The sequence below is a fragment of the Arvicola amphibius genome, chromosome 4 (assembly GCF_903992535.2).
Source record: "Arvicola amphibius chromosome 4, mArvAmp1.2, whole genome shotgun sequence".
NCBI lineage: Eukaryota > Metazoa > Chordata > Mammalia > Rodentia > Cricetidae > Arvicola > Arvicola amphibius.
Window position 1 is genome coordinate 47,624,677 of NC_052050.1, and position 71,218 is coordinate 47,695,894.

The window sequence follows — 71,218 nt, forward strand, 5'->3', positions numbered from 1 at the left end:
CCATATCTCATACATGATTAAACATTTTATGTATTACAGGTGAAAAACCAGTTGTTCCAAGAACCCTCATACATTAATACCCAAGCAAGTATTTATAGATTAACAGAGTATAAGAAAGAAAAGTATTTTTTCCAGCCAGTTCTTTCCTGACAGGCCGAATTTTGTAGTTACAAAGGACCAATAATTTTATTGTTTATCTTAATAGGTAATCTTATAAAAAAAAATCTTAAAAGAATCACCAATCTTAACTTTTATATATTAAAAAGAATCAGTCTTCTTTCTTTAATTCCTCAGGGTACATACCTGTTCACCAACAGTTTTTCATAACAGGAAGCTCAGGGAAGAAATGAACACAAAGAATTAATCATCACTCTTGATCTCTAACCCATACTAGTAAGAAAAGTACATCAGCCAGCAATAGTCAGGTTACCTGTTCCCTGACCTCAATGAGTCCCTTGCTCAGCAATCGAAAGTGTGTTCTTCTAAACTTTAAATTGATTTCCAAGGTTTTCTACCTCAACAGTACTAACAAAAACATCTTAACCTAATATTAAGCCATACTTAAAGCTTTGTTTTAGCTATGATGTACAGCAAAACTCATGAACACATCTCTCAATGTTAAGATAAAAAAAAAAAAACTTTGAGCTAGCTTAGCTTCTGGGACACAGTTGATTTTCTTAATCATTAACCTAAGCCAGGGTCCATACAGCTCCTCAGGAGAAAAGTTGTGTAACACTTCATTGTTCTTATTTTCTACCCTCTGCAGCCCCTGCTTTATCAGGGGTGTGAACAACACCATATCTTTCTTTTACCTATATTAGTTTTCCCACTAAGCTAACCTCTGTCATAATCCGTTACTATATTTATTAAAGACCCTCAGTCATCAAAATCCTACTAATACTATTACTGTATAAAATCATTGTTTCAGTTAAACAGTACAGCTTAGGAGGAAATCGTCTTCATAATAATTCACAGGTAAAAATGCCAGGTAAAATAGGATATTTTGATGAAATAATCATACTATATTAAAGGCAATGGAGATCTCTCTACACCCACTCACACCATGCCAGATACCAGAGACTAAAGGTAACAGCAAACATGCAAAGACACAGCAGGGGCAAGAGTCATACTGGAACTGAGGCTCTCAGGCCTTACCTATCCCAGATTCACCCATCAGTGCCTTGCACACTGGTGTACTGAGCACCTGAAATAAAATGCCACCTGCTGCTCCTCTGACATGGTCACTGGCACTTGAATAATCAAATACATAACAAGAACATCTGTATAAAATGTGTACCTCACAGGAACGTCACTATATTGAGATGATATAATCTTATGATAACACATTGCATAATAATACTAATGAATGCTATACTAAACATAGTATATGTGACAACATCTAATCAGAACATTTCTACGATATGGAAAACACATTGGGAAGCACAGAGATTGAAGTATATCTGAAAAAAATGTCTTGCAGAATATCATGAGACATGGGAGATTAAGAATTTCCAGTTAAGGACATAAAGGTTCATTCAACTTCCTGCCAACTTACCCAGAATGTCTCAGAGTGACTCCATGGCCCTGATCTAAGATCCTGTTCCCATTTATTCAGTATAGGCACATGAAAAACAGCCTCCGTGGTCATCACCTGTGTCTCTACCATCCCTGCTCACATCCCTCATTCTGTTCATCCCTGGGACTAAGGGGCTCTGCGTCCCAGAGGAGTCTACATCCTGGAGGAACTCGTTAAATAAGACAAAATAATCATTCAAGACCTCTCTAGGACAAATTGTCTTGGAAGCCTGTAACAGTGACTGATTAGTCACTGATCATGTGTGACTATACTTTGGGGGCCAAGGGGATAGAGAGCAGCTCACTGAGAGATGCTTAATCATTGTCTGTCTAGGGAATGAGCAGGGTATTGTATTTAAGGAGAATAGTTTGAGTGGCCTTAATATAAGCAGGGGCCTTACTGTGAAGATTCTAAAAATCTTCAAAGTATTAAAGCTTAGGCTCTATCATGTGAACAAAAAACTATCAGTGGTCTTTGAATACCAAAACATATTTCAGAAATATTTCAATAGTAGCTGAATCTTTTACTACAACTAAATTCCCCATGAACATATTCCAGATGAGAGAGAAATCAACTACAAGGATTAAGCATTTGAAGACACACAGGAAGGACAGGAATAAAGGAAAAGAGAGATGCTACCACATCATGTTCAATTCTTCCTCGAGCCAAAATAAAAAAGGAAAATGGATTTGTATCTTATTCAGTTACTTCTAGCTTCTAACTTCTCTAAGAAAACCTTGAGGGCAGCCCCCACCATCATCCTAGCCAATCTTCTTAGATCTTGAATACCTTCCCAGTGTCAGCTTCTCCATCTGATCATTTGGGCAGTTTGAATGTATTTGGCCCCATAAGCTCATAGAAAGTGTGATGTGTGACCGTGTTGGAGGAAGTGTGGTCTTGATGGAGGAAGCTGGATGACACACACCTTTAATCCAGCCCTTCAGGCTGGAGGAGACACCTTTAATCTGGGCCACAGCTTCTGCTGGAAACGTGCTGCTGTGAGGACGGGCTTTTAGGTCTTTTTCTTAAATTTCACTCAGTTTAACAGTCAGTGGACTTGCTGCCTGCCTACCACCATGCTCCCCAACATGATGAACTGAACCTCTAAACTGTAGGCGAGCCCCCTCAATTAAATGTTCTTTGTACGAGTTGTCATGGTCATGGTGTCTTTTCATAGCAATATAAACTCAAAGTAAGACAATCATGAGATTATAGTTGATATTTGTAATATTCTATTATATACTTCTCCTGTGTTCCCTTTTCATCATTTAACTAGATTTGGTCTTCATTCTTCAGAAATATTGATCTTAATAGTATTGCCTTCATTGGATTTCTAGAATAGCTGCCTTTGATTTGTTGACACAAAAGAAGATCCTACAGTTGGCTTTATTCTCTTAGTAATTACATTTCTCTGATTCTTTTAGTTGTGAACTGACATTCCATTGTCTGTAGTACAATAGTTTACCCATTAACCTGACAAAGAACATCTCAGTTGCTCCGAGTTGGGGTGGTTATGAATGAAGCTTATATAAATAAAGTTCCTGGAAATTAGACATGATCTTTTTCTTCATTTTGTACAAAAATGAATTTTTCCATGTTACCTATGATTAGATTACCTCAAGCAGTATAGCAATTTGTCTTTTGATTCAGAGACTTAAAGAGCCCTCAACTTGCTGACTAGCAGTCTCACTGTCTACTAAAATAGAACCAGTTAGGCATCTATTTAGAAATGGTCCTTTCTTTGAAATGTTATCAAATATATTTATGTAGTGTCATATTCTCATCTTTCCTTCTTAATCCATAATAACCTATAGCAAGATACTGATAGTGGGAGTGCCTCCAGTATTGTCCTTTGAAGTCTGAAGGTTTGAGGGCTACCTCACATGTTTTAATCCCATGTTAAAGAGTCACTTACACCTAAGATAGAGTTTTCAGCCCTTTGGCTAAAATCAAGTAGATGAAGAATGTATTTCTTTCTGATGCAGTGAGCATTTTTACCTGAAGTGGTTTTTAAAATTTAGCAAATGTAAAGCATAGCTCAACACAACTTCAAAGTTAAAAGGTCTAGTTATGCTGTTTAGGTCAAATCTATTTTTAAAAAGTTTTATTCTCATAAAAAGAAGTGAAATACAGAAAAATAATAGAGATAAACCCATGCAAGAGGTAAATTAACAACAGCGAATGCTTCAGTTTACACTGCATAACCCCCTTTGTCACTGTTTACATTTCATTCATTACTTTAGTATGATACTTCATCTCCGCATCGACAATTTTAACAAAATCTTGGAAAGTCTTTTGTTCAGAAGCAGATGCTGGTCTAACAGAAACACACTTGAAAATGTTCTTGTCTGGGTCGTAATGTCCAACACACCTGTGAACTCGGCCTCTGATCAGTCTTGGAAGTTCACGATCCTGTTTTTCAAAACATAAAAGTCAAAACTTATGTATTGCTTCATCTAAAGATCAACGTCTAATTTATAATATGACAAATGATATATGATGATGTGATATATGATATGATAAACATGAATCACCATAGATGGTATGGTTCTCTGTGCTACTTATAAGATAGCTAGGTATACACACATATCCTGTCACAGAGGAATGGCCCTATCATGGATAGGGCTTCTTACAAACTAGCAAGAAGTTGCTTACTGGAAAATTTAAGATTCTCCTCATAACAGCTCATGATAGATATTCTTTTTGCTAAAAGACTTTCTACTGCCATAGGACTGTAGCCTATATTTTCATGTGATTTTTGTGTTGTTGTTGTTGTTGTTAGCCATAGACATTGAAAGTGGACACTTTAAGATACTCACAATTTCATAAAATACACATGGAAGAGTATTTTTCCCATCTCTCATAAGAAAAGTCTTTGAATAATGTGGACCAGGCGTGACAGCTGAATCCAAGACAGCTAGGCAACATGGAAGTGGGGAAATTAATATTGATAAATACAAACAAAATTTAACAAAGAAAAGGTGATATTTAAGTGTCATTACATAACAGCCTCTCCCCATTTCATTTATACAGTGGAATTCTATGAAGGAATTATCCTTTCAGTGTGTTTTGTAGACTGGCTGAATTCCAGAGCTGTTGTAACAATAAAATGCACTATAACAACAAATAAGCCTTATAGTTTAATGAAAACAACATTGAAATAGAATTTTAGTGTCAAGTCTTCAGCTTCATACTATTTTGTAACATTGTTCAAACTTGATTTTTTAATTTCCTAAAACAAACTATATCCCTGTAAGACACACAAGAACAGAGAAAAAACAAATAGATGTCAAATGTTTTCATTACTTCAGGTAAACAAATTGACATACCTATTCCCTTTCACAGTTACATTCTGAGGTAGGGTAGAAGCACCTAAAATCTACCTTTGGGGCTAATTTTCAATACATATTTACCATAGTTTTATGAAACACATTATCTCTCTAAGCTAATTCATCCTACATAATTGCAAGTTTTTATTGTTTTAATCTACATCTTCCCATTTCCTTTCCCTTGAGCAAATTTTTAACATCTCTCAAAGCTGTTTCTTCATCAAAAAATACAAGTCTTAACTCATGTTTAGCATCATAAATTTTTATCAAAGTATGTTATTCAATCACTTAGTAACCATTTCCTATGCACTGTTAGTAGACATCTGTTATTCTGAAGCCAGCCTACATTTCCCCAAATAAACATCATCTCCTTTTCCAATTTGTGTTACTCTTCATGATACCCTAGACATTCCTAATGACATTAAAAATATCCAAACATATTACTGAAATACTCTTGAAATATTATACCTACCCAATATTTCAAAAAGAAGTACAGTTCTCTGCACTTGTGCACGCCAGTACCTCATGCTTTCAATGACTGCAGAAATAATTCTTAAAGAATTATCTTTTTCCTTTAACTGACACAAGGGGACATCCTTTGGGGGGAAAACAGCATTGGAAAAATGTTTCATTTTATTCATTATACTTTCTGAACTATGTAGAGTCTAGGTCCTTATAATAAGTACACGTGTAGAATGTGTAAAAAGAACTACTAAAAGTTTCAATGAAATTAAACCCCCAAATTAAAGCCAGCATTACATCGCATTGCATTATAGTGTAAAAACAAGAATGTACTTAAAATAAGAAAAGAACTATGAGGTAAGAGAGATGTCCCAGTGGATGAAGTACTTGCCATATAAGCTTAATGACCTGAGTTGGATCCCCAGAACACATGAAACCCAACTCTACAAAGTTATCCTCTGACCTCCTGACCTCCGTATAAATGCCCTCTGACTGCTACACATATGTTTTGCTTGTGTGTATTTATGTGTGCATATGGGTATATGTGGTACCCACAGAAGTCAGATCCCCTGTAACTGGAGTTTCAGAAGGTTGTGAGCTATCATATGGGTGCTGGGAACAGAACACAAGTTCTTCAAAAGTGTGGCCACTGTGTTTAACCACTGAGCCATCACTTCAGCCTCATCCTTTATAAGTTTGTTTATGTGTTTGTTCATTTGTTTGAAGATCTAGAAATACAGCTTTTTATCACAGCACTTGGGAGGCAGAGACAGGCAGATCTCCTGAGTTTGAAGCCAGCCTAGTGTGCATAGTGAGTTCAAGGTAACAGAGTGAGACCCTGTCTTAAAACAAACAAGCAAGTAAGCAAAAAAGATACTAACTTTGAAAGTTAGGGTAACAATTTCCTTTATGGGGGTAAGGGTTGTAAAGAGAACTGACAAAACTATTTTCCAAGTTTCCCCATCTTCAACCCCTAAGCAAGAGTTAAATATGCCTCCTTGAAGATGAATGCCACCGTGAGCCATTGTTACTAGGGTGACGGTGCCAGATCATTCTGTGTACAAAGTAGCATAATATTGAGAATCACTATAAAGCATGCTATCTTATCCTCTTTATTCCAGAAAATAAAAAAAAAGAATTGACCCTAATTGCTTGCTAAACAAAATGATGTTCAGATTATAGTCTGAACAAATACAGACTACTTAAACATCCAAACACTAACAGCAGTAACAAACTAAAAGGGCAGAGAGACAAAGATAGAACGATCATGACCATGAAAACTGGGCTCACAAAGGGACACAGACATTGCTACTGATAAGATACTGAAGTAGGACAAAACAAACCTCCACCTCTCAACATCAACATCCACCCAGTGACCCCCCATGTAGCTGACCTTTGGTAGATGCCAAAAAACAGAGGCTACCAGGGTGAGGCACCAAGTAAGGAAATGCAGCCCCCCAGAACACATACATGTACAGAGGAACAATGGATCTGGCCCTGGGATGAGGAATGAGAGAAGACAACCTGCACATGTGTAGAAAACATTTCAAAGGCAATCAGAAGTGCAGCTGAGGAACAGGTACATGCTCTGTAGAAGAATGGGATTCAAAGCTGATAGGTATCAGTATATGTCATATTATTCACAGTGTGAAGAGTCCAGGGTGAACAGCACTTTGCAATACAGTGTAGAAAACAGGAAAGTCAGAACAGGACCAGAAGTCCTGTGAACTATGAAGCAGAAGTCAGTGTGAACTATGAAGCAGAAGTCAGTGAACTATGGCCTACACCCCAAATCTAACCCACTGATTTTATCAACTTTTATTGGACCATAGCCATGTTCATTCACTAATGCGGTGTCTGTGGCTGCTTATAAGTTACAATGGCAGAGTTCAGTCATGAAGTAAAATAACTACAACAAAGAGAGTATGGTTCATAATGCCAAAAATATTATCTGGCACTTTGCAGGAAAGTATTTCTGATATCTTTTGGGGAAATGGCAATAAAAAGTATAGATTGTTTCTACAAACAATAAACTATTGTTACCTTAATAACTAAAAGAGTAAAAATCAGTAATAAATTCTAAAATCATTATAAAAAAATGTAACACAGTTCAGAAACTAACATTCACCTACTCTAATAGGAAACTGGGTATTTGTGTGAATCTGTATATAGCATGGATGTATCTATCTACATACTTACTACACATTTAAACATGTAAATAAGTCATTCATTAATATTTAAATGTTTACCTTCAGAGTGTTTTCTCTTGGGGTGTCACCCAACACTGTTTTCTTAAATTGATTTTGTTGAAAACTAGGCTTAAATGTCTGCAGTGCACTGGCTCTGTCCGGGCCTTTCACTGTAGAGCCAGGCAGCTTTGATAAACATGTTTGTCTGAGTACTCCAGTTTCCTTGTGTCCATGTAAGTTGGGAAATTCAGGCATTCCTGACTGTTTCTGTTGTTGAGCTCCCAAATTCATTGGATAAGAATTGAATTTACTGTTTGCTGCTGGGTTTGCTGTTTTATGCTGAGGACGGAAATCATTTTTATCCCAAGTTCTCAAGCTGGTATTTCTGTTGTCGCCTCTGAAGCTGTAAAAGTAGAACATACTTCTCTGTCTTTTTATTTAGAAAAAACTGATGATTTTTTTCATTTTTATGACAATCAGTGGTTTGCAGCTACTATGTAGTGAGAAATTTCAAACACATCATTCATTGCAAAATGGTACAATATAGTATTACTTCTCTTTCCAAACTTAGAGACACCCATAGGGAAGAAATAACTCATACAAAGTTATATAGCAGCAAGTCACTGGTAAGTTCAGAATTCAGGTGGGGCAGGACTACATAAAGATATCTTGTATCCAAAAAATAAAAAATAAAAAGACATGAAATTAAAGGGGGACATTGTTGAAATACATGGAAGTGTAAGAGTAAGAAATTAGTGTCATATATAGTTATATTTCATTGTATGTGTGTATGAAATTCTCAAATCTGGTAATAGAACTATTATATAACCAAGCTCTATCACCTTTAATGTCCAAAGAACTCTATGTCATACTATGGAGATTCTTCCTTATCCAATCTTGCTGGTCTAATCATAATAGCAGTGAAAGGGAATCAGCCTAAATGTCCATTAGTAATGAATAGATAATAAAAATATGATTAACATATACAGTGGAATCTTATTCTGTTGTAAAAAAATTTTTAATTGTAAAATCTTCCAATAAACTGATGGAACTAGAAAATATTATACTAAGTGAGGAAACCCAGGCTAATATCAACAAATGTCATGTTCTCATATGTGAATCCTAGCTTCAATTTTTTTAGATAGATATGTTTAACTTAGAATACTTATAGAGGCCAAGTGGCTAAAAAGGGGACATTGAAGAAGTATCTTAGGGGGAGCATAACAGAACATAGGCAATATGAAAGGAGAGACTGTGGATACTGGGGATAGAAGAGTTTATGTAGGAATAAAGATAGGCATACAGGGAAGATCGGGACATAATCAAAACAAAAAGTATATTTAAAAGCTATATAAAAACCTACTATTTTATTTATATTTTTAAAATGATCTTTTCTCATCTTACATACCTATCCCACTTCCCACTCCCTCCCTCCTCCAACTCCCTCCATCTTTTCCCACCCTATCCACTCCTCAAAGAGTTAGGTAAGGCTTCCCATGGGGAGTCAACAAAATCTAACACATCACTTTGAGGCAGGACCAAAGCCTTCCCCCCACCATATTTAGGCTAAGCAAGATATCCCTCCAAAAAGAATGGGTTCCAAAAGCTAGTTCAAGCACTAGGGATAAATCCTGGTCCCATTGCCAGTATTCACACAGACTGCCCAAGCCACACAACTGTCCCCCACATTCAAAGAACCTAGTTTGGTCCTATGCAGGTTCCCCTGCTATCAGTCCAGAGTCAGTAAGTTCCTACTAGCTCAAGTCAGCTGAACCTACTACTTTTAGGTCAGTTTAGGCCTTCCATATATATCCACAAGTTCTGCCCCAACAGATCAGAACAAACCACTCATCAAAAATATTTGGAAAAAATTACAGCTATACCCGACATATACTTGTTATTATTACTTATGTACACCACGCCCTACTACATAACATTTACAATGTATTACATTGTACAATTTAAAGTATACAGAAAGGTGTGCATAGATTATATTCAAATACCAGTTATTTATTAATGTAGAAATTTCCTAAATGTATTTCTAAGGAAGATCTTTTTTTAAGGACAGAAGAGAAGGAAACAAAGGCAGACTTACCCCCAACCACTCTGGCTGCTTTCAGCACTTGACTGCATAGGTTTAGACACAGAGTCTTGACTTTTCAGGGAATAAGAAGCAGAAGCTGGTATTTGCCTTTCAATGAAATATATTGTTAAATATAGTTTGCTTTCAAGTTGAGAAATGCATAAAGAAAAATAGCATCACTCAGTAACAGACACACATTTATTGGTTCATATTTTTACACATACCCTATATTCGTTGTTTTCTTTAAGGGAGTCACCTCTGGATACACAGCTTCCCATGCCCAATCTCAAAAGTATAAAAAAGTAAAAATAAGATACTTTTTTAAAAATAATTCCTTATATTTAATAAATTTGAGAGATCTAACAATTTGAAGATAAAGACGCAGTCCTCAGTAGCATTTGATTGTAGGATTTGTCATAGCCTGCCTAATTTTATAGACATCTTTCTTCCCCATTGTAAAAATAGTTTAATCTGTCTTTTCCACAATCAATTCTAACATAGTGCCTTGTAACTGGAAACATAAATTTAGTCAAATCCAATGTTTCTTAAACTTTATTCTACCCTACATCAAGAAATAAATCATAACTGGTAACTAGATAGCTAGTGTATGAGACTAATGGAGAGACATAGAATGAAAGGGTAAGATAACAAAATTTTAACATCAAATCTAATCCTTACTATGCATGATATACACTGACATTTCTATTCTGTTCTAGTTACTCTCTTATGTTTTCAAGATTTCTATTTTATGTTTTAATTATAGGGTGTAGGTACATGAGGGAACATGTCCATGGAGGCCAGAGGATCCCCTGGAGTTGGAGTTATAAGAGGTTGTAAGATACCTGACATGGGTGATAAGAACCAAACTCAGATCCCTTGAAAAACCAGTAATTTCTCTTAACCACTGAGCCATCTCTCTATTCCCTTACTCTCTTTTTTATCATTATTAATAAAATTTATTCTGTTTTTTACATGAAGTATCCTGATCCCATTTATTCCCCGTCTCGTCACATCTGCCCTCTGCCCTTGCATCCCCCCCACCAATAAAACAAAATTCAAGAGAAAAAAAACTGAAGAAAAAAAATTTTAAAAAAATTTAATAGGGAAAAAATTCAAAATTTCATATAGAAGCTGAAGTTGAGCCAACAAGTCATGCAGTATACTCCGTAGTCCATACTTCTCTACTTGCATTGCAAAGAGTCATTGGTCTGGTTTGAGGCCCCTGGTCTCCACTACCCATGTGATGCTGGGCCCGTACTAGTGCTCTTCCTAGACTGTACAGCCCACTGGCACCCTGTGTTGTGTTCTGGCAGCTTTGGGCCTGTGGGTCAGGCTTTAACATGCTCCAGCAGACCATAGATGGGGTGGATGTTGGGGCAGGCCAAGTCATAACCCTGGGTCTGGGCCTGAGCTGCTGTAGGAGTTGGTTGACCAGATAAGAAATGGGGACAGCTGTCCCATGCTTACGATTTTGGGAGTGGCTCACCCACACCTCCGCTAACAGGGTTGGATCTGTTGTGCTGCCCTGCCGGGGTACGGGGTTTGCTCTCCTGAGAGTTGCAGCTGGTGGGAACAGGGATAGCTCTCCCACTCTTGTGACCACAGGGACAGTTCTCCTACCTGTTCCAGGCATTGGTGGGCACGGGGGAGGACTTCTTTCCCCTGTCCATGCTACCACAAGACAGATTAGCAGTGGGCAGCTCCCCCATGCTCACATCTTCAAGCCTGGCTCATCCACATGTGCACTAACAGGGTTGGCTTTATTGTGTCATTCTGTTGAGGCACAGGCCCTGTTATCCCGAGTGTTGCAGCTGGTGAGGTCAGGGATAGTTCTCCCATTCTTATGACCATAGAGCCATCTCTTCCTCCTGCTCCACGTGGTGGGGGGAATCTTTCTCCTACCCATTATGTCACAAGACAGATGTTACTCTCTTTTAAAAGTTGACTGTATCCCAAACTAATAAATCAAGATAAAAAATCATATTTCCTGGTCGGGCGGTGGTGGTGCACGCCTTTAATCCCAGCACTTGGGAGGCAGAGACAGGCAGATCTCTGAGTTCGAGGCCAGCCTGGTCTACAAGAGCTAGTTCCAGGACAGGCTCCAAAGCTACAGAGAAACCCTGTCTCAAAAACAAAAAACAAAACAAAAAAAATGTATTTCCACATGTAATAGTTCACACTTGTTAATTTCTCATGTTCAGTACTCATGCTACTTATTAAACATTTTAAATAGTAAGGAAGATTTTAAGTGGTAGAGAATGCTAAGATAAATGGTGTCTTATGCATGCCCATTTTCTACCTTTTATCCATAAAAAAGGAATGGGGACGAAATATGGCTCTCTGTGGGAAAAGACATTTGCCATGGAAGTCTCATATTTTGAGTTTGATGCCAAAACCACGTGGAATGAGAGAACTGACTCCCAAAAGTTGTCCTCTGACCTACACACACATACCATCATGATATGCATACATGTGCACTCATTCGCACATACTAAAAATAAAATTTAAATTTTGAAAATGGGAATGTTATATGCTAACTTTATACTTTTAAATTTCTGGTGTTAAAGAAAAACAATTTAATGACTATATCAAAGTCTATGGAAATATACTAAATGAAATTTAAAATGAGTACTGCTATATATAAAAATTTTATATTTAATATTTTATTCACATATGATTCCAATAGTAATTTTAAAGTTTGTCTCCAAAATTTAAATATACATAACATAATGGACCAAATCTATTCCAGAATGTTTGCCTATCAGTGCCTTCTTTCAGAGGTAAATAAAAAGTCAGTAAACATTGAGCAGGTGAACAAGATGGCTTAGTGCCATCAAGCATGATGACCTGAGTCTCATCTCTGGAACACACATGCAGATAGATAGATAGATAAATAGATAGATAGATAGATAGATAGATAGATAGATAGATAGATAGATAGATAGATAGATAGGTAAACATACAGCTAGCTAGCTTACTGGTTCACAGGGTGACAAGATTTTAGTGGTCTCACTTAAAAGGTGTCACATTAGAAGCTTCCTGACTCCAAAACTTAATCAAGAGTTACAGAAGGAGTCGGTTTCTAAAAAGTAGAGCTAGAATATGTAAATTCCCAGCAATAGCAACTTACACAATGTACTAGTTGAAGCTATATAAGGGCATACTAGATGAGAGTAGCTTAGAACAAAATATCTCAAACTGGATAATTTACAAATAGGAATTTTTGACAGTGCTGGAGACTCATCTTAGATTGAGGTAACAACAAACTAGGTATTTGGTGAAAGCATGTTCTCTGCTTCAGAGATAGCCCCTTAGTGTATCCTCATATGACAGAAGCAGCAAACATACTTCTCCTTCATCCTCCTTTTTATGGGCACTAGTCCTGTGCACAGAGGTAGAGTCATCACAATTACAAGCACCTCCTAAAAGTCTGTCCCCTACTCAATGGTTAAGCTGCAACTTAAGAATTTTCAGAAAAAGAGTAAAAAACACAACAAAGAAAAGCAGGCAAAAATGCCCTAAGAAAGCAATGACTAGAACACAGCACCAGAAGTTCCTGGGTTTGTGTCTTTTCTACAGTCCATTTTTTTTCCATTTTTTTCTTATACTTCATATACACTTTTCCCTGTTTCTGAGGTAACACAAATTCTTCCATTCTTTCCTACCAAATATATGTCACAGTAATCTGTTCTGAGAAAGAAAAACAATCTTTGCACTGTGGATTTCTACTTTATTAGAACAAAGGCTCCAGACATAAAGATACTCTATTTAAATGCTAAGCCACCCTCGTAGACAAGGCAACTCAAAACTCCTGTGCTGGAATGCTCAGAAGGAGCCAAGTAATCTCTATATCTGAGCCGTGAAAAACAGCAGGGACTTGCTTCAATGAGAGACCCAGGAATTTTCTACAATCCTAGTTCTTGTCTCTTGAAATTTCCACCTTACTCATTTTCTTACCTGTTGGCAAAGGAGGGAAACTGTAACTGTCAGAAACAGTACTGGTACCTGGATCATTCTGAAGTGGAGTAGAAGTTAATGGCTGTCTGGTCCTCTTTTTCTGATTGAATAATGGCACAGGCAAACAGCCTACATTGAAGGTACCAATAAATTAGTATAAATCAGGTAAGTATATCTATTTCTAGACTAATTACCATTAATAATATGTAATGATGCATAGTTTGTCTACTTCTATATGCTAATACACCAGATATATTTATATGTTCTTAAAATGATTTTTATAATCTTTTAGAAGTCCTAAATAGCTCACCAGTATTTCTAAAGTCCTTTCTTCTACTACCTTATCACCTTAATTCTTACTTGTAAGCAATTCTCTGTTTTTATCCTCAAACATTTCCCAAATCTACTTCTTTTCCATATTTCCCTCTTCTGCTTGTCTAATTTCTTATCAGCAGCAGAGTACCTACAGAATATACCAAAGCTAAGAAAGAAGAAACTATGAACCACGTTTTCCAAAATTCTACCCATGTTTTAGTGTGTGACAGCCAGCTTCTGGAGCCATAGTCATCAAACTTCAATTTGACTAAGATTTATCCTAGAATTCTGATTAACATGTGGGTTCAAAGATTACGATTCCCAATGTTGACAATTTTATCTCAATATATTTAGTCTGAAACCCAAATTATAATTTTAACAAATGTCCCAGCTATCTATAATGATATTTTTCTATGGATCATTTTGAAAATATCTTAGACAGTGGCTCTCAACTTTCCTAATGCTATATGACCCTTTAATACAGTTACTCATGTTGTAGGAATCCCAACCATAAAAATTATTTCATTGCTACATCATAACTATAGTTTTGCTACTGTTATGAATTGTAATGTAAATATGTGATATGCAGGATATCTGATATGCAATCCCCAAAGGGGGGTCACAACCCACAGATTGAGAATCACCTTAATTGCCTTAAAAGAATGATAATACCCAATCCAAATGAAAATAAATACTATCACCACTTCCTCCAGATCCCAGAGGCAGGTTCTCCAGTCAAAAATAAATAAATAAGTAAATAAATAAACTTTAGAAGCTACAAGGGAATTCAGGTACAAAAGACATATTCAAAGCAAGAACTAGAAATCCTAGATAGGGCCCAAGTTCTTAAGTCTTAGTTCAGAAACTCTTGACACGCTACCATTGTCTTGCTGCCCCTTTCTTACTGCACTGCAGGAGAATACTAACTGTGGAGGCTCTCTAATGAAAAACTAGAATCAGGTGGGCTCTTGAGTCAGGCTGCCGATGTTTAAACTGTGCCTTCAAAGTGAATTTGAAAACAACTTCAAAGTTAAATGTGAGCAGTTTCCTTAAACTCTTTGTGCCCATGATACATACAGAGAAGCATAACATGGTGATTAGGATTATGGAGTCTAAAATCAGAGATTTCTAGGTTCAAGTCCTGTTTCTACCACTAAGTAGGTTATTTAAGGTCTTTGTACCTTGGTTTCTTATCTAGAAAACAGAGGTGATGATAAGAATTAAATAATACTTCTGATGAAATGTATAGAATACGGTGTGCCCACCATAAATTATTATTATGATCTTCATTGTACATTATGATCACTTCCCTAACTCTCATCATTCTTGACTTCTGTCCTTATATTACCTAATAATCGACAAAATGTAAATACAAAATATTAGAAAACAGTAATGCTTCTAAAAACATTTTGAACAAATCAATCATGAAACCACAAAAAAATGTATTTCTTTGTTTCCTGCTTACAAGCATAAGTAAACCATTCACTTACATTTTGGAGAAAACAAGCACCAGAGGAAATCTCAGTCATTTTCATTCTACTCTCATCTCGACAGTACTAAATACTGTACCTTCACAAACCTCTTTACCTCTTTTGGATATGAAAAAAAAGAGGCTAATGTTTAATCTCTTTAAAAAGTTCCTTCCAAAATGTTCCTAGAAACTATACGCCTTATGTGGTATCTGAAAAATACCTAAAAATGTAAAGGCTTTTCAATACCTGCTGTACTTCGAGTTGAATTTTCATTTAGGTTTCTCTTCATTTTCTTCAGTATCACAGCTTTGGACTTGGCATCACAAAATGAAGCTGACTAAACTTTCAAAGGAAGAAGCTTGTAACTCATTATCAACAAGACCAAATTTTCAGCCTATTAAGTATGAGCAGTATGGTTTAAAACTTTCTAAAGTGACCACTTCAAGAATTGCTTTATGACTAAGAATATGAAACATATCCTATGTTTCCAGCTATGTTCAAATAAGTTAAGATGGGTGATATAATAGTTTCCTAAATATACACAGACTTTTTAGACAGTCTAAGTAATTTATTTCAGAATGAAAGACCCATTGTAGGAATTCTGGACCAAAGCTTTAAGGAAAAGGGACTAAAGGCACTGGCAAACTTGGAGAAACAAGTAAAACATTGTTTTCATTATATTTTTTCTGCTTTTAGCTTCCTAATATATTTATATGTTAATTTAAGTTAACAAATACTTGCCCATGAAAAAGTCCAGACATAAACCCAAATAACTTCTGCTGCAAATTCACTGCCCAATGAGACAGACTGATGTGAACACAACTAAAATATAAATCAAACAGGTAACGCTAATGTCCAAAAATTATCCTAAAGCTGCAGCATGTAAGGCAGGGTTTCACAACCAGACTCACTTAAACTACTGGTTTTGCTGGGTCTCTACCGCCCAGGGGCAGGAGCTACAGGTGTAGACCACTAAAGCCTCAGCTGCCAAGAGATCCTGCCTCAGGAAGGGGTGTGTGTGTGTGTGTGTGTGTGTGTGTGTGTGTGTGTGTGTATGGTGTGTAGGGTGTGTGTGTTTGTGTGTATGTGGTATGTGTATGGTGTGTGTGTGTGTGTGTTTGTGGGTGTATGGGTGTGTGGTGTGTGTAGGGTGTGGTGTGTGTGTGTGTGTGTGTGTGTGTGGCGGGGGAAGGGGGCTACCCAACCCACAGACACACCCACACCCTCTGTGTATGTATGTGTGTGTGGTGTGTATAGGGTATGTGTGGTTTTGTGTGTGTGTGTACGGGGTGTGTGTATGTGTAGGGGGGAGGGGGGACTACCCAACCCACAGACACACCCTCTCTATATGTATGTGTGGTGTGAGTCGGGTGTGTGTATTTTTGTGTGTGTGTGGTGTGTGTAGTGTGTGTGTGTGTGTGTGTGTGTGTGTGTGTAGCGGGGGGAGGGGGCTACCCAACCCACAGACACACCCTCCCTAACACCTTGCCTCACGAGGAGGAGGCCGGAAAAGGCCTGTGTGGGTCCCGCACTGAAGGAAGGGTTACATTTTCCAGTCAGAATTCATGTTCTCCCCGAAACCCCCACCCTCACCCCACCCCTGCCGCCGCCTAACACAGACAGTCACGGGGCCACGGTATTTCCCTTCTGGAATCCCCGCCAACACCACGTACAAACGGAGCCCTCGAGTTAACCTCGCCTCCCTCGGCGGCCGCGTGCTGTACAGCGAGGCAGAGCAAGAAGCCTGTGCGCAGGCGTGGCAATATGCGCATGCGCAAGATCAGAGCGCAGCCTGCGCTTGAAGGTCTCGCGAGAGTTACAGAAACAACGGGAATTTCTCAGCCAGAAAAGTCAAAAGCGACGCCCATGGCTCACTCGCTTGTGAGGTACGCAGCCGGCACAAGCATGGCTCTGCGTCTTTAGCTCTTCTGTCCACAGAGAGAAACGTGTTCCGGTTATGGACGAGGCTGAGGGAGATTCCCCAGCCCAGCCATGCTCTGCCCCAGCTATGTCAGGAAATCATGGCCTCTCTTTCCTTATGCCTTGCCCATTTTCTAGACGCTAGATATTTTCTAATATGCTGGGGGCATCCTGGGCCGTGTCTAGAAGAGAATGATTTCTAAGGCGTCAAAACAAGATGTGTCTTGCCTACTCTGACGACGCCATGGATCAGGCCGATGTGGAGCTGCAGCCAGTTTCGAACTGACACCCCCCTCCCCAGCCACCAAAGCAAAGAACAGAAATGCAGAGCCAGTGCTGCAGTTGTCCAGGAGTGCGTAAGAGCACATAGGCCCCAGAGGGACTCCACAACGAAGCTGGGTAGTATGACAACCTGAGCCCTGAGCTCTAAGCCTCCTGCCTGGAAAAACTGGGAGTTCTCGGCTCTATGACTTTGGGTAACTTAACCTTTCTATGTCTACATTTTCTTCCTCAATAAAATAGCAATAACAATATTTACTCCATTGGCTTAAAATATTGAAAGGTATTAAACTGTCCCAGCACACAATAAGTGCTCAATAAAGGTTCATTCCTGTTTCAAACAGTAGCTTCCGTTTTGGGGGGGCACTATTAATATAGAGCAGGTATTTAGATATCTGGGCTCAAAGACCATGTCCTCTCCCTGCCCTGTCTTCTGGCTGTGTGACATAAGTGAAGGGAAGAAGTGGGAAGTGCAGCTGTGGAGGGATGGTTAGTAGAAAAGGTCTACAACTACAAGATACTAAAAATAGGCTTGAAAGTCAGTAAATATGTGTGGGAGTAGATGTTAGAGTGCTAAATTATAGCAGAACTAACTTGAATGACAGGGTAAAGAATAAACTTTGAACATTTTTAATCTGGAAAAAGATTTCAACAAAATATCTGGAAAAACTGAGCGGTGACGGCGCACGCCTTTAATCCCAGCACTCAGAAGGCAGAGGCAGGCGGATCTTTGTGAGTTCAAGGCCAGGCTGGTCTATAGAGTGAGTTCCAGGATAGCCAGAGCTACACAGAGAAACTGTGCCTCAAAAAATAAAATACATTGATTAATTAAATAAATCTGGAAAAAAAGAAAAACTGTATTGATCGTGATTCCAGATAAAAGACTTAAAGACATGAGTATAGTAAGCTTCGAGGAATTGAGCTTTGACTTCATATATGCATACATAAACACATGTACAATATATAACCAAAAAAATTTCTCATTATTAAAAGAGACAAGAGATCAAGTATGGCTTAGTGGTAGAGAGAGTGGTTGCCTTAGAATGAAGCCCTTCTTAGAGCTAAATCATCTAAGAGAATCTCAGGTGAGGGATTGCTCAAATCAGATTGGTCTGTGGCCATGTCTCCTAAAGATGATACTGATTGCTAACTGATGTGGGAGGTCCCAGCCCACTCTGAGTGGTACCAGCTCTCCCTAGGTGGGTGACTCTAGGCAACATAAGATAGCTGACCAGAGCGGAGAGTGAGCCAACAAGCTTTCCTCCCGGTTTCTGCTTCAAGTTCCTGCTTAAATTCCTGTCCTGACTTCCTGAAAGGATGGATTGTGACCCAGAAGTCACTTCCTCCACCTAAATTGCTTCTGGCCAGGGGGAGCATTCCATCACAGCAACAGAAAGCAAACTAAAACATCTTCTGACACAGTTTCAGAACAGTCTCAGCCTAAATTTCCTTCCTACAAAATTTCTGGCTTGGCTCTGATTGGCTAGCCATACTATGAAGTCAAACTTCGCTCTCTTTGTTTTAAACACATAATTTTATTGAGAAATTGATCATCTCAGCACTCAGGAGGCTACAACAGAAGACTCACAAACTCAAGGCCAATCTGAGCTACATAAAGAGTTTGAAGCCAGCCTAAGCTATATGGCAAGACCTGGCCCAATATATATATATATATATAGTGCTACAAGTAATGTTTTACAGGGGAGGGCATATTTTAAACATTTGTCAACAGATGATGTCAGCTAGGAAGGATTTCACTCAATAAGTTATCAGCTCTCTGAACTCTGAAGAAATAACTAATAAAAAGTGTTTTGTTTTGTTTTGTTTTGTTTTGTTTTGTTTTTTGCCATGTGCTTTGGAAAGCAAAGTTAGTGCTTTGGGGAACCGGGAGTTAAAACCCTCTTGGAAGTTAACGTGGTATAAGAGAGTGAAAGCCTGTGTTGCTCCAGTTCTAAGCAAATGCTTTCGCTTTCTAACAAGGCTTCCTGCAGGAGACACACTGTACACAGTCAACAAGGTAAGGATGAGAATTGCTGCTATTCGTTAACTGCCCGGGAAGTTACTCATTCATACACCTAACAGAAACTCTAGGAATGTGAAAGTACTTCCAAATGCTGGCCTGTTAAAATTCCATAAAACAAGCCTCAAAGTTCGAGTCACTGGTGCCTGCCACAAGTAAGTTACTGAAGTGGCATTTCCAAAGAGAGACTAGGGCAAAGGACAGAACACACCACGGGTCAGCAGGAAAGAAACAACAGGGCAGAGTGGGAATGATTCTCTGCGGTTCTCTTTTTACATTTGCTTGCTCTCATCATCATGAAGTGTTTAGTGTATGCCGAGGCAGAGAGAAAACCAGCAGCTACAGGGGCTTTGTCTTAGATTTTGGCAGTAATTATGATGTATAAGCAAATTGGCTTTGCTTTGTATCTGCGTTATAATCTCTTAAGAATTGAGACATTGGTTTATTAAATATTATGAAACATCTTGTATTTTCATCATGTATTTTGTTTGTGCGTTTTGTAATTCTACACTGTATTGGCTGTTTATGTGAACTCTGAAAGAGCAAAATTAGAAGTTCAGAGGAGTCCAAGAAAAACAGAGGCACCCTGTTGTCCGTGGAAAACACTGGCCTTAATGAGAAACATGGCTTCCAGGCCTAGCTCGCTATTATGTAACTGTGGAAACTTAGTCCTGCTGCTTAGTGTTTCTTTCTGTTATCCTTGCAATGAGGAAGTCAGCCCAACCTGTTATATCTTATAAAGTGGATTTATGAATATATTAAGCAAATGTCTATAGGAAAACATTATAGATTAGCCCACCTACCCTGTGTGGTAATGATTGCTCTATTGTGTCCAAACAACCTGGTGTTGCTAATATAAATATTCCCTATACTTTAACATTCTTGGCCTTCTGGGTGATTGAGCATAAACTCAATATTTGGCTCAGAGTCACTTCTCCAAAGCCATATAATCATCTTATTCTGCATAAGTTCCCCTATTAAGACCCCTGTAGAACAACGCATTCTAGAAGACAGTTTTTAATACTAATAAATGAGATTGCATCCATTAAAATATATGTGTGATGTATGTGTGATATATGCACATTGTTTTTATATATTATATTGCAAGATATTCTTAGACATTAAAAAGATTTGAAAATTGCTAACAGTTGCTTTTTGCTTGGTATTTAGACAAAATTAAAAAAAAAAAAACATAGACTTACCAAAGAGTTCCTGAGAAAGACTTTAAAGATGTTTCAGAGTCACTTTTTAAAAATAATTTTAAGTTCATTCATTATTTGTGTGTGTATGTGTGTGTATGTGTGTGTATGTGTGTGTGTATAAGAGAGAGGGGGGTAATAGACACACATGTGGAGGTCAGAGGTCAACGTTTAGGAGTTCGTTCTCTCCCTAGGGTAGAACTCAGCAAGATGTTTTCCCTCCTGCACTTCTACCCATTGTGCCATGTCACCAAGCCCATCATTAACTGGGTTTCTGTGTCTCTGACTGCAGAAAGAGGCACTCTGAACACCTGTCCTTGACTGTTTGTAAAGAGAGACTCAAATGTCTTCAGATCGTGAAAAGTTGCTTACTTCAGAAATGTTTTTTAAACGTCAGTGGAAACAAACACTAAATAAGCCACATTGTTATATTTGGGAGGATTGGGCTTGTTGCAGTATTATTATTATAAATAATCATCCTGGATAGAAAACGGAATTTTTATAGCAGGAGATGCTAACACAGTTGTACTTAGATCTGCTGACCATCTGAGGGAGTTGGAAGTTAGCAGCTGCATCTCTAGTTGATCTTTGCATATTTTAACCCAAATATGGTAAAGGGAGGGGCTACAGAAGGGAGTGTCCATAGAATAAACAGTCTCGGACCTTGTGACAGAAACAATTGTTAAATACTCGAGAACTCTGTACTTTGCACTTCTTGCTTAGATCTAAACTTGGAAACTTTTCTGAGGAGTTAAGCGTCCTTTGACCTCTCTTGTGAATTGCAGAAATCAGACCAGTCTACTTGGTAAAATGACTGCTTGTGTTGCTGAAGAACCTATTAAAAAGATTGCTATCTTTGGAGGGACTCACGGAAATGAGCTGACAGGAGTGTTTCTAGTTACTCACTGGCTAAAGAATGGTGCTGAAATTCAGAGAGAAGGGCTGGAGGTGAAGCCATTCATAACCAACCCAAGAGCAGTGGAGAAATGTGTCCGATACATTGACTGTGACCTGAATCGTGTTTTTAACCCTGAAAATCTTAGGTAAGACTGTGTTCTGTATTCTGTGAGAGCCTGCTTGTGTGAAAAGCAGTAGTCACTGGGAGAGAGAACACGTGCTTGCTCGAGTCAGTGGTCAGACCCATACATAGCGCGTCCTTAACCCAAAAGATCAGTTTCGCTTTTAATCATGCTGCATGGTGAATTAGACAACTACCCAAACTCAGCATTCACGTGCTCTGCTGTAAACTTTTACAGCTCCAGGCTTTGCTGGTTATTCTTTTTTTTTTTTTTTTTACTGTATGCCACGCAGTATACAGCAACAAATGGGAAAGATCATTATTTCTGACTCGTGTCTTGAAAGACACAAATATAATAATCCTATGTATGAAATTTGTGTTTGGGCAAGCTTGGACAGTGTGTGAAAATAAAAATAAGACTCGAAATACTTCTCAAAAAATAAGAATAAGTCAATGTTTGGTCATTATGTAAATTAATTTGGTCACTGTAAACATGCTGTTTTTTGGGAAATTCACCACTGTACTTTCTTGTAGGATGTGTTTATGGTAAAGTTCTAGCTGAGAAAATGATGACGTTTTGATTGATGCTTGTTGACTGAAAGCATCCAGAGCCTGAGCTCATCAGGGCAGTGTGCGGCCAGAGGAAGAGATGGGTTCATCTCTAGTGGTGGGGTATCAGCGCCGAAGAAAACGAGGGCTGAAGACACCTCCTCCAACCTCTCTGAATTTGGGTTACAGCTGATTTAGATAGTTCCATGTGGTGTGTGTGGTCACCATACGCTAGGTTGGTAAATACCAGTTATTTCTTCCTTTGTCTATATCATAATATTTACTATTGTACGTGCCTCTCTAAGTATTTTTCTTAGCACCATTTTTTATTTAACCTAAAAATATTGTTAAGCATCTACCAGGTGTTGCGGATGTACAAAGCAGTGTACACGATGGTTTTTACACTCGGCTGGTTGGTAGACCGCTCGCTAGAACAAAAGGCACCCAGAAGAGCACCTAACAGCTTCATGTGCTTGCTTTGTTGTTTTATTGCACTAGGTTATGGGAGGCACTGTCCATGCAAGCACCTAAACTCTTGTTAGTTTTTATTTTGAGACAGGGTCTTACTAAACTAACCAGGTTGGCCCTGAGCTTACTCTGTAACCTAGGCAGGCCTGAACTTTTGACCCTCCTGCCTCACACTGCCAAGCAGTTGGAATTACAGGCCTGTGCTAGCAGGACTAGCGTACGCTTGTTTGTTGACAAATGCTGGTTAGAGAATTCCTCCGCCCAGTGTTATCACCGAACAAAAGAACATAGATAAAACAAAATTCATCTTTACAAAATATTTGCTTTCCCCAGAAGTTATACAGCAGTGATACTTTGTGCACCAAATAATTTTATTAGCAAAATTTAAATTTCAGAAATACTTTTATCTTCATGATTGAGGTTATATCGGGACAATTATGAATTGAATGATGTTTATAATGAATTATGAATGTTTATTCACCTAAAATAGCTATTGACTAGCACATATATGACAAGTAAGATTTGTTGAAGAATTAATCCTTTAACCTGTGTATTAACTTTCCGGATAGCTCTGAAGTGGATTGGGGCGAGTTTTCTTACTAAGAACAGCCAATAGTGCCCGTTCAGTGACAGGTTCACATTCTCTTTCTTAGTCTTAACAGTCTTCAGAGGTTAGACAGCTCTGTCTCATGGTGGTTATGAAAATCATGAGATAAATAACCAATGAACCATCTTCTAGGCAGCTGTCTTTTCCTACATCCCTCATTTCAGTGGTGGCACCATTACCCACAAGTGCCTCACAAAGGCAACCTGAGAGCCGTCTCTGCTCCCCAGCCCCCTTGTCTGCTGTGGTAAGTTCTCCCACATGCTCTTTACAGAACTCCACAGAGCAGCCAGGCCTGAATTCACAGGTCTGTCACCTCTGCTACTCAGGAAGCTGAGACAACTTATCAAGATCCTTCTTTAAAATAAATAATTCAAGAAGTGGACTGAGGTTGTATTTCAGATGGGAGAATACTTGCCTAGCATGGATAAGGCTCTGGGTTCTCTCTAATGCTATAAAAATTATATATATATATATATATATATATATATATATATAGCCACAAAGCCAGCCTTCCTCTGTGGACAGATAATATAGCCTTTTACAGGACGTACATGCATCCAGTTTAACCCAGGCTTCTTCCCATGAGTTCATGTGGTGACCACAGCACTGCCCCTAGCATAGAAATCTGCTTTCCCATGCTGGATGTTCTTTTTAAATCTTCTATCCAGAATAGATCTAAGCAACCTACTGTTACAACACAGCTATTATAGCAGTGTGGCTACTAGTGCCGCCCAAGGTCTGCCCCTGTCTGTCCTTGCAGTCTGGTCCTGCGAGACTCTTCTTATGGTAACTGGACTCCCCCCAGCCAGGCATGAGAATTCAGAGTGTCCACTATCTTTCAAAACTTAAAACCTTGACGCTGAACATCTGAGTGGGTAATGGTGCCATTTATCCAAATGGAAATAAAATAAATAAGTTCTGGAGTGACCTTGTGAGATAATATGAACTAATCTTATAGGAACTAATCTTGAGTTAACTTTGAAAAATACCTGTGGGGGGTGTGTGTGTGTGTGTGTGTGTGTGTGTGTGTGTGTGAAAGACAGAGAGAGAGGGGAGAGAGAGAGAGAGAGAGAGAGAGAGAGAGAGAGAGAGAGAGAGAGAGAGAGGAGATCACATTAGGAACTGTATTTGATTGCAAATAGAAACTCAAGAATAGTAATCTAAACTTCTGTTCATGGACTTTATGTGCAAATATAGGTTCGCCGGTGCAGTAGCTCCCTGATGTCACCAGTGCCTTTGGCTCGTCTGTCTTCTCACTGTGCTTTTCTTCACATGCTCTGTTTTATTCCTTGTGGTCTTGGCTTCATTATCACAAAAAGGCTAATGTACCTTCCTGATTGCAGATGTGATTTCCAAGCAGGAAAGACTCTCATACAAACTATTTTTTTTAAATGGCGAGGTAATATAAATATATAAAATTGTGTAAATATATATATGAGAAACAATAGAGAAGTATAAGTTTAAACCATTATCATGTATAGAAAACCCTCGGAGTTCTCTTCCGCAGTCAAGCTGAGAGGCCGGGTGAAACGCAGACACAGGCAGTGCTGGCAGGCAGGAGGAAAGGAGAAGAAACGAGTGAAATCATAACAGTGAAAAACCTTTGTGAGTCCTTGAATCTACAAAATTGTAAATCTCGTTCAGACAACTGCAGGCCTATAATTCTAGCTACTTGGGAGGCTGAGGCAGGAGGCAATCCTCCACCCTTAACTATAGAATAAATGCAAAGCCAACCTGAGAAAATTAGCAAGACTGTCTCAAAATTAAAAAGAACAAGAAGGAGGTGCTAGGACTGTAATTCGGTGACAGAGCTCTTGCCTAACTAGGTGAGGCTCAAAGTTCAATCTTCAGCACTATAAAAAACTGCAAGTAGTAAAGAGAGGGTGGATAAACCCATTTGAGAATATAATGATCACTTATCAACCCTTGTTCCAGAAAAATTATATAAGTGTATTTGGTAAATTTTGTACTTTGGAAGGGTTTGTGGTTTGTTGTTTGTAAACTGTGTCCTAAATCATACCCAATCTTCAGTTTAAAATACCCAATAAAGACATAAGCACCTGAGTTGAACTACATCTTTGCACGAGAACCACAGTGGCGGTGGAGGGTGATGGTCTTGCCCCATAATAAATAAGCAATACACAATAACTACAAGGAAGTGCTTATCAAATTAAAGACTATGGCTTTCTGCCTCCTCTGCCGCCATGTCGCCCGTGAAAAAGCTTGTGGTGAAGAGGGGCAAAAAAAGAAGCAGGTTTTGAAGTTCACCCTTGATTGCACCCACCCTGTAGAAGATGGGATCATGGACGCTGCTAATTTCGAGCAGTTCCTCCAGGAGAGAATCAAGGTGACGGCAAAGCTGGGAATCTCGGTGGAGGGGTTGTGACGGTCGAACAGAGCAAGAGCAAGATCACTGTCACTTCCGAGGTGCCTTTCTCCAAAAGGTATTTGAAATATCTCACCAAAAATTATTTGAAGAAGAACAATCTCCAAGACTGGCTGCGTGTTGTTGCCAACAGCAAAGAGAGCTATGAGCTGTGTTACTTCCAGATTAACCAGGATGAAGACGAGGAGGAGGAGGAAGATTAAGACACATTGGTCTGGAATGTTTTGAATTAATTCATAAATAAAATTTAGGAACAAAAAAAATTAAAGACTGTTTTTTCAAAGTTGAAGTCATGTGGTAAATTCCACTTGCAAAGCCCTACCCAAGACCAGCCACATAACCAAACCTAGCATTTTTATAAGCACACCAGTGCAGCGCCGGATATATGGGATCAGCAGGAGAAAAGGTGCAGTTTTTCATTGCAGAAGTTTCTGATACATTTTCATGTTCTGCACAGATTTTTAATATACACATGAGGTTTATAGTTTGTTCTTTGTGTGCTATCCCCATTGTGTATTTATGTTATTGTAGCCATAAATGACGTTATTCTTTTTCTTTCTGCTAAAACAGCAAAGAGATGTCTGAGGATTTGCCATATGAAGTGAGACGGGCTCAAGAAATAAATCACTTATTTGGTCCAAAAAATAGTGACAATTCCTACGATGTTGTTTTTGACCTTCACAATACGACTTCTAACATGGGCTGCACTCTTATTCTCGAGGATTCCAAGAATGACTTTTTAATCCAGATGTTTCACTATATTAAGGTAATCTCAATGTTATTAATGTGTGTTAGCTTAGGATTCTTTCTATTTAAGTCATTGAAAGATGTCAGGAAGGCGGGATAAAGAGAAATGGATTGTATCCCATGGCCAAATGTGAGGCTTAATGAAGTGCTACACAAAGGGACAGAGGCAGTGCTGACAAGAAGATAAAAAGAAGTAAACAATAAACACAATGAGGAAAATAATAAAAAGTCTATAAATGCTTGAATATACAGTGTTATAAATTTTATCAAGATGGTCACAAAACATGTGGTATTTGGTAAAACCAAATAAATTAATACCAAAATTTAAATGATGCAGTTGAAACATGTCAATTGCACAGCGTTAGGAAACTCAAGAGATCATTCAGGGTTGACTAAAGTGTAAAGACAACAAGTGTTAGCCTCCTAGCACCTTACCCTGAGCCCCATCTGGTATCTGTGACTGAAACACCTCTGCTGTGCAGTGTGCTTCATGAGAGCATCAAGACTTCAGCCCAGGCAGCTGGGTGCATCCTCGCACTCACCGGAGATGCAGATGACAGCTGAGCATGATGACATATGCTCAGCTACAAGATGAGGCTCAGAAATCTGCAGAATGAAAAATTCCACCATCCAGGATCTACAACTAGAGAAAAATTTGCTAGAACAGCAGCACTATCACAAATACTGAATTATCTGTTTATTATAATAAATATTCTTCCTTCCTGAGAGCTGGTATGACTTAATAGAAGGAATTTGACATAGATGTCCAGGAGAACCTGAGTTCAAATCCTGACTTTCTTATTCATCTCCCAAAACCTTGCTTCCCTTATTTTATAAAACAGGCGTAGTAACACTTAACCCGTGTAAACGCTAAACGTCTTCAATGCAAAGAAGAGTTAAAGCACTTAACTTAGGATGTAACTTATAGCCCCTTCCTATGATGTAACTTATAGCCCCTTCCTGTGACTGTCAGTATGGAGGCCATAGATGCCTGGAGTTACTGTAAAAGATATTAGCCAGCAGGAATTTGTCAGCGCTCTGGCAGCCTTCCTCAAAAAGTCCAGGAAGCTGAAAGTCCCCAAAAGGATGGACACAGTCAAGCTGGCCAAAAGTGAAGAGCTTGCCCCTGCGAGGAGAGCTGCCTTTATATATGAGCTTATTTTCCCACAGCACGGCACCTGTACCTCCATAGTGGTATGGGGTCGGCTCCATGACCAAGATCTATGAAAGACAGCAGAGAAATGGTGTCAGGCCCAGCCACTTCCACAGAGGCTCCAAAAGTCTGGCCAACTGGTTCCTCCAAGCCCTGGAGAGGTCAAAAATGGTAGAAAGGGACCAAGATGGGTGCCACAAGCTAGTACTTCAGGGACAGAAAGATCCGGATAGGAACACCAGACAGGTTCCAGCTGCCAACAAGAAGCATTAGAACAAAAGATGCTGGATTAATAAATGGCCACATTCATTTTATAACCTATAGCCAAGGCTAGCTGTTTCTTTCTTTTCTCTTTGAGTTTTAACAGTGACTCCCTAGTGCTTCTGGGGTCAGAATGGGGGTGGGGTTGGGGAGACCACAATGTAGCAATCTTTTTTGCTCACTGAAGGGAAAATTGGATGCTTTCGTTACTGTATGTGAAACCACATGGCTTATAATTAGTTATAAAAACCTAGAGGCTAGCCCAGGTGTAGTGGCATAAACTTCTAATCCCAGAATTCAGAAATTAGAGGCAGGTGTAAGTTTGCGATAAATTAACTCTACGTAGTAAGTTCCAGGCCACACAGAGCTCCATAGTGAAATCCTTGTCTCAAATTGAAACCTGGCTCAATTTCTCATCAAAATAAGCAGAAATTGTGGAGGAAATTAACCAGTATCTGGACCATAAGTAGTAACAGAATTTAAGGCTCATACTCTGCTGAATAGTAAGTATAAACAAAGATGTAAACAAAATGTTTTCAGAAGTAGTCAAATATGTTCAGAAGGAATATTTATTTCCTATTTTTAGTTTTCATCTTTGGCTATTGTTTTATGTGCATTTTCCCCAGACAACTAATATATTTTGATTTTATATATAATTCATTTGTTTGTTTCAAAGCTATAGCACTGGGTTTTAGAGACTATTTCATAAGGCTATCTGGCTAATTTTAATTATGATATAAAGCATATTGAAAGGACTATTGACTCTGTAGCAGCCAAGAGAACAAAACATACTTTGCATACTAAGAACAATGTTTTCAATTCTGTTCAGACTTCCTTGGCTCCGTTGCCCTGCTATGTTTATCTTATTGAGCATCCTTCCCTCAAATATGCAACCACTCGTTCCATTGCCAAGTATCCTGTTGGTAAGTTGTACTTCCTACTGGCACAGGTAAAGAGAATACAACCTAACTGAAACACAAAGAACATAATCTAGCTACCTCACATTTCATTAATCTTATAATGATCAGGTGAACCGATTAACTGTAGGCAAACCCTAACCATACCTAATTTCCTGAATTTCTCTGAGCAGATCTCTGGATTTATTCCTAGTATTTTATTTGTTGTAACACTCAGACTCTCAAATTAGTCTGATGTTCTCCTCATTCCCAAAACTCAAGTGGAATAGAACAGTCTCTTACTCCACCAACTGTATTGCAAGGATTTGTATATTCCATCGGTATTTGTGTGTCTATTGGAGATCAATACTGTGCTAGGTCTTTAGGACGTAGCAGTGAGCAAGACACGCATCTTACCTCAAGGAGCTCGGGGTCTAATGAGAAGATGGGACTGTAGTCAGATAATTACTCCGTAGTGGTGAACTGCTATAGTGGCAAGTGGCTCCATTCTGTTTCCTGGGAGACCTCCTAGTATAATTAATTATCTACAACTACACTGTAAGCAAAACTATTACTACAACTCAAATCTATTTTGTTAGCTCTCACATGTTTTAAACAAGAGTAATTTGAAAGAGACTTGAAAAGTAATAGAAGCAAATAAGTTTTTAAAAAAAAACTCGACTATTCAATTGGTAGGATTTTTTGTTACATGGTTAAAATAATTTATTATTATAATTGGAGAACTATATCCAAATATATGCACATTATATAGGCTAAATATTCAATAACATTACATAGTTTAAATAAACCAAAGCTTTGGCCTGAGGCTATAGCTCAGTGATAGAGTCCTTGCCTAGTATTCTAATACTTCAAAATATATAGATAGACATATAGATAGAGCGACAAAAATAAAAGCAAACCATAGCCTAAATGATACAGAATAAAGCTACGCTTGCTTAGCATGTATGGGGGCTTTCATCCAAACGCCAGAACTGCAATAATAATAACAGGATAGATAGCCTGGTTTCATTTGACACTGAATAAAAGGATAAGACTTCTGAAGTCTGACAGATCAGGCTTGGTCTATGATATTTATGGTTGGTACTTTTTTCTAGTTAGAACAAATGTCTGCTGATGTGTTGGTCCCTTGCAAACAGAGCTAAGTTTTCAAACATTTTAACCCAAGGAACTATAAGTACATTATAACTAAGAAATGCTAGTGTGTTCTCCTTCTGATTTTGAAACTTTCTTTGGAGTTTATTTATTAAATGATGAATAAAAACACTAAAGATCAAGAGAAAGAAAAATCTTTTTATTCAACATTTTATAGTCATAAAGAGTGTCCATACAAACTTATTTTAGCTGCTACAAACAGTATAAGGACCATTCTAATGCCAAGTTGCCTCAAGTCACAGGATCCTTCTAGATAAACTTAATTGTAGTTTGCTGCAGGCAGCCTGATAATCAAACCCAAGCATATCCATTCACACTCCCCACCCTCAACACGGATGAGTAAGTAGACACAGTCTTCTTAGATTCTAGGCATAACCTTATCTCAAATTTAGCACTTTTTATGACCCTTGTTTCTTCCTTTCCATCCTGAATGTGTCTTGGTCCTATTCTGTGGATTTAACAATTCTGCGCTGATGAGAGATCTTGGGCCAAACTTAATTTTGGTTTTGAAAAATATTCTCAACTTGGGAAAACAAACAAGATTCTTGGGCATGAAGTACCCACCTCTACCACTCTGTAGCCCTTGCTCTCCACGTTGATCTACTACACCACATCTTCTGCTTCCTCACAACAACATGAGGGACCAGCCTCTTTTTATTCTTCACATCTTCTGCCTCCCTCACAACATCGTGAGGGACCAGTATCTTTTTATTCATCTGCTCCACAATCTTGAATGTGTCTTTCCTGTGGTCACAAGACATGCACTGTAGTTCTCTAAACATCATTAAATAAAGAGTGTCTCAGGTCTCCCCTGCACATCCTTTATTTGGGGCCTTCAGTCACTAAAGTGCTATGATTACTGTAAGTGCCTTAAGCCATTCAGCACTTACTCTTAAGCTGAAAACAAGGTACTTTTGCCTTGTACTGTGGATATTCAACCAAAACTCTGATTCTGTTAGAATGAAGAAAGATGACTTTGAGGTAGATAAACAACCTCTCCTACAATACACAGACATATGCAGAAACATATTTTTCAGAGTTTTACAAATCATTTATGCAGAAATAAATACCTTACCAAGACCTTTGATACCATGCATGTAAAGAAAGGTCTATTTGTACATATAGGAAAAATAAGCACAACAAAGATTTTACATGAAGATGATAAAAATGTAAGTTTTTCTTTGTTTGTTTGTTGGTTGGTTGGTTTTTGGTTTTCCAATACAGGGTTTCTCTGTAGCTTTGGAACCTGTCCTGGAACTAGCTCTTGGAGACCAGGCTGGCCTCAAACTCATGGAGATCCGCCTGCCTCTGCCTCTCAAGTGCTGGGATTAAAGGCATGCACCACCACCTGAAAATATAAGAAGTTTTAACAAACTAGGAAATAGTAGAAATGGGTGAAAATCAGATGAGGGTAAAGGAACTTATGAGTTTTGTGGAATTAAATGATGGTGTGCAGTATTAGAATTTGCAAATGGTTTAAAAGATGGAGAAGGTGGTAAGTGAAGGGATGATTTTGTGGGAAGTTGGGCAGGAGAAAGGGACTAGACAAGTGGTTTAGAGACGGAACATTCTGTAGTGGTGAGCATGGAAAGACATGGTAGTACAGGCACAGTTTTACTGGAATAGAAGAAACGAATCTAATTTTACAGAAAATGAAGAACAAACTTTGCACCATCTTATCTGTAAGTTATAGATATAGTGTTATAATAAAGGCAAGAATGTTGCTCAAAAATCACATAAACTAAACCCAAAGCTTAATTAGATAGATTTCTTTACTACATAGACATATTTCATCCTGCTAAGGTAACTATGAAGTCCATGACAGTTTCCTTTTGTGGTCACCTATTACTTATCAGCCTCACTTGGTCTGCATCTTTTACTAAGTAGTCAGTTTTTAATGTTTTGACAATACTGAAGGACATAAAAGAAAAAGGTAACCCTGAGTTCCTCCTTCAGTACAGCTCTGTGGGTTTCTATGTTCTGTATTTACTCTGCCATTGTCTCCATTATTTTCCATGATATTAAACAGTCACGACACTGGGATCCTAGGTCTTTGTATTTTAAATGCTTCATCTTTCAGCATATTCTACTACATCAAAGTGATGTGTCTGCTTCTGTACATAGGTATAGAAGTTGGTCCCCAGCCTCAGGGTGTTCTGAGAGCTGATATTTTGGACCAAATGAGAAGAATGGTTAAACATGCTCTTGATTTTATACACCATTTCAACAAAGGTGAGTGTTGGGTGGCAGTTATTTCTGTGTGTTTGTGTACATGACTTAACCATGAGGGGTGTCTCTATGTAAAAGTTAACCACTAAACATTGAAATATGAAGAGAATCTAGGTCATGTTTATCACATTTATGATCTTAACTGGTTAGCTATGTGTGTGTGTTTTGCCTTCCCACACCCAAGTCTCACTACCTAGGCTGGCCTTGAACTTTCAGTCTTTCTGCTTCCAAGGACTGGCATTACAGATGTGTGCCACAGTCAGTTCCTAGAGTGAAAACTATCTTTTCACTTCAACAGTTCCTCAAGGAATGACCAGTAGAAACATTCAAAAAAAAAGCAGCTCTCACAATAAAGCTCCCAAATCAAGCCATTTTCCTTATCCAATTAATTTCCATTTTGAACAAGACAGATGAAGCCCACCCTGCTGGGAAAGTCTAGAAGGCTAATGGATACTGGGGAGACATTTTGTTCAGCAGCACAGCCACTAGTAAGCTGCCCATGCTCCTGTAAATTTCCTCGCCATGCTTCTGGAAGCAATCCTAAGGAAACTTACTGGGTTGGAAGAAAGACACAAAGGTAGGAAGGACTGGGTGGGAAGCAGAAAGTAAGGAACAGGAGTGGTGGAACAGGAGTGGCTAAGCGAGGCTAACTTAGTTATAGTGGGATGATGTTTTTATGTATTATGTCTGTAATTAACAACTGGATGGTGAATGGTGAAGAGGTGGGTGAGTGGATCTTCCACTTAATAAATCTAAAAATATTCTAAGTACAACAACTATACAACAATTTACTTTAAAATTTAAGAAAACTATAAAGGTGTCATAGACATCCTATGTAAATAATAATTCCATTAAGCTGCATTGAGGAATGTATAGTTCTGATGATGTAACGAAAGTGCAGCTCAGGGCCTGTGGCAGGTATTGTCCCTTAGCCTCAGGGAGCATCTCCTTCGGCCTCAAGAGCTTCTTGTATGTGGGAGTCCTTTGACCTCCAGAAAGTCTTAAAACTGAAAATCAGTTCTTATCACCCTTGTCTGGGGGCAGGTCTATGCTGTCTGCTGGTGGAACTGGTGTTGGGAAGATCAGAGCATATCTGCAACAGACCCTCAGATGCCAAGGGTCGAACCACAGTGTGTTAAGAAAGTAAACAACCAGGTGGAAGGCACAAACCTGATGGAAGACATGGTATCTTAGTCAGTGTTCTATAGCTGTGAAGAGATGCTGTGACCATGGCAACTCTTATAAAGAAAGCATTTGATTGGGGATTGCTTACATTGAGAGGTTTTTGTTCATTATCACCGTGATGGCGGAAAGCATGGCAGCCTGCAGGCAGACATGATGCTGGAAAGGTAACTGAGAGGTCTACATCTGGATTGTCGGGCAGCAGGAAGAGAGAGACACTGGGCCTGGCTTGAGCATTTGAAACCCCAAAGTCCACCCCCAGTGATACATTTCCTCCAACACCTCCTAACCCCTGTCAAGTAGCGCCACTCCCTAATGACCAAACATTCAAATATACAAGCCTATGCAGACCACCACACATGGTTTACAAATCACAGTCTGTAGTCCCTGTAACATGGATGAGGGGTGGTGACTACAGAACACCCCTCTTCATCCTTGCATCACCCAGGCTGTTCTTCCCTTCTTCTTAAATCTGACTTGGCCATGGAATCTGTTTTTATGCCCCAGAAGCTTGAAAAAGACAACACTCTGGAGCTTGTTTTCTTACTGTTCCTGGGAACCCCTCGTGCTACTATGTGAGTCTTTCCATACTGGTAGGAAAAGGTTACACAATGGAGAGCTCAAGGATCCCCAGCACACAGTCACACAGATCAAGCTGCAGCCTCTCAAATGTCAGACATGAGAGTGGAGCTGTCCCATACCATTCAGCAGCCAGAGGACCTGCCAGCTCACCTTGCATGTGTCATCGAGACAATCAGAAATCAATCAAAGCCAGACTAAACCAGAGGAGCTGCTGGTCAACCTACAGAATCACAAGCTCAATGCTTTAAGCTGCTAAGTTCTAGGCTAGCATGTTGTAAGGTAAAAGGCAGCTAGAAGTGATGATCCATCTCCCCATTCCAATTCCACTCCAAGGAAAGGAAGGCTTTCCTCTGGGCTTCAGCCACAGCACACTGTAGCCCTCCATCAGATACAGGTTCCAGTGTGGGCTCAGAGACTGCCTCCTGTGCCTGTGAACTACTGCTGCTAGTATTTCTTGGCACTGGGTTGTTTAGTTTTGCACCATCTTTGAGGGTTGCACTCCACTGTTGAGCAGACTCCCTGCATCCCAAAAGGTCCCTCCTCCAGGGTTGTCAGATGTGCATGTCCCATTACGCTGAATGACGTGCATTGTCTCATTATGCTGAATTATGTGCAGTGAAACCATTATGCTGAAGCCAGCTAGCTCGCTGGATGTCTCTGTGAAGACACACAGTCGTGCAACGTCAGAAGGAAGGACTCTGCCATAAGCTCCTCCAAACTTTCATCTGACAGTCAATGAACACAAGCCTGCAGAAGGCCAGAGTGTTGCTCAAGAATACACAGCCAGGAAGACCAGAAGAGAACCCAGCGGCTCTCTTGGTCGTGGTCCTAGCAAACACTGAAATGTGTGCCTTCTGTTTCTACCTCTGTCTCACGCACTTGTGGGGAGTATACTGACAAATAATTCCAGAGTGTGTTTGGCGTCTTGACATTTATGAGCCTCCATAGCAGACTGACTGCCTTGCTGCACTCTTTCCTTCCTTCCTTAAAGTGCCAGCTTCTGTTTTTCTAGGACATTTCTTTCTAGCTGTGATTAACACATTCCATCTCTTACCATAGGAAAAGAATTCCCTCCCTGTGCTATTGAAGTCTATAAAATAATGGAGAAAGTTGATTATCCAAGGAATGAAAGTGGAGAAGTGGCTGCTGTTATCCATCCTAATCTGCAGGTAACATCTGTTTCTTTGAAACACTGAAAATAATAGTATTCTACTTTGGGGTATAATTATACTGTCCATATGGCATTGTGTGCTTATTTGCTAATTTATTAGTATTTAAAGTATCGTATCAGTCAGACTTTCATCACTATAATGAAATAAATGACAGAAAAAAATCTAATAAACTGAAAAAGGTGTTATTCTGCTCACCACTCTGGAGGTTTCAGAGTGGCTGCAGTATTTTGTGGTTGCAGCAAAAGCACATGGTCAAGAAAACTGCACAGGCAAGGATGTAAGTGTTTGCAGGACAGGACCACAGCCCCCTCCAGAATCCTCAATGACCTAAAGGCTTCTCTCGAGGAACCATTTCCTACAGATCCACAGCTCTTCCTGATAGGACCACTCTTAGGAACCAAGCCTTTAACACCTGGACCACTGGGAGGCACTACCCACCCCAAACTATAGCAGGGAGGACCCCAGACCCTCTCTGGGTATTTGCCACATATAATGTGTGCTGACTCTATGGGCACATCTATGAGTGTGGCCTGTAGTCTCATGTGATTAATAGTCTGGAAACACTGAAGTCCAATGTCCTATCTAGAAATGATGACAGCCAGATACTGTAACCTCATAATGGGGGGAGAGAGGCATCCAAACAAGACTTTCAGAATTGAAAATGCCTACCCATGTGCAATTGTAGGGGAAATTATGTACATTTTATTTGGGGTTTAATTTTGTTTTGATTTTTTTGAGAAAGGGTTTCCCATTGTTGCCCAGGCTGGCTCAAAGTCATGATTTTCCTAACTCAGCCTCCCAAATTTGGGATTACACTAGTGTTCTACCTCACCTCGACGTAGTTTTTAATTTCTGAGCCCTTATATTCTTAGATTACAATAGACATTGAGCATGGTATTGTGGTGCATGCTGATAATTCCAACACTTGGGAAAATGAGACAGCAAGATTACAGATTTGAGGTCAACCTGGGTTACAGTGGGAAACCTTGTCTCCAAAAGAGAGGAGATGAGAAGGCATAAGGATGGAATGTCAAAAGAAGAAAAAGATCAGAACTGTCACATAGAGATACAGCTATGAGTGACAGATCTCCAACTCATATTCTCTGCCACTGGCCACATAGTTGACAGCTCCCTGAACTTGTTTTTCTGGGACATTCCTGACACGGTCCCTTGACTCTCCTTTGAATCCCAGTATCACACCTTGCCTGCTTTAGTCAATAACAACAGGGTGAAGGAGCTCTCGGGGCAGTTAGGAGGCTGAAGTCTGGAGAAGTCAAAGGAAAAGGCAAGGAAGAAGAGCGATCTCAAACAGCTGCAACACCCGCTCCATCGTTAGACCTTGGAGTGAAAGAGGTGGAAGGGTGAAAGAGACCCGGAGGGCTGTGTGATGCAAGGCTTTTCAGCCATGAATACATATCACCTAGAGAGCTTTCTATTTAAAAAAAATTAAATTCTTATAAAATACATCCCGACTACAGTTTCTACAGTTTCCCCTCCCTTCACTCCTCCCAACACCCCCACCGTCCCCTCTACCCCAGACATTTCCCTTCAAAAAAGAGAACTTTCTAAAAACTAACAGTGCCAAGCATCTCAACTAATCTGACCCTATTGGCTTGAGTATCCGTAGTTGAAAACCACTGATCCAATTCAAATCCCTACTTAATGGCTCTAAGAGCCATCAGGCAACCTCATAAAGCATCCTGCCCACAAATTCAGACCAATAGAGCATATCCTGCCTTTAGCTTCATGGAAGCCAACTGAAAACCAAAGGAGCCATGAGCAATGGTCTTTAAAGACAGTGTGTGCTAGAGAGGAAGAAAACAAGCTCAGGAGACAGGCAGCTGACAATGCCACAGCAGCCTCAAACACGGGCCTATTCAAGTATGTTCTCCTCAGTGACGTCCTTCAAAAATGCAAAAGCAGTCCTGGGGAGGCTGAAAGGCAGGATGAGGACAGTAACCAACTTGATTAGTGTTGGGTCCCAAAGTCAGGAAAGATCATTGGAATTGCTAGACCATAAGGAAGGGCTCAAGTCAGGTCCGGTGGCACAAGCCTGTAATCTCAGCTACTTGGAAAGGCTAAGGCAACAGGAGCACAAGTTAAAGGCCTTCCTTGGTCATAGTGTGAGTTCAAGGCCAGCCTGAACTAGTGAGACCCTGTCTCAAAGAAAAAGATAGAAGGCTTGGAGTATAATCCAGTGGTAGAGCTAGCATGTGCAGAACTCTAAAATCAGTTTTCAATCTCTCTCTCTCTCTTTCTCTCTCTCTCTCTCTCTCTCTCTCTCTCTCTCTCTCTCTCTCTCTCTCATTTCTATAAGAGAGATTGATAGGTTGTTATCTCAGTAATTATGTTTGAATATCTGCTAAGCCTGTTCTCCCTGGGATGGAAGATTCAGGACCTGTGTTTCTGAGACGAGGCTAACTCCTCTCACGGGTACAAGAGTATGCTAGCCTCCCAAGTGATTCTGAAATGCAGCAGTGGCTGAGAAAAAGTACTGTGGGCAGCTCTTCTCAATTTCAGTCAGTTTATTCACATGAAGATTGTTTCTCAGTGGGTCCCAGCAGGAGGTGAAGTTCTACTTTTCTAACAGCCTCCCCGTTTTACAGCTGATGCTGCTGTAAAAAGTTAGGAATGCAGAGGACTAAGCCCTGCCCTGGCCTAGACAGTCATCTTAGCCAACTCCCCAGATGTTTGGCCAGCACAGCAATGCTCCAGGGCTCCTGTGGTCTGAAGCATTAGTGTTAGAAGGTTCACATACATCTCAACGCGTCCCTGTTGTGTCTTTTCAATAGAGAATGTCTTTTTTAATGGGCAATGTTAGTCATCTACAGTCTGGCAGAAAAAAATTAAAAACAGGAGAAAAAGCCAAATGTAATTAATTAATGTATTTTGATGTCTCCTGGGAGGATCAAGACTGGAAACCGTTACACCCTGGAGATCCCGTGTTTGTGTCTCTTGATGGAAAGACTATAACACTGGGTGGAGACTGTACCGTGTACCCGGTGTTTGTGAATGAAGCTGCATATTATGAAAAAAAAGAAGCATTCGCAAAGACAACCAAGCTAACACTCAACGCAAAAAGCATCCGCTCCACTTTGCACTAAAAACCACTGCCAGCTCACAGTTCCTGGGAGTCTTGCAAGCCTCCAGGACCCTGTAAACGCCCCAAGAGCAGGGCTGTGCCTTATTCTACTTCTTTTCCTCAACACTTGGTCCCATGCAGTAAGCATCCGGGCCAGTTTCTGAAAGAAAAGAATAAATTAATGAATGTCTTTCAAATATATTCTGAATGAGTGACATACTGCTCATTCAGACCAGTGTGTTTCTGGTTTCTGTGTTACATTACATTACATTGCATTACATTCTGGTAACTTTAACATAGCTTCACATTCAAAAGGTAACATTGAAATCAATGCTACGTGCAATTTACCACATAGCAAGACAGTGAGATAGATTGAATGCACATCCTTAAGTAATGCATAAGTGCTTCTAAAAACTAATACTACAGAATATTTTTAAGTTTTGACTTCTTTAGAGTCTTCAGAATTTCTAATCATATGTGATCTCGTTTATGGCCTTGGTACCCTGAATGAGTGCTGTCTAATTAAATGTGATTTTTTTTGTTTTACATGTATTTATTTATTTATTTAGTGTGTGTGTGTGTGTGTGTGTGTGTATGTGCGTGCGTGCGCGCGCGCACTCACATTCAAGCCACAATATATATGTAAATGTCAGAGGACAATGTTCAGAAGTGGGTTCTCTCCTTCCACCATGTGGATCCCAGGGATCAAACTCAGTCAGGCATGGCTATAAGCACCCATACCTCAATAACAGTCTGTAAATTTTTATGTGTATGGGTGTTTTCCTGCGTGTATATTTGTACACCACATGTGTGCCTGATGGCCTCTACAGCCAGAAGAATGTGTCAGATCTCCTAGAAGTGGAGTTACAAACAGTGTGAGCCACCATGTGGATGCTGGGGATCGAACCCAGGTCCTCTAAAAGAACAATCAGTGCTGTTAACTACTTAGTCATCTCTCTAGTCTACTGTTAAATCGTTTTAATATATATATATATATATATATAATCTAGACATTTTAATATATACATATGTATTTAATCTATATATGTGTGTAGCTTTATCCACTTTCAGTTATATTTTATTTTGATTGAGTCTATAACAATCTACATATCCAGTCCCCTCATTTATAAAATGAAGGTGATCGTATAATGTCAACATAATAATGGTATCCCTGTTAGGATTAAGCAACTAATGAATGCAAGCGCTTAGCTCAGTGCCTAGTACCCAAGATGCATTTCATCAGTTATTCAAGATTAACACAAAAGGCCCTTCAGGGTCTGCCTCTCCATCCCCACAACCTCTAGTCTCATCTCTTCCTTCCTGTTCTTTCTGTTCCAGTGTCTTCATGTTGTTTTGTTCCTATATGCCTTCACCCAAACTAGTTCTTCCTCTAGAATTTTCTCACCTTCCTGCAAGTTCCTCCTCCCCAGACTGATCTTGCCCTGACCTATCACTCAAAATGCAACTCCACTCTCATTGTGTGTGCAAAGACTTCTGAATCTCCCTATGTCCTACTCAGTTACTCCTTGGCCCTCCTCCCCTTCCATCTCACCATGACAACATTAACACTATCTTTATCAGTATCTACAACCAGGATGTGCCAAGAAAGGTTGGTAGAATAAATGTGTGCATCAGACACATTTGGAGGTCACTTATGTATACTATGATGTCATCAGTAAATAGTGAGAGTTTGACTTCTTTTCCAGTTTGTATCCCCTTGATCTACTTTTGTTGTCTTATTGCTCTAGCTAGAACCTGGAGAACTACATTGAATAGACACGGAGAGCAGATAGCCTTGTTTTATTCCTGCTTTTAGTGAGATTTGTTGAGCCAAAATTATCTCAGGGCCTTTACCTCGAAGCCTATAGGACAGAAAAAAAAGCCTGGCTCGAGTTCAGGGCCTATATTTCAAGGCCAGTAGGACAGAGAAAAATCTGGCTCCAGTTTTAGTAAGAATGAGACAGCAAAAGCTAGGTAGACACCCCTACGGCCAGGGGGAGGCTGCCTCTCATTAGCTAGAGGTACCCCCACATCACAGGATGTCACTTAACATATGTAAGCTGACACTCACAGTAATTAGCTGAGTTCCTGATTGTCCTGCATCATGGGGCTGTGGGATGGGCATATAGAGCACTCACCTTTCCCTGAGGAATAGGGAGGCTCAGGAAGCCTAGCAGGATGGCTTTGAGCTTCTCTCCATTTAGTTTGACGTTAGAGAGTTGGGATAGTTCCTCTTGTTCTTTGCAGTACCCACAGCACATAACAACGCTGACACGCAACAGGAGCATGAAGTTTTTGTCAGTCAAATGAGAACTCATCTAGTGAGTGTGAAGGACTTCTAGAAGGACTTCTCTGGAAGACTGTTCTGTTGAGTCTCCTGGGTGATGCTGAAACCACAGGAGTACACCTGGACAGGACCAGGGACCCACAGACAGTTGTCGTATCAGAAGGAGGAGCAAATGAGAAGAGGTAAGAAGAACTCTAGAGAATGCAGGGATCAAGGCTTTGGTGCTAAGAGGTTCAAGTCAGAAACACATCAGGGACAGAGCAAGGTGTGTCTGAAAGGCCTTGTGCATATCTTCCACAAAAAGCCTAAAGAACAGCTTCTTAGGGGACTCCTAGAGCTTTTGGGTGGCTCTACCTTCCCTCCTACATTGTCTTCAGGAGGCTTGTCAATTAACCTGCCAAGATGCCTCTTATATCTTCCACCCCAACACAGCCACATGAAGCTGATACAGTTTTTGGCAGGTTGTGATTCCTTAACATGTATCAAGTCAGTGATAAGTGGACGTCTATCAAGGATGTCACAGTGCTCAGCACTCCCCCCCCCCACCTTGTGATTTTACAGTCTTAGCGCTCCTGTGGGGGATTTTACAGTGCCTAGCACAGGAAGGAACTGCTGTAGAAGATTGTAACTGTGGTTGCCACCCAAGCTTAGTAAGTTTCATAGTGCATAACAAGAATGCACTCCATTCAGATTCACAAAGTAAAGGACATTGACCAAAATGGTACATCTTATCAAACCAACAGAGAAGGCTGACATTTCCTGAATTTATCCCCCCTAAAAAATAATAGAGATTTGATTCAAAAGCCAAGTCAATCAAAACCTGGAGTCTATAGGAGGTTGCTATATTACAATTTGGGGAAAAACATAACTAGAGCCACAGTAGCTATTGATAGGTTAATTTAGTTCAATGCAAGCGTCCTATTTTAGGAAAGAAATCTATTAAGTGGAAAAATTAACTTTTGCCAATTCAATTGTCATAAGAACTCACCAAGAAGTGGTACTGCATGGTGTGGATATAGGTGAAATATCTGTTTGAAGGTGTCCCCATCTGATAGTCTCCATTTTCACTGCCAGCTAGGAGACTAATCCAACCACAGACATGGAAACGGAAGTGACAGAGTCACCAGTGATACTTTTGAGGTAGCTACTGGAAAGCAGAACCAGACAACTGATGAAGGAAATGGAGAGGCCACCGAGAGTGTTACAAAAGTGACTGAAGACAGAGGATGCGGAAACGTATGGCATATCCTATATAATAAATATACACATCCTATATAATAAACATACACATCCTATATAATATACATATCCTATATAATAAACATACACATCCTATATAATAATTATATCCTATACAATAAATAATCATATCCTATACAATAAATAATCATATCCTCCCCCTTTTCTACCACCTTTTGATTATTTATACTCGTATTCTCTATTAGTGCCCATAAAGAGTGTCCAATTTTAGTAGAATTGGGACTAAGTCCTCACACTCAGTAGAGACATGTTTATAGAAGTGGGCTGGATCCCTTCCTTTCTGTAGAACCATGCTATCCTGGTCAGAGAAGACAAAGGCAGCATTTCTTGATACTGGTCTGACTAAACTTTGGAGAACCTGAGTATCTGGACCAGAAAAAAAGTTACAACTTTTGCACACTGTTCCACCTGCCTCCGGGTCTTGATTTCCCTGCCCACTAAACTGTAACCTATATTCACCAATTTAGAAAACTATGTTGTTAAGGTAACCAACCTGAATGAAAGTGCTTGTAATGTAGCTGACCAAAAAGACTGTGATTCTTTAAGCAGATAATTTTTCATAATATCAACAGTCATAAAAATGATCGTGCCTAATGACCTAGTCATTTTAGCTGCAGAAATATGTCCTAAAACAGGCATTCCACTTTTTTTCTATCAGCCCACCCAGAATATCACCGTTAATAGGCTATTCCTAGGTTAACCCAGGATGTGACTATGTGCAATTCCCACTTCTTTGCCTTCCAACCAGAGATAGAAGGAAAGAATTTTTTCTGAATTTAGTTATTCAGTAAACTAAGAAAATAATCAAATGTAGTATTCTACCTGATAATAAATTAGTTGCAATCTCTGTAATCCATTACCACAAAAAGCAATGTTTTGGGATTCAGAAAAAAAAAAACTCCTATCCTATGAGATAGCCCAAAAGAATGAAAAATGCCCAAACATAAGCATTAGGCTGATGGCAACTCTCATTGCCTCAGCACGGAAATCCTGGGTGTTAGCAGGGAGTTATGCTTCCTTGTCTCAAAGAGGAGTCATGGGTTTACACGTATGCAAGAAAAACAGCAAAACATGGTGGGTGGAGCTGAGAAATTGGAAGGCCTGGACTGCTAACATCATCTGACTGTGACTTCCTATAACTACTTCAAAAGTTACGGAATCAGGCTGGAGACATGAGTCAGCAGTTAAGAGAACTTGCTGATCTTGCAGGTGGCCGAAGATGGGTTCCCAGTACAGCTCACAACCACCTGTAACTCCAGATCCAGATCTGGTGCCCTCTTCTGGCTTCCATGAGCACAGGCATGCACATGTGTGTACACAGACATACACATGTAAATCTTATACACATAAGATTGATTTATTTTAACTTTTAATGAACCATTTTTTTTGTTTTATGTGCCTTGGTGTTTTGCCCGCCTGTATGTCTGTGTGATGGTGTCAGATGCCCTGGAATTGGAGCTACAGAAAGTTGCGAGCTGCCATGTGGGTGCTGGGAATTGAACACAGGTCCTCTGGAAGAGCAGACAGTGCTCTTAACCACTGAGCCATCTCTCCAGCCCGAGGATAATTTTTTTTTATTCAAACAAGTTGTCAAATATGTCAAATAAGATTCCAGATATGTATGTCATTTGAGATGTAGACACTACATGAAGGTGATGTGTAATCCAGCATGCTAGCTCAGTCACTGAACGGGTCTAGTGGCAATGCTTTGGACCCAAACCTTACTTTTACCCGTTCCTGTTAAGAAACACTTTAAGATTTCTAGTTGGTCTTCATATTCCCACATGCAATGCAAAGACAAAAACACGGCCATGACATGACAAAATAAATATTTATTAGAAATCAAAACTATTTCCTCAATGAGGCCAAAGTAGTCTTTCTCTTTATGATTTCTTAAACATGTAGTTTCACATATACAACACTAAAAACAAGTCCATAAGTTAAATTTTACAAGAATCAGGCACATTCAGTGAGAACAAGATGATAATTCTGTATCTGGAACAAGATCACAGTAAATATAAAATAAGTTAAAAATGTGTAAGTCAATGCAGAAGTCAAGTATGGCTTACAGACTCTGGTGAGGGCCTGTCTCCCTGAGCCTCACTCAGAACCAAAGGAGACAGTCACCAGGCCCTGAGGAAGAAAAGGAACCTCAATAATACTGTACTCTCTTGGGCAGGTGCCTAAGAGCTCAATGACTTCACAGTACAACGTTTTACTCCTTCCCCTGACACTGGGAAGGAAGGTGAGCAGCTGTGTTATTCCAGACACATGACATAATGTCTAGAATACAGAACTCTTCCTGGGGAAATGTTAAGCTAAAACAGGGTTTACAGCTACTGTCTGAGCATGCTCAGTCTCATACCTGGAAAATCTCTTCTCCCTACATTACTGAAATGTAAATCATGGAGTTTTAAGACGTCCTGATAGGCCCATAGAGTCAGTGATGTATATTGCTGTTGTCATTGCTGTTATTTTGTTATTTGTGACTTTAGGCACATTTGACATTCAGACTTGTCATTAGGCTTATAAAGACAATGCTAACTTCCATGTCGTGTGAAGGAAAAAACTAGCCCCTGAATGTGCCAACTACAAAAACACCCAATGATAAAAACTGTGCAGAAGGGCCGGGCGGTGGTGGCGCACGCCTTTAATCCCAGCACTCGGGAGGCAGAGGCAGGCGGATCTCTGAGTTCGAGGCCAGCCTGGTCTACAAGAGCTAGCTCCAGGACAGGCTCTAGAAACTACAGGGAAACCCTGTCTCGAAAAAAAAAAAAAAAAAAAAACTGTGCAGAAGGATACCTGTGGCCCAGATAGCAGGACATGCTAGCCTCACCTCTTCTGACATGACTTTAGACAAGTCTATGTTCATTCCGGAGCCCGAGTGCCCAGGTGTATGGTGAGGGATTTGAACCTTTTGATCAGGACGCTTTTTATCGAGCTTCCCGTCCTTGGTTTGGTGAACCTTCTTAGCTTGACCCTCTGGGCTGAAAGCCTTTGGGGAATGCCACATTTGGATGAATATCCAGTTCAGAAACAGTTTTGCCAACAAATTCCATCCAAATCCACAGAAAGCTGATCTCCACAACACGTAAGAAGACAAAGGTCCAGCTGGTCATTTCTATCTGCCCAACTTCTGCCACCTTCTCTCCAAGTGGGGCATGCAAAACTAAGTGATTTTATCTGCCAACTTCCAAGTCAAAAAAAACCTGGAATCCTAGCTCCCTAGAGCCAGTGGTTGCCCTTCAAACAAAGACATCTGTTCAAGATGACTCAGGGAAACTCCAGCAATATAATACTGGTTTGTAAAATACCTAGGAACCTTAAATTTACCTGATTGCTTCTTCAACATCTTTCCCCATAAGTGCTCAGTCCATTTCTTGAACACCCCCAAAAGCTAAAGCAGCTGTTTACCAAACTGAACCACAATCTGAGTCTAGTTCTCTCACTATTCCTGACCATCAGGAGCACATCTGCTCCTTCTGCCCATGATGTCCCCCTCAAATATTCTCTTTTCCAGGGACACAAACATACTTTGTCGTCTTCCCCTCCCTGAGTGTGATCTTTGAGCACTAGAGATCCCGGAAATTGAGGAGGTAGTGGCTGCTGTTGGCTGGGCAGTCTGTAGTGCTGTAATCACCCCACCACCTCTCCCCCAGCTGGCCATGCAGGATGGAATCCCAGCTTCTCATCTGCCCAGCTAAGCTGAGACACAGAACCTTCCAGAATGGCAAAACCTGCCAGAGTGAACTGCTTTACCTGGTCTCCAGTCAGATTAGCTCACCAATGTCAAGTTTTCTAAAGACCCAACTTATTTATGATCCCTTTAACAATTTTTTAAAAAAATATCTTCATAATGATCTGTAATTCTATCTCAAGCCTTTCCATATGAACCCTTTTTACTAAATACCGGAAGAGTGGGGGTTGGGAGGACGGGTTAACGCATTTCCAGTCACTGGGAGAATTCTCCAGTCTCCAAACTGACTCTGAAATTTCAAGGAGAAGAAAACTCTGAGGCTGAGGGTGTGAAAATAAGCGCCAAGTCGGGCAGGACTTCTTTCCTCAGAAGCCTTCTGCTACAGTTTCGAAATTCACAGTTAACAAAAAAACGTGTGCTAGCGGGGCAGCTCAGGTGTCTTGCTGAATCCCCCCAAGGGAGACACTGATGTGTGCTCGTCACCTCTGAGTCTTAAGACCTGTAAATAAATCAGCTGCTATTTCTGACTCAACTCCAGGGAGGCCAGCACTGGGTGAGACTGGAAAAGGATGTTCGCCAAACCCTTCCCCCAGATCACAGCCTGTCTCCCTCAGGCTTTACAGTGTCCTGACTCTAGCTACCCTGAGACCTAGTATATAATACTTACATCCTGTCCAAAAGCCCATAATCTAGTTCTCAGCTTTCAAAGTTGCTTACTTCATCTGAAGTAATTTTCATTCAAAACTGAAATGTCTTTTCTAAACTAAAAATAAAAACCATGTGTTAATTCACTATTAAAAACATCTCTCAGTTGGAGACAGTTTTAGCCTTGGATTTCATTCCAAGGATGGAGTCCAGTTTCCTGTTTGCTGGAGCCTCTGGAAGGGCATTTCCATAGCTCTCTGCCCTCCTCCCGCAGCAGATCTGACTTAGCTCGGGTCCTCTGCGTGTTCTGGTACAGGATCAAAAGTCTGCCACAAATTCTGGAGATGTAGTCATAGTTGGGGAAGTAAAGAAGTCTGGGATGGAGCTGGCCCCAATAATAGGGCAATTCCAGGAAAAAGACTACTGGCCCCGCTCCTCAGACTCCAGTTCCTCCCTTCCCCAGCACATGTGCCTTAGAGCCAAGCCAACCTGCAGGTACCTCACACTGGACTTCAGGAGACTTCCAGACTCAGGACTGCTGGCCAAGAATTTGTACTGACCTCCCTCAAGCCACAAAACCCAAGGTACTTTCCTTTCAGACCCTGACCGCTGCCCCTCAGCAGCCACCAGTCGATGTAAGAATGGTTTTGCTTCTAATCCAGCATTCAACACAGCACCTCAGCCCCAGGACTCAGCCTGCAGCATCAGGACCAACCATGGTGTCACACCAGCTCGAAGCCATGTTTTTACACTGACGTTTCTGGAAATTCCTCTAGTTCATCAAATGCATAGAGGGTTGTTTTGCTATTGCTCCTGGAAGAATCTTGGATTTTGTTCACATCTGCTACAGGGAGGGAACAGAGAGAGAGAGAGAGAGAGAGAGAGAGAGAGAGAGAGAGAGAGAGAGAGAGAGAGAGAGAGAGAGAGAGAGAGAGGAGCTTAGAAGTTCATCACTCTGTACCCTGTTCCTGTGTGTTAGTGCAATCCTTTTTCCTGGCGGTGTGAGGATTGAACCCAAGGCCTGAGCTACATCCCAGCCCCCAACCACTCAGTTTTCAAAACCTGTTCTAAATAGTACTATAGAGAGTCAGAACCGGGGAGGACCTCCAGTGGGAAAATCACATGATTCACATGAAGTCATATGATCCACAAAAGAGGGTCCCACACCACCTCCCAGCAATAGTACCTGTCCGTCTTATGGGCCCTGGATCTTCATTAAGGAAGGACACGTGTGTTTTCCACTCAGTCCACTTCACCTCGTTGATCCTGCATGTATGACCATTGTAATCACTACTCCATGATCGCAACTCAGTAAACAAACACATTTAGGATGTCCCAGTTTCTATATAGCTCCTCTTCTGACTGACACAGATATGGGGATGCCCAACCTCCTGTTTGCTGATCCTGGCCATATCAAAAACTACTGCCCCACATCCCTTCCCTCTTGATTACCGCAGACACAGCCGGAAGTCCTCATCCGCTACTTTGCACAGCTCTCCCATGCGGAATCTGCTTCTCAGCCATTCTGGTAACATTTTCTCAAACTCCAAGATGGTCCTGGCTCTCTAGGGATATAAAGAAGCCTGAACTAGCTTCCTCAAGCTTGCTCTGAGAGCCCTACTCCAGAGGAGGGTACACCCTCAGGTACCCCATCTAGTAGCTCCAGTCCCACTTGTGTTTAATGCATAGATCTTGACAGTTGAGGCAATCTACAGAACTCACACATGAGAAAGCAGAAAACTTGGGGACAGATGGTTAAATTGCTTTAAGGTTGACATAAATAGTATATTTGGACACCAGGAGCCTCCATTGAAAGGTTGGGGTCCTTGGAACTGCATGTGAAAGAAAGTTCAGAAGTCAAACATTCCCACACTCTCTCCCAGGCTTGAACTCCATGGGGACTTTCCTGTTCTTGAGTCCAGTCTTCCTAGAACACTGTGTACAATCCAGCTAAAAAGGTTCTGGTAACTGGGAACCCTCTGTGGCAAGGCAAAGCTTCTCTCCCTGTAGCCCTGTGTGTCTGTCCCTTGCAGGCATCTGCTCTCCTCCTCGACCCCTACTTTCAAAAGCCACTTCCCAAGTGGCACTGTTTCTAGTCAGCTCACAGATCTGGCCATCACACAGGGTCCACACTATGAGTTGTTCTCAGGAGTGAGAAATGATAACGTCCAAATAGAACAGAACAGAGACGTCACTTTCATTGTTCCAGAACCTTCCTTCTCCTGCTTCAACCTGAGGTCACCTTTCAGTGTCCACACATCATGGGTGACCATGAATAAAGCATCCCCAAAAGCCTACATTTGCCTGCATGTGCTGTTGTTCAAAACCAAAAGGACCTACATTAAGACTCAAGAAGATTCTGACGGCTGTGCAAGACCTCAAGATGAAGTGCTGAACAAAGTCCCAATAGAGGCCTCTGTCCCACTCACCTGCAGGCGCCAGATCCGCTCACTCTCTTTGGAGACATTTTCCACTGTCTCGCCCATCAGGGCAATGAGCATGTTGAGGAGGAGGACGAAGGTGAGGATGACGTAGGTTATGAGTAGGAAGAGAAAGAGGATGGGGTAGGTGGAGTTCTGCTGGATGTTCAGGTCGCCCAGACCTATGGTGAGCTTGAAGAGCTCCAGCACCGCATCGCTGAAGCTTCCGTAAGAGCTGCAGTCCTTTTTGTCTTTGGAGCACCTCTCAATCAGCGAGGCCAGCGCTGGGGGGACAAACAGATGACCTTGGGCTCTCTGGTGCCTGGCTACTCGGAGAACTCATGTGTTTGCATGTGTGCACTGCTGCCTCCCTCCTTCTGGCAGCTCAGCTCCCATCTCTCCTCTTCTCCATCTCATGAGGCTGGTTTTCCTGCCTGGCCTCCAGAAATCCCTTTCTGTCAACTGAAGCCCACCCTCTTCTCCCCTCCTCTACCTCCACTTGGCTCTCACTCATTCATAGCTTACCATGGTTACAAATTGCCCTTTGTATGAACCTGGCTCCATACAGACTAAGGTTCTGGCTCTGTATACCTGAGTTACGGTATCCCCTAAAACCATGAGATCCTGCATCCCCTCTTGATGTAGTGCTAAGAGTTCCCTGTGGATAAGGTTGGGCTTGCTTTTCTCTTCTGTGCAATACACCACAGTGGTTTGTTGCGGGGTGAGCAAAATGGGTAGGCTCATGTGTGAGTGAATGCTTGGAGAAATAAGTGAACAGGTGAAAGGTCAAATACACAAGCAACATTTGTCCCAGCAAAGGCATCAGACAGATGAGAGCAGCTGTCTAATTTGAGTCAACAGTCACTACAGGAACAAAAACAGCACCCACGAAATTGACATGGAGAAAAACATGCTAAACATGCCATCTCTTTATGCAGTGGTTAGAAATAAAATTGGGTTATGCTGTTCCCACTGGATTTTAAAAAGTGCCTCCATATCTCTGGTCCCCCACAAACTGTATCTCTCACAGAGATATCTGAAGTAAACAGTGAAAGCCACAAGATGTGGAGGCCAGAGGAAGTTACCTCAGTGTACCATGTTGAAGACTACCCATCAAGTTTCTGTGACCTCTCCTTTCCCTATCTGTAGAATGGGTGAAAACATCTACTGAGTCTGTCTCAGATTATGATGGATGTGAAAGTCTGGGGAAACCACACACTGGATGGGTAAGAGTGACAGGCCAGGGGTTAATCCATGGGGTCATGGGTGATAACACCAACTTGGTCAAGTTGCTGAGAGAAGGAAAAATAATCTGCTTGGCAAACACCAATGTGGCAAGTACTGCATCATCACTGAGGCTGCCGTGTGTTTTGCCATTCTGATATCCGGATAAAGTGCTTTACAAGCATGGGAGTTACTGTTAGTTAGGAAGCAATTACCTACTCCAAATCCAAGTAAGAACAGGATGTAAACAAACAAGAACTTCAAAACATCGTGCAAGATGACCTACAAAGAAATGGACACGATTCAAGTGTGAGATGCGAGCACACCATCGCTGTGCACCCATCTCCCTCCTACCCGCCTTAACCCTGCTTTCACTCTGCTCATTCTCCTTCCGCCTTCATCCCCTTGATGCTCCCCGTTTCCTCTGAGTGCCCCATCTCTATCAGGAAGCCTTCTTTCCTGCTTTGTTCCCAAGGCTTCTCTTCCCTAATCTCACCTCCCAGGACACAGTTTCTCTGAGTCTCCCTGTGACTTTCTCTATGGAGTCTCACATCTGGGCCTCCCTGGGGGCAGTGGTGTGCCTGTGCCAGCCCATACCAATGTCTGAGAACTGACTGTTGAATTTGCATGAGTGTTGTAACCGTGGCCATTGAGAAGAACTGAACAAAACATTCAATTGTAGGATAAAGAAGTTCTGGGGCTCTCATGAAAAACACCAATTGTTTGGTTGAAGCGTGCCCAAAGCATAGGTCTCCAGTGTTCTCACACAGATAAATGGTAGCTCTGTGACCTGATGGCTGCGTTAACTAAGTTGAAATCGGAAGTCACTTCACAGTATATAGCTATACCCAATTCTACACTTTAAATGAACACATATTTTCAAATTGTAACTAAATAAAAGATAAGAAAAAATTGCATAACTATTCAATCATTTAAGTCAAACTTAGTGGAACAAGCCTATAACTCAAGTGTGTTGAAGGCTGAGGCATGAAGCCCATGAGTTTATAACCAACCTGAGCTCTATATTAAGAACCTATCTCAAAATCAAATTTTAGTCACATAAATTTATAATGAAGCTACACTTTTAAGATAATAAATATTCAGAATTGAGAGTTATCTGGTTGTTTTTCCTATACAATTATCTATGGGGATTACTTATAGCTATTGTAACCAGAGAGTGGGAATAGTACCAACAATGTGCCACTGCACGTATCCTCCCAGCTGCTAAGTCAATGTCAGCAACTGCAAATCCACCATGGTAGAATATTCATGCCATGAAAATTGGCAATGCTACAGATATTTAAATCCTGCCAACAAAAGGTTCCTTGTTTTATTGATGTCTACATCTAGAATCAAGACACTGGCCCAGAAAAATGTCAAGGCAGATTAAACTTTAAAATGTGGCCTGTCAGCAACCGAAGGAGGTAGATGCAGAGATCAACAGCTAAACAAAGAGCCGAGCTTCTGGAGACCAGCCCAAGAGAGGGAGGAGCGATAATATGAGCAAAGGGGTCATGACCATAATGGGGATACCCACAGAAACAGCTAACCTGAGCTAGTGGGAGCTCACTGGCTCTGGACTGATAGCGGGCAAACCTGCGTAGGAGCAAACTAGGCCCACTGAATGTGGGGGACAGTTGTGTGGCTTGGGCAGTCTGTGGGGCCACTGGGAGTGGGACCAGGATTATTCCCTAGTGCTTGAACTGACATTTTGGGGCCCATTCTTTTTGGAGGGATACCTTGCTCAGCTTAGATATAGGGGTTGGAGGGCCTCAGTCCTGCCTCAAAGTGATGTTCTGACTTTATTGACTCCCCTTGGGAAGCCTTACCCTCTCTGAAGAGTGGATGGGGGACTTGGGTAAGGGGAAGGTGGGGGTAGCAGAATGAGGAGAGGGAGTAGAAACTAGGACAGGTGTGTAAAATGAGAAAAGATTGTTTTTTAAAAAGTAAATTTAATAATAAAAAATAAAATAAAATGTGGGCTGTCAGAAACTCTCAGCTGGACAACATGAAGAGAATTAGTCTCCATGGAGGCTCAGCCATGAATGGGGCATCATGTCCCCTCCCCACAAGGTTCAGGGAGCACTGTGGAATAAAGGGCAGAAAGATTGTAAGAGCCAAAGGTCAGGGACAATTAGATGGAAGTAATGTCTTCCGGACATGCCAGGACCAGTGTGCCAATGAACTGTAACGGTTGCCTGTAGAACAGCTGCATAAGATCAAGCCAACCTCCATTCCAGCATGGGGTGGGGGCACCAGCAACCCCAATTGAGAAGCTACTGATAGTTGACGGCTTCTGGGGAAGAGAGGGTCCGTTTTTCTTTAAGAGTGGGGCCTTGCTAAGTTGGTCACATTGCAGCAGATGACTCCACACCCAAGAGTATATGCACAGCACAAATTGGAATCATTAGGTGTGTATGTGTGTGTGTGGTTTTATATATTATATATGTATTATATATTCTATACATATGTGTGTATATGTTTGTGATATTTTTAAAGAAAAGAGAACTTGAAGTTAAGAGTGTTGGGTGAGGAAAGAAGAAGTTTGGTAGAGGAGTCAGGTAAACATGACCAAAAGACATAGTAAGCACGCATGAAATTTTCAAAACGTTAGTTAGAATATTATATTTTTCAGTATAGGCTAGCTCTCGCTGTTACATCATGACTAGCACAGGAATGTTACCAACCCTTCTGGTGTTTGCTAACAGTTATCCAGCTCAACAAAGCAGTTGCTCTCCGCTTGACTAACAAGCTCCAGGCTAAGTCTCCCGGGCTTCATCTCACCTTGCTGCTTACAAAATAAACCGTCAACCAGCCTGAAGGTCAGACAGAAGCAGCGCTCACTTGTCAGGTGCCACCACAGGCTGGTGACATCCTTCATATAGTAAAAATGTATGATGAATGTATGTATGCATGCAATGTATATACACTTGTCTATGTACCCTTGTAGGCATGCACATGCACATATATCGCAAAGGGCAATTGTTAGATATTTTTCCAGCATACCGATGCTCAAGGGTCAGAATATTTCCTTCATAAAGTATGCCCCTATCCACTACCCAAACAGCCCAGGTGTTTTAAGAGCTGGACATTTAACATCTGACCAAAATCCAGTGAAGACTGTGGCATTTTGGAGAAAGTGCTGGACTACCGAGTATCGCTTCAGATCTGAGCATCCACATCTGAAAAGTGGACGCCCTGCCCTCAAAGGGCTTTCTGCGCAGTTCCCAGCATACCTTCTGGATCATGACGCTGTACATGCCCATGGACTGGAAACCTCTCGTGTAGTAGAGCATGTTCGCCCAGCCCAGGGCCATGGCCAGCACGAGGCAGGCGAGGTATTCTTTGTAGGCAAACAAGTACAAGAAGACAGACAGTATCACAAGCACAGCTTGGACAAAACTGTTCAGGAGACACAGGAGACAAGGGCCTTACTTCTCAGCAGCGGGCAGAGACATTCAACCCCCAAACCTTAACCTCTCGAAGGGTCACCCCGATGCTGATGAGATGTATAAGGTATAAGGCTGCCTGTCATCCATTCGGCTGGGTCTGAATGCAGTGTAGACTGCATCGCTAGCAGAAAAGTAGGGCCACTGTGGACTGGTTGTACCTGGCTGGGACTCTGGCATACAGCCCACAATGCCAGATGACTTGGAAATCACTTACATGTTACAATTCCCACATAGATAGATGTGAGAAACACTAGGGTAGATTAATGATTTAGTAAAAAGTATGTTTTTAATAAAATTACAAATCTTCCAACATTCATACTCAGAAACTAATCATAATTCTAAAGTCTCCAAAAGCCTACTCTTCTATCATTTTAAGGTATAACACAGCTGGAAAATGACAGTTACCATCTTTCTACTTCTACGAAGTACCCAGCGTGGTCAAAATCGGAGACTAAAAATAGAAGGGTGGTTGCCAGAGGGGAAGACAGATGGGGTTAGGGTCTGCTCGGTCCAGAGTCTCAATTCTGCAAGAGGAAGAGCAACCTAGAGGCTGGGTGTACAGCTGCGTACACTCTACAGCCTTGAGCTGTGCTTGAAATGGTTAATATGGAGGCTTCAGGGGCAGCGAAATGGCTCAGGTGGTGAAGGTGCTTCCTGCCAAGCCTGACAACCTGAGTTTAATTCCTGGAACTCATGTAATAGGAGGAGAGAACCAACTCTTACATGGTGTCCTCTGACTTCCATATATGGCATGACTTCAACTATGGCATATGTCCTCCACTCTTTCTGCACGTGCGCATACACACACACACACACACACACACACACACACACACGCATACACACGCATACACACGCACACACTTAAATAAGTATTTTTAAAGTATTTTAAAGATGGTAGTTTTTTTTTTTACCTCTTCATTGTAGAAGAGGTGGTAGAATGATTTCAAGAGCCAGAGGTGTAAAGCCATGTTTTCTGAGCATGACAGGGTTGTTATTTATAAGAATCACAGTGGCGGGGGCTGGAGAGATGGCTCAGTGGTTAAGAGCATTGCCTACTCTTCCAAAGGTCCTGAGTTTGATTCCCAGCAACCACATGGTGGCTCACAACCATCTGTAATGAGGTCTGGTGTCTTCTTCTAGCCTTCAGGCATACATGCAGACAGAATATTGTATCCATAATAAATAAATAAATATTTTTAAAAAAAGAATCACAGTGGCTGTGGCAGCATAAACAAGATCTGCACGAGATCAAGCCAACCAAATTTCCAGTGTAAGCTAAGGAGGGGCCCACAAAGCCCCACGCATAGCTAAGGAGCTATTGGCAATTGATGGCTGCTGGGGGAGGAAGAGTGTTTCCTTTGGTAATGTGGTCTTTGATTGGCTGCCAGCCTTGTCTAGATAGTGAGTTCTGAGCCAGCTACATAGTGAAACCCTGTCTCTGAAAAACAAGCGAATACATGAAATTGGAAGGGAGAAGTGGTAGAGGAACATGAGAGGTGGTGGAGGGGTGAGAGTAAAAGTTAGATTTGATGAAAATGTATTATATATGTATATGAAACTTTTCCAAACAATAAATATAGCATGCAACAAGCATACATGATGAAAACATTCTCCTAAACAGTGCCGACACTTGCAGTTTGGAGGACATCTAACTGAAAGCTCTTATGCTTCTAATGTCAGACAGTTTCACAATTACAGCGCCTCTAACCAAATTGAGGCCACAACAAGCTTGCTTTTCCTGCAAGTGAAAACAAAGGCCTGACTGATAAACCGCACTAAGGACTATGGTGAGCAAGGGTGCCCTACCCCCTTCTACCATAGCAAAACAAGGAAGAAACTGAAGAGCAGGACAAAATGCACCAGGACCAGAGACTGTGTAAACAAATCTTCTCTGGAACTATCGAACCTTCTCAACAATGGCAGGCACACATGTACTCTGCGCTCACTCCAGGGCAGTGTCTAACTGGCCTGTGCACTAACTAAACCCGTCCTTGGGGGATGAAGAACTCAGTTCATATCTCTGGAGCAGTGGTTCTCAACCTTCCTAATAATGCAACCCTTTAATACAACTCTTCACGTTGTGGTGACCCCCAATCATAAAATTATTTTCACTATTATTTCATAATGGTAATTTTGATACTGTAAAATTACCTGTAAAAAGGGTTATTTAACTCCCCAAAGGGGCCGCAACTCTCGGGTTAAGAACCACTACTCTAGAGGGCAGGTACACACTTAATAAAACTAGGTAGGAGCTGGAGATAGCTCGGCTGGCATAAAACCTCTGCATGAGCATGAGGACCTGAGTTCAGATCCCCAGCACCCATGTAAGAAAGCCACTATGGCAGTGAGTGCTCACCATCCCAGCCCATGGGGAGGAAGAAACAGGATCAGATCCTCAGAACTTGTTGACTAGCCAGTCTAGCCAATCAGGAACCTCCATGTTCAGTGACAGACCATGTCTCAAAAAATAAAGGGTCTCAAAAAACAAGGCCAAGACTGATTGAGGAAGATACCCAACATCAAATTCTGACCTACATACATACATGCACATGCACTCCTGTATACGAGTAGGGACATACGACACACACACAATTAGAAACATCAGTCTCCTACATATTCAGAAGAAAGACATCAATAGTGTGCCACAGTTGTAGAACCAGCATTCTTCATCCTCAGCTGTGACAGTACCACAGAGCCATGATGACCCTCTGCTCATTAAGGGAGAGGTTAAAGGAGACCTCAGTCAGCTGCATCTGACTTCATGCAAAGAGACTGCTAAGCTGGGCCTTCTCACAGGAGCCCAGGGCCACCAACACAGCAACAGCTGGGGCTCTGACACTGCTGGGACATGGTGTCATGGTGTGTAACTTACTGCCCTGCTCCAAGGACTCCAGAGGTGACTATACAGAAGACTGACTTCTTAGGTGCCTTCTCGTCCTGACCAACCAAGATCTCAGGTGGCAACTTTAAGGTACCATTGAAGCTAGAAGGGTAATACCCTTCTGTGTGCAAACACCATCAGGACAGTCAAGCCTCTGTTTCTCTGGGGTGCCTGCCATTTGGGGCTCTGAGAGACGGAATCAGCCTTCCTGCGCTATCAGGACAGGTTCTGTCCTAGGGGCTCCTGATCCTCTTCACAGACACCTACATACTTCTCCATCTAGAAGAGGCAGAGGGGGTCTCTGAACTATAATGACAGCGGGATGCTTAGACACGGACACAGGAGGTGGGCTGGACAGACCTACTTACAAGACAAAATGAAACCAGGCATCTGACAGGATGGACTGTAGATCAGAGGGTCTCAGCAGGAAAATGGCAATGCCCTGGAGACAACAGAAAAGAAAGGCTTAACCTCTTCCTGCCCTCACCCAGGGTTCTAGGAAGGACTGCCCCAGTGGGGATTCTGGGAGGGTTCTGTATGTGGTAGCTCAGCTGGAGTACAGGGGTGACCTATGCCTGGAGGACATCACTGACCCCTCAGTGAGGATAACTCTTCCCACAGGCTTCTCACTCCTATTCTCGGCCCAGAAATGGCAAAGCCACACAGTCACTAAAGCTACCCGCCAAATGTGGCCTAATTTTCAGCTTCTGAGCTTTTGTGCCTGCTACTTCTCATGGCCTCCTGTCCTGCTCTACTGTACTGATGAAGCTTCCACTCCTACTCCCATTGCCAGACAAGTCATCTCCATCCCTCTAAACACGGTTCTGATCCACCTTACAGTCTCAGTGTTTGTAACCATTAGCTCCCTATCCAGCTGAGCTTAAGAAAGGCAAACTCCCTCCCTCCCTGTCGCACATGCATCCCAGAGACCCATATACAAAAGGCTCAAAGTCTGTAGGTTGGTTGGTTCATTGGCTGGTTGAACGGATAAGCGGGTACACGAGTGGATACGTGGTAAGTAGATAAATGGATGGTCACACAGGTAGGGAAATAATTGAAGAAAGAACAGAAGTATGGTGCTGAGGTTGTGTAGGATTTGGATGGATGACTGAGTGACTGGATAAAAGGCAGGTGACAAGGTGGTAGAACCAAGAAGGAAGACTAAAAGACACTGATGGCTTGAAGGCTGTATACATGGCGCACAACTCGACCGGAGGAGGAGATGGAACCGATAGAATAGGCCTGTCTTACTCATTGTTCTCTGTACTATAACTTAGGAATCTAAGGCCTAGAATGGAACTGTCTTCCCGAAACCCCTACAGTAGTGGCAATACAGGCTAGAGTGCAAGCCAGGCCTGCTCCCACCCTGTTGGCCTCAAAGGGCAGTCTAGAAGGGTATAGAAATATACTCACCTCTTTCACAGAGATGCATGTGGCCCAGATAAGAACAAACATCCTACCTAGGAGTTGCAGCCAACTCATCTTGTGTGTCAGCGCCAAGGGGTGCGGGAGGTCCTGGGGAAAAAAGGAAGGAGATGATAAGAATGGGGAATAGGTAGGGAAAGGCAACACCAGCCCTGAAGGAACTAGGCTGTAAAAGCATTCTGGGCCTTCAAGATGGACGAGAGGCCATTGTGGAACCTCATCTCCTGGCCCTGCCTGCCCCACCCTCAATGAGAACCCAGAACTCTGCAATGAGAGAGACAATGCTCTATTTGCTAACAAGCCCATTGCTTGGTTCTTTCCAACCACATCCACTCGATGAGGCCTCCTCCCATAGTTCAGTGAAGCCGAGACTGCACTCCATTAACAGATGGGAATCTGAGGCCCAGAGTAGTGGGGAAGTTTGACCAGGTAACCTCTCCTCCACCCACCTTCTGTGGGCCTCACAGCAAACACAGTGTATTCTAGAAAGCCTGGAAAGGGCCTGGAGTTCCTTCATCCCCAACTCTCTCCCAGTATGAATCTCCCTAGATCTATTCACCTACAGTTTGGCTAACTATTCCGTGCACTGGGAACTTTGGAGAATAATTGGACAATACCATGAAAAGGCCTTAGCCTCTCTGGACCTTAGTTTTCCCATCTCCACATGAGGCAGTTCCAAGATCCTCCACCTCAGACCTTCCCACCCACCCCACCCCCGTCCCTAGAACCCACGTACCTTGTCCTCCCGGGGACGGTAGTAAGAGACGAGGGTCAAAGTGATGTTGTAGAAGAAATAGAAACAGAAGGACAGGAAGAACATGTACTTGGCGAATTTCTTCCACTTCATATGCAGCAGCGTGTGTAGGGGCTCCAGGGTCAGCATCTCATGCCGGTTCTGGGGACAGAACACCCCATGGAGATGAGGCAGGCAGAGAAGGACCATTTCTCAAAGGGCCTATCAGGAGCCCAGAGTCAGTGGGGTCAGTGGCAGAAGGCTCTAGTCATCGGAAGTAATGGACTGGCTTGATGGAAATGTTGGAAGGGTAACTCCCTGTGCCCATGGCTCCTTTAGGAGCAGTCAAACGCTCTGGGGGAGTGGGCCATACTGGGGCTTCCTACAGGAAGAGCTGCTGCACACTGGACTGGAGACTAGAAAGGGGCTCTAGTATCTCTGTAACCTTAGGACATCGCCTGAGCTTTTCTCGGCCTTCACCTCTTCATCTATACCACATCCCTTATCCACCCTGCCGAACAGGCTGCCGTGAGAGTCCAGGGAGCCTCTGGGAAGTAGGACTGTTGATAAAATACAAAGGATAGATACCTAGCCCTCTGCCTCACTCACCCCAGGAGCTGAAAACTGAGCTGATCCTCGATCTTCACCTCCAGCTTCATTAGTGTTCCCTCTCCTACCTCCTCCAGAAAGGTCCAGATTGCTCCAGCTAGCAAGCACTCTGACTTCCTGTGTACTCAAGTTTAGAGGAATAAAGGCCTCTAAGCCAGACCACATAGATGAGTTAGGGTATACGAGATACCACACACCTCTTAAATTGCCTCCAAACTGCCCAAGATTTGAAAGCCAGCTCCTCAACCTTAACTCTGTTATTCATTGTTGGTCAGAAACAAAAGACCTAGCTTCTGCTTGGGCCATGCCCTCTGTTCCAGACTCCACCAAGACAAATCACCAATATGGGGCTTAGGGGACACTGGCACAATTCCTCCAGGGTCCTCAAGCCCTGGTCCACCCCTCACTCCTTGTTTCTGCCAGCCTGCTTGGGAGACCCACGTCAATGTTGGTGTTGTAGACGATGATTTCCAGCACAGAGTTATCTGTCGTGGTGTCTACATTGGTGAGGTCATAGAGTGAGGACGACACAGGCCCATATGCCCAGTCCGTGAACTTCCTGGACAGGCTCCGAAGAGACTTCTCCTTGATCTCACGACTGAGGATGTACTTCAGAATCTGGGGATGAGAAGAGAGATAATGGGGCTTGGAAATAACAGGGCTAGACCAGCCAGAGGCAGGTCAACCCTGAATACGTTCAGTATGAGTGCCACCTCTGCCTGGAGTCATGACTGTGAAACATGTGTCCTTCCAGCTGTGGCTGTGAAGTGGAAGTTAGGTTCATAGTTCTTGCCTTCTCACAAGGAACCAGATTATGAGAACCCTTTGCACACTGCAGTCAAACCATCAGCGAGTAGGTCTCCCAAACCATCTGGACTCCAGTTCAGCAAGGAATCCAAAAATGACCATCTTTAGAAGAGATCTCCATGAGGCTTGAACTTAAAGCTCTCAGTTGCTCTGCTCCTCCATTCCACCCTCAGTCTAGACTTTACAGCCAGGCTCATCACTCCGGCTGGACAAGCCATGGCATCAGGCACCAAAGAGGCCCATGGAGTTCACGCTGCAGGTCAGTGATCCTCAAACTCTGCTGTATGTCAGGGTCTCTGGAGAGTTTTTCAAAACACAGAGCCAACTACTAAAACTCCAGATTCAGGAAGAAACCTGGAGACCATTTTGTGAAGCTCTCTGAGTGGGTACCCTATGCAGGAAGAGGGGTCCCTGCTCTCCATCTGACCACTTCCTAGAAGCTAAGCCATCTTTTACTGGGAATAGAGCATCCAGGGATATGAATCCACAATCCAACAAGAGGGACCTGTTGGGAAGACAGCATTAGTGTGTGAATCTCACTCAGCTCCACAGCCTTCCTACTGCATCTCCCATCACAGCCAGTGATAGAGGAGGGTCATCTGTCTATGTGTTACTCTCATTGGTTAATTAATAAAGAAACTGCTTGGCCTGATAGGTCAGAACATAGGTGGGTGGAGTAGACAGAACAGAATGCTGGGAAGAAGGGAAGTGAGTCAGTCACCATGATTCTTCAACCCAAGACGGATGTAGGCTAGAATCTTTCCCGATAAGCCACCACCTCGTGGTGCTACACAGATTATTAGAAATGGGTTGATCAAGATGTGAGAGTTAGCCAGTAAGAGGCTAGAGCTAATGGGCCAAGCAGTGTTTAAAAGAATACAATTTGTGTGTTGTTGTTTTGGGGTATAAGCTAGGTAGCCGGTGGCCAGGAGCTGGGCAGTGGGACACAGCCCACAGCTCCTTCTACAAGCCAGGCAGACAGCTCCTACACCCCAGTGAGTAAAAGCCCCAAGGACAGGTCTGCAGCTCAGCAATCGCTGTGTCCTCCACTAGCAGTATGGCAACCACTTTGGGTGGCATCCAGAAACATTTTCCACAAGGCACTGAATAAAGGAGAGGACTCAGGAACCTCCCTGGTGGGTACCTCCCTGAGACTGGCCCGGATGAGAGCACTACCTCCTGGAGCAGCAGTTCTCCACCTGGGGATCCCGTCCCTGTTGGGGTTGCATATCAGATAAATACATTGCAATTCATAGCAGTAGCAAGTTACAATTATTAAAGAACAATGAAATAATTTTATGATTGAGGGTCATCACAACGTGAGGAACGGTATTAAAGGACTGCAGCATTAAGAAGGTTGAGAACCATTGCCCTAGAGCTTAAGGGGTCCCAGGGCCGTGTCCCCTCAGGATGCGTCTTCCCTGGTTCTGGGTAGTAGGGAGCACAAATGAGACACTGGCATGCAGAGGAAAAGCTTACAAAAGAAATTAGACCCACAAATACCCTCTGACTCTCCTCAGAGCCCCTATAAGCTATGACCCTGGGTAGCACGACAGGGGGGTCAGACATACAATTCTCCCTTTGTTAAAGCCATTCTGCATCTCCTCCTCCCCCACAAGGGAATATAAAGATTTCTTGTGAGCTCCAGTCCTGGCCTGACCTCAGTGCAGCTGACTAGGAGAGGTAGAAGGGCACACAAACAAAACTGCTGAGTGGTGCCAACCATCTAGTGTCCTCCCACAGCCCCCCAGGAGCCGCAGTCCCCTCCCAACATTGGTCCCCTGAGAAGAAACTTGATCTCAGCCAAGCCACAGCTCCAACCACAGATAAACAAAACACATCGGCCTGGCCTAGCCTAGGTCTTCCCAAAGAGCTCAGCTGAGCCTAGAGTTCTTTGACCACATCACACAGGCAAAGGGGCCTATATAGCCACACTGCTAGAGAAGAATCCTAACCAACAGGCTAAGGTCCTTCTATTGCCAGAGAGCAGACACCCATTGACTGTGGACCCAGAGCAGCCATTCTGGAACCACAGCCCCAGAAGAGACAAGCCTGAAGGACAAACACACAGCCTGTAGTTGAGCATCACCACTCAGGAATGCTCAGCCACGAAGCACCTGAGATATTGCATCACCTTGGACTTAGGGATTCCCCAATCTGGCCCCACCTAGGAAGTTCCAGGAAGAGAGACTGAACTCTGGAGTACATGACTGACATCCTAAGGATAGAACACGTGCTGGGTTTAACCGAGCCACCTCTTGAAATTCCAGACCTAAGCTGGGGCCTTCCTAATGTTGAGGCTGGACCCTGTGTGGGATCCTCTGACGGGCATCAAGCCGACAGAGGAGCAGCAGCTGTGCCTCCCCAGTCCCCACCCTCGCTGCAGGGCCCCACCTCAGCCTTGCCCATCTTGGCAGCCAGCTGCAGTGGCGTGAGGCCATCGTTGTTGCGCATGGTCTCCAGCTCCCAGTTGCCACTCCTCAGCAGGATCATGTCGTACATGCGCTTAACAAAGTCATTCTGGGTCTTGAAGTCCTCGGCCACTGTCACCAGTGCGTGCAGGATGTTGTTTCCCCGAGAGTCCTGGGAAGTGATATCTGTCTGCTCATTCTCCATCAGCAACTGCACAATTTCAGGCTGGTTGGTACATGCTGCCAAGGCCAGGGGTGTCTCACCTGGGGAAAGGGGTGTCAGAGCTCAGTCCTTCCTAGGCCAAAAGCAACATCCTTCAGGCCCTCGGACCAGAGTCCCAAATGCAGCTCACCACAGCAGCACTGATCCCTGAGGTTCCCTGACCACCCCCCACTTCCCCTTGCTCAGTGAAAGCTGAAGCAAGATCACACCAATAGTCTCCTGCTTCCCCTGCTGCCCACTGACTTTCCAATACTCTGCTCAGCAGGGGAGCAAAGCAACCCAGTTAGGTCCCTGCTTACTCAGGGTGAGAACTCTAATTCCAAGACGACCCAGAAAGCCTTCTAGGTTTTGAGTTCTCATCCTCTCAGCCACGCTCACACCTCTACAGGCACAGCAGCCTCCTCCCTCCAACATGGGGCATAAGCTGTTCTTGCTTGGTGTCGACGCTCTGCATTGCTTATCCCCAGTCTTGGTTCAGATCCCACCTTTTCGCTGACTCACTTTAACCACCCTATTTAAAAATTAGAAATCCTCCCGCTCACCTGGACAAAATTCCTGTTTCCCCTTCCTCTGTTTTACTCCTACCTGTGCCCTCTCTTCATTCCACCCAACAAATGTTTCTCAACACTGGCTGTAATTAGGTCCTATGCTGGGCAATGGGGACAAAAGAATGACTGAGCAAGAGGCTGTCCAAAGATGCCCAGACTCATCTAGTCCTGCTGATTAAAAAGCCAGAGGTGGGGGTTGGAAAGATAGCCCCGTGGATAAGATTGTTTTCTGCACAAGCATGAGGAACTCAGTTCAAATCCCCAGCACCCATGTAAAAAGCTGGGCATTGTTGCTCTGGGGGCAGAATTAAGCAGTTTGCAAAGGCTTACTGGCCACCAGCTTAGCTTCAGGTTCAGTGAGAGACTGTCCCAAGGGGAAAAGATGAAAAGTAATACAGGAGAACACCAGATAACCTCTGGTCTCTGCACACACACATGCACACACACCACACACATAACCTCAAATATAAACCACGCATACACAAAGAGAGAGATAAAGAGAGAGAGAGACAGAGTGGGAGGGAGAGAGGAAGGAAGGAAAGAAGACAGAGAGAGAGAAGGAGGAGGAAAGGAAGGAAGGGAGGGAGGGAGGGAGGGAAGGACGGAGAGAGAGAGAGACAGAGAGAGAGAGAGAGAGAGAGAGAGAGAGAGAGAGAGAGAGAGAGAGAGAGAGAGGAAGAGGAGGGGGAAGATGGAGAGGAAGAGGAGGAGGAAGAGGAGGAGGAAGAGGAGGAGGAGGAGGAGGAGGAAGAGGAGGAGGAGGAGGAGGAGGAGGAGGAGGAGGAGGAAAGAAAGTTATAGCCTTTGATCCCAGTACTCAGGAGGCAGAGGCAGGAGAATATCTGTGAGTTCAAGGCCAGCCTGGTCTCCTGAGCGTGTTAAGTTCTAGGACAGTCTGAGCTACACAGTGAAACCCTGTCTCGAAGAAAAACAAAAGACATAAATTTAAAAAAAGTCAAAGCAGTTACAGTCAGGCCCAGTGGCACTTCCTATTGCCTGTCCTTACTGTGCTGGTGGTAATATATTTATAAACACAACAGAATCTCACACTAAAGTGGGTGGATTTCACTATAAGTTACACATCTTTTTTTTAAAACTCAAAGAATCTGTAAAGACAATGTGAACATTGTCAGAAGGGGGGAAAGGATGTGTGTCTTTCCTCCCACTAACAACACCAACACACACACTACACACACACACACGCACAGTCTCACGTACAGGAGACATACACATTCAAACACACACACACACACACACACACACACACACACAAACAAACAAACTAAATAAAGCCAAAAGGACATTATAGGCATTATAGCCAAGAGTACCTACCAAAAAAACTCCAGAACCTCAAGTTTGCAGAAGTCACTCCCTTACATAAATGACACACCTGTAAGGACATTTATCCAGCACACACAACACAACCTCAGCTGCTTCTGGATTTCTGAGGAGTCAGGGGTTCTCCCCACTCACTCTGCCAGTCCGCACAGATAGCACCCATCTCTGTCTTACTGCTCTAAAGCAGGTCCCTTTCCTCCTCCTCAGCCCAGTGTCCTCACCTGTCCTTCACGCCCTTTTACACACACACACACACACACACACACACACACCACCCCAAGTCTGTTTTCTGCAAATGTGACCCCTTCTGCTACCAGATGGCACTGTCAGGCAGGCTCTTCTACCCCAATGAGCCTCTCTGGAGGTGACACGGGTGATCCCTGGGGATGGGTCAGAACCAACCCATCTGCAGAAAGGACTCTCTCTTGCAGCGCCCCCATGTGGCAAGGCCGGTCACAACGCGCTCAGAACAAGAGGCCCCTTCTCCTCTCCACCATAGCCCCTTCAATGTCACCTACCAAAATAGAAGCCTTCATGCTGGTTCTTAGGGTTGAAGAAGATACCCTTGGCGTGCGCGTTGACGTCAGCGCCTGCTGCTATGAGCACGGCTGTGATGTCTCCCTGGCGCCGCTCAATAGCGATGTTCAGCGCCGTCTGCCCTGCGAACAGAGCCGGCATGAGCGCTCAAAGGCCTGGGACAACTTAAGCTGACCATGGAGCCCCTTGACCCCAGGGAGCAGGAGCTGACTGAAAACACTAAGGGTATAGATATCGTGTGAAAGACACCATGTTGGTAGCCGCCTTGGTTCTGGGAAAGCAAGGTCGAGTGGTTCCCTACCCTGGAGAAAACCAGGGCAAGGATGCCCATGACCTCCTGCAAGCCTAACAGAGGGCTTGGTGGAGAAATCAAGAGGCTAGGGGAGTCTGAGAAGGAAAAGGACTTGTGACCAGGACAGAAAAGCCTTACTACAGGGATGGATAAGGTTGATAAATTCACTCTCTCAAAAATATGAAGAAAAAAAAAACCTCTCCAGTGTGGGAACCTAAGGACACCCAGGAATAGACTCCATCCTTGCCCTCAGAAGAATCTTCTGGGCAGGCCTAGTGGCCCAGGCCTGTTGTCTAGCTACTCAGAAGGCAGGGAAAGGAAGATCACAAGTTCAAGGCTATCTGTACTGTGGAGTAAGCTCAAGACCCACCTGAGCAACTTAGTGAGACCCTAGTTCGATTTTTCAAAAAGAGCTGGGGATGTAGCTCCATAGAAAGAGCACTTCCCTAGACTACCACCCCAAAAATAAAGTGATCTTATCTTGTGCCAGCGGTGGGAAGATCTAGGACCCTGAAATATAAACAAGAAGAAAGAAACGTACAGAAACAGATTGGGAGGGGACAGGAGTCGGGACAGGTAAACCTTGGGCTCTGTTCTGAACCTCTGCAGGACTGGTGCCAACAAGTGACAGGCTGAGAACTGGATATGGATCATTCTTTCTCTCTTTGCCTTGACCCGTAGGGAGCTCACCCTGCGGTTCAGCAGTCAATCATAGCAATTGCTACCTGGGGATCCCACCCTCCTCCATAGTTCCATGGCTCTCCCTTTTGAAACTCCATAGAATTCAAACAAAATAAATCAAGATTACTTTCCCCATAACAACGGTTAAAGAGCCCGTCTAAAGTCCCACCTGGGAAGACTGAGCTGCTTACGTCCCTGGCATATCAACAAGATAGCCGATCGTGAGCTGACCACTCTGCTAACTGTGATAAGTCAGTTACTGGCCCCAGAGACTTAGGATGTGGCCTAGTAACTACTCGCAGGGGGTGTCCTGGGGAGGACACAAGGCCCTAAATTATATTCCCTGGTTCCACTTTCAAAGTGACGCAGAAAACTAGACTGAAATGGGACAGCTTATGACATTGATGACTGCAGCGCTGACCGCTGCCTTTACTGGCCCCTACCTGGCTCTCTAGCCTCATTGCCGGGCTTTGGTTTGTTCGTTTATATTTGTTTGCTGTGTGGTTCCTGGGGATCTAACAGTGTCCTGTGCATGCCGGGGAAGCTCTCCTCAATTGAGCTACATCCCCAGAGCACCCAGTCTTCCCACTGTCAAATCAGCTATGGCCGTGCTCATCTTGGGGCTTTTCCCCTGAACTTGCTCCGGCTACTTCCCATCAGCTAGGCTCTAGGTCAAGGTTGCTATTCTACAGTTACTCAGCCCAGTCACTCGCTCTCACATTACATCGTCATTGCTGTTCCTAGCACAGTCTGTCTATAGTCACATATATAGAGCATCCCCGTTTCCTGACTTGTCCACCCCTGCTCAGCATTATTCGCGGGAAAAGGGAAGGATGAGCAGCGTGCCTGCTGCGCATCTGGCTTTCACGGCCAAAGTGCCTCTGTAAAGAAAGACTGGCGTGGCTGTGTAGCCACACCACATGGGAAATACCAGCCTCCGTCCTTTGCTCTTAGGTTGCCTCTGCCTACAGGGTACCTTCATAGGCCTCTTCCGTGTACTCGGCATTGATGAACCTGTCCAGGATGCCGTTCTCCTCAGCAAAGGCAAGCAGGATCCGCACAATCTCTTTGGTGTTGGGGTTGATGTTGAGCAAAGCCTTCATCAGGCAGGTCTTTCCTGTGTCTGAGGCTGTCAGCTTGTGCATGAGGAAATCTGCAGATGGAGTCAAGGATAAAGGCAGGGCAGGGAGGGCTGGTTGCCCTGGGCCTCCCAAACAGAACAGGGTGTGGGAAACTGCAGCCTGCACCTCAAAAGCACACCCTCTACCTTGTACTGGGGGGACCCCAACCCTGTACTACCTGGCGCTCTTCCTTCCTCTCCTCATACCCTCCTCCGGCTCCCTGCTTGGTTTGCTGTTCACTGCTCTCTACACCTACCCAACACCCACTGCTCTTTGACCTTTAAACCTTCTCTCTGGAGGGGAGATAATGTCATCTGCTGCCTGGATTCCCACTGGCCATATTTGTGCTGAAATCTCCATCCTATCTCTCCTCATGGCCTAAAAGTTAGCTCGTTACCTCCCCCATCAACCCGTTCCTCACCTTGTTCCCCAGACAATAAACCCCCTAATCTTTCCATTCCTGCCAGGGCCTGAGGAACTCTCCAGAACTCTTGCTCCTCTCCCAGGCCTACTACAGAATTCCAACACCGTTTGAATAGCAACCTCTCTCCAGATTTACCCCACCCCATAGCCAGACCATGCCCAACACCTGCCTTAACCCACCCATGGCTCCCCATGGCCCTCTAAATCAAGCTCAAGGTTGCTATGTCAGTATCCAAGGTGCCTTACGCTCCAACCCAACAGGAGACGGAGTAGAGGCCAAGCCAAACCAAACAGGGTCCCCGGGGACTGCATCCCATCAGGGCCAGGCACTGACCAGACACATCCAGGCCACGGCGCCGTCTGCAGAGCTCCTGTAGTTCTTGTAGCAGTTCCCGCAGCTCCCCCACGCAGCCCTCAGACACAGCCGCGAAGATGCGCTTCTTCAGCCTCTTCTTCTTCTGCCTCTGCTCTTCTTTGGCCAGGTTTACGCTAAGACCAGAAGGCAGGCATTGAGAATTCACCCCACATTCGCCTCAACTCCTACCCTCTTCCGCTCCACCACCAGAGTTGCTGGCCTCCAGACCGCTGCTCCAACTCCTATGCCTCTCGTCTTTTGGGATGCCCATGTTTGTACTCTGTGTTGTCTGATCCAGGTTCCCCTTCCTATGTCTATATGCAATCACAGTGATCAAAACACACCTGTATACACACGGAGATGATCAAGAAGTACGTGTAAGTTATTACTTTGAAATGTGGAATTAATGGAGGGGAACACTCCCTTTTATCTCCCTATCTGAACTTTTCCCTCTATCCCTCCCTGCCCCCACATTCTCAACAAACCTTTGTTGTAACATAGATGTACGTCCTTTCATTTGTATGTGCTCTTGCAAAAATGCATACTGATGTTCTATGTGAATGGATTGTAAATTAATATAGCTGTGTGACTTTGCTAAAGTCCTTATTCTCTTATGCATTGTTTGGATGCTTTATAATGAACAAACCATTTTATAATTTACTGATATTTCTCTCCCTTTCACAAAATGTCACATGCCACAACCATGGGCCAGGCCTCCAGACGTTTGTCCCAGCTCCCCAGGGATAATTGTTTCTTTCTCTCTCCTGTGCAGCCCAACCCTGTGACACCTCCTCTTGCTGAGAACAGTGGCATAAGGGGGAGAGCCATACTGACCTTGGACTGTTGGGATTGGATGGGGTCTCTGTCACATCATCCTGAGGAGACTGGGGGGAGTCCATGTCATCGCAGTTGCCAGACATGCTGGCAACAGGGGAGAGGAAAGAGAAGGAAAAGAGCAGGACAAGTTTAGAAATGTACAGAGCTGCCATGCCACAGCCAGGCACAGCTATGTGCCCAGGCCAGCAACCAGTACTCACCACTGCCGGATGTTGGAGTCCATCGGCTTGGAGAAGATGGGAGGAGAGGTCTTGGTGACTGTGGGGTTGGGCTCAAATCCTTCTATCTCCAGGAAGAAGTGTGCACTGGGGAGACACCCAACCAAGGCCATTAGAGCTGGGGCCACAGAGGACCCACCCATACTAGTCCTCAGCCTGTGTGTCATGTGTCCTACCCTATTCCTCATGGATGGAGTAGATCCTGGATTCTAAGCTGAGTCTGAATGGCTCTTGTCTCTAGAGTACCATGTGGATGAACCCAAGAGGCTCAATGAGGATGGCCCAACACCTGAGGATCTGCAGCTGTCCTCAGGTATAAGACCTTGCATAGATGGGAACAACATTCAGGCAAAACACCAATGCACATTCAAAAAACACACACACACATCGAAGATGGAAAGACAGCAACAGGAGCTCGGTTTCCCATTGCCATCCAGCTGCTCCTAGAACCTAGACCTGAAGGCAAAGCTTTTTAGAAGGGGTCCCTCGGCTCAAATCCACACAGGCCTTACAGCAACTTAAGTGAAAGGGCCAGAGTCACCCTGGCTTCCCTCATTGCCCATTAGTCCCTTTGTCATAGCAGAAAATGGGCTGAGAAAGATAGGGTAGGGCAGGGAGAACTGAAGGGGCTGGCAGCCTAGGCTCAGTATCCCCCACCAAGAAGAAACACCCAGACCAAAGATGGGGGCCTATGCCCCTAATCTCATCACTCAGGAGGCCTCAAGAAGATCATAGGTTCAAGGCTAGCCTGTGCTACATAGTAGGATTATCTCTTAAAAAAATATAAAATATATCATGTGAGAAGAGCTATCTTCAAGCTAACAGGCAACAGCAAAGGGTGGCGAGAGTGGGGGTGGGTGAGAAAAGAGCCCTTACATGCTGCTGTAGGGAACGCAGAGCAATGCAGCCTCCGTGGGAGTCAGTATGAAGGCACCGCAAAAAGTTTACAACAGAACTTTCCTATGACCCTGTTGTAGAATCTGTAGGTCTGCAGCAAAAAGAGCCCTACAAGGACACCTGTAGGTGTGCATGTTTCCTGCGTCACTGTTCACCATAGCCAGGTTACAGGCAGCCAGCTGCCCACCCACAGGTGAACAAATAAAATATGGTAGTTTATAAAATGGTGTTCTAGTCAGCCCTGAAGAATGAGATTCTGTATCATTTTTGAGAAAACGTATGGAGCTGGAGATCAGCCTGCTAAGTGAAATAAGCTGACTTAGAAACACAAAATATCATCTTTCTCTCACTTGTGGAAGATCGAAAGGGGACGTAAAACTACATGTGGAGGCCAGGCGTGGTGGCGCACGCCTTTAATCCCATCACTCAGGAGGCAGAGGCAGGTGGATCTCTGTGAGTTCAAGACCAGCCTGGTCTATAAGAGCTAGTTCCAGTTCAGGCTCCAAAGCTACAGAGAAACCCTGTCTAAAAAAATAAAAATAAAACCTACAAGTGAAAATGCTAGGGATACAGAAGGATAATAATAAAAGGAGGAGAAATAAGAAAGAATAAGAAGGATGCAAGAGAGATAGCTCAGCAGTTAAGAGCACTGGTTGCTCTTTCTGAAGACCCAGGTTCAATTCCCAGCATGCACATAGTGGCTCAAAGCCATCTGTAACTCTAGTCCTATGAGATCCTGTGCCATCTCTCTTCTGGCTTCTGTGAGCATTTCACACACGCATAGTATACAGACATACATGTATGCACAACATCAATACACATAATAATATATATTCACATACAAATAAATGTTCAAAAATTATTTTTAAGAAAAGAAAAAGTAACAAGAGTGGAGAATATGATCAAAGTTCATTATGTGAATTGCATGAATGTCAAAATGAAGCCCCTAACTTTGTGCAATTGATATATAGTAGCAAAAAAAACAAATTAAAAATAAAAAAAAGGATAGGGAGGCCCAGAAAACATTGTCAGTGAAGAAAAAAGACAAAGCTATGGCCAGCTTTCTCCTCAAACATCAAGGGAATGGAAGACACACACTACCTCAAGAAAAGCAGGACGCTCTACCCAAGATATGCTAGCCACAGCCAGCCACAGCCACAAATGCAGATACACATGACCTTGAATATCACAGTTACACACTGGGAGATGAGTCTTCTAGTAATGTTAAGGTGAGGATCAGCTAAGGGTGAATTCAACTGCACTACACTCAACCCTGCAGCTGCTGCAGCTTAGCTGCTGCTGGCCATGTGACCCACCCAGAATGCTGGTCTCCTGACAGCAGGCACGCAGCATTTCTAAACACCTTTACTGCCTGAGTCTTCCCCAGGCCCAGAAAGGTAGATGCTGCAAAGTGCAGCTCCTCCCATCTCAAGTTCAGAGAGAAGAGCAGCTGGGTGTGATCAGGGCCCCAGTCTACAGGCAAGGCATCTGAGGCTAAGGATGAGTAAGCACCTCCCCCCAAGGGCAGACGCGAATTGGCCATAGAACCTGCTTCCCGCTGTCCAGGCTAACGAATGTCACAGCAATG

The 71,218-nt window shown here is 42.8% G+C and overlaps 3 protein-coding genes and 2 pseudogenes across 4 annotated transcripts in view; 3 read left to right on the forward strand and 2 right to left on the reverse strand.

Moving 5' to 3' along the window:
* Window positions 1-3,796: 3,796 nt before the first annotated feature.
* On the reverse strand, window positions 3,797-15,672 carry Spata22 (spermatogenesis associated 22). The gene is made up of 8 exons (XM_038328789.1): window positions 15,630-15,672; window positions 13,597-13,725; window positions 9,864-9,924; window positions 9,652-9,747; window positions 7,617-7,959; window positions 5,378-5,501; window positions 4,396-4,493; window positions 3,797-3,988 (listed from the first exon to the last, which is right to left on the reverse strand). The coding sequence occupies exons 1-8, from the start codon at window positions 15,670-15,672 to the stop codon at window positions 3,797-3,799; spliced, it is 1,086 nt and encodes a 361-aa protein (XP_038184717.1).
* A 3,847-nt stretch (window positions 15,673-19,519) lies between these two features.
* Window positions 19,520-38,507, forward strand: Aspa (aspartoacylase). The gene is made up of 7 exons (XM_038326251.1): window positions 19,520-19,599; window positions 21,587-21,844; window positions 26,400-26,595; window positions 28,820-28,913; window positions 32,184-32,291; window positions 35,112-35,221; window positions 38,131-38,507. Exons 2-7 carry the CDS (start codon window positions 21,612-21,614, stop codon window positions 38,326-38,328), a joined length of 939 nt encoding a protein of 312 aa, XP_038182179.1. The 5' UTR covers window positions 19,520-19,599; window positions 21,587-21,611; the 3' UTR covers window positions 38,329-38,507.
* Window positions 25,648-26,032, forward strand: LOC119813582 (annotated as a pseudogene).
* On the forward strand, window positions 27,564-28,002 carry LOC119813584 (annotated as a pseudogene).
* An 8,434-nt stretch (window positions 38,508-46,941) lies between the features above and the next one.
* Window positions 46,942-71,218, reverse strand: part of Trpv3 (transient receptor potential cation channel subfamily V member 3) — a 29,566-nt gene continuing 5,289 nt past the window's right edge. The window contains exons 2-17 of one of the 2 annotated variants that reach the window (XM_038327808.1): window positions 68,716-68,820; window positions 68,513-68,599; window positions 67,658-67,812; window positions 66,756-66,932; window positions 64,788-64,928; window positions 62,144-62,424; window positions 59,384-59,560; window positions 58,337-58,495; window positions 57,589-57,690; window positions 56,544-56,617; window positions 53,076-53,241; window positions 50,055-50,121; window positions 48,625-48,899; window positions 47,648-47,760; window positions 47,382-47,461; window positions 46,942-47,036 (exon numbers count right to left, since the gene is read on the reverse strand). In XM_038327808.1, coding sequence (XP_038183736.1) covers window positions 46,942-47,036; window positions 47,382-47,461; window positions 47,648-47,760; window positions 48,625-48,899; window positions 50,055-50,121; window positions 53,076-53,241; window positions 56,544-56,617; window positions 57,589-57,690; window positions 58,337-58,495; window positions 59,384-59,560; window positions 62,144-62,424; window positions 64,788-64,928; window positions 66,756-66,932; window positions 67,658-67,812; window positions 68,513-68,599; window positions 68,716-68,820 — 2,254 coding nt within the window. Of the gene's footprint in view, window positions 47,040-47,381; window positions 47,462-47,647; window positions 47,761-48,624; window positions 48,900-50,054; window positions 50,122-53,075; window positions 53,242-56,543; window positions 56,618-57,588; window positions 57,691-58,336; window positions 58,496-59,383; window positions 59,561-62,143; window positions 62,425-64,787; window positions 64,929-66,755; window positions 66,933-67,657; window positions 67,813-68,512; window positions 68,600-68,715; window positions 68,821-71,218 lie in introns of both variants that reach the window. The other variant, XM_038327807.1, reaches the window with a different exon arrangement.

What these genes read in the sequence shown, in the direction of transcription:
- Spata22 (XM_038328789.1), bottom strand. Translation starts at nt 15,672, where the DNA reads ATGAAGAGAAACCTAAATGAAAATTCAACTCGAAGTACAGCAG. An exon ending in TTCAACTCGAAGTACAGCAG is followed by an intron (nt 13,726 to 15,629) that starts GTATTGAAAAGC and finishes CCTTCAATGTAG; the next exon opens with GCTGTTTGCCTGTGCCATTA. An exon ending in CAAGAGAAAACACTCTGAAG is followed by an intron (nt 5,502 to 7,616) that starts GTAAACATTTAA and finishes TTCCCCCCAAAG; the next exon opens with GATGTCCCCTTGTGTCAGTT.
- Aspa (XM_038326251.1), top strand. Translation starts at nt 21,612, where the DNA reads ATGACTGCTTGTGTTGCTGAAGAACCTATTAAAAAGATTGCTATCTTT. An exon ending in CATTGCCAAGTATCCTGTTG is followed by an intron (nt 28,914 to 32,183) that starts GTAAGTTGTACT and finishes TTCTGTACATAG; the next exon opens with GTATAGAAGTTGGTCCCCAG. An exon ending in TTATCCATCCTAATCTGCAG is followed by an intron (nt 35,222 to 38,130) that starts GTAACATCTGTT and finishes GTCTCCTGGGAG; the next exon opens with GATCAAGACTGGAAACCGTT.